Genomic DNA, 72089 nt, shown 5'->3' with positions numbered 1-72089 from the left:
ACAGTATATATATTATTATATATATACTAGTCATTTAGCCCGTTACAATAACAGGCGCTAGAACAGTAGTGCATAAACATTAGTAGGAACAGTCTATATTAAATGGCAAGGGACTTCGACCTCATTCTTTTTGTTGGTCGTATTTTTCTTTCTTTCAGCCTTTCTTTTGTTGATGTTTACTTGCTGAGCTGACCATTCTTCACGGGCTGCTGCCGTGTATTGTGTGTCTTTAATTTTCTGTGACAGTAATACTGTCTTGTATGGCTCTATTCAATAAGGGCGCGCACAAAAAGGCGAGCTTCAAAAGGGCGACCTCAATTGAGCTTGGCGCGCCCTTATTGAAGGATGCCTGTGCGCGCCCTTATTGAAGGATACCGTCTTGTACGTCCGCTGGCTTGTACGTCCATAATATACCTTTAATTTTCTCTGGAGGTAATACAGGCGTGCGCATCGGTAATATGCCTTTAACCTCCTCTGACAGTAATACTGGCTTGTATGTGGCTGTAATATGCGTCACTGTATTGTGTACCTTTAATTTCCTCTCACAGTAATACTGGTTTGTATTTCCGTAAAACGCCTCTAACTTTCTCTGACAGTAATATCGCGCATCGCACCGTGCCCCGCGCATGCGCACTTCACCAGAAGACACCCACACACAGACACCTGGACGCACATACGGATTTTATATATATAGATAAGGGCAGCATGGGTCCTCCCTGTGTCTTTCTGGGTTTCCTCTGGGTGCTCCGGTTTCCTCCCACAGTCCAAAGACATGCAGGTTAGGTGCATTGGCGATCCTAAATTGTCCCTAGTGTGTGTGCTTGGTGTGTGTGCGTGTGTGTGTGTGTGCCCTGCAGTGGGCTGGCACCCTGCCCGGGATTTGTTCCTGCCTCACACCCTGTGTTGGCTAGGATTGGCTCCAGCAGAACCCTGTGGCCTTGTGTTAAGATATAGCATATAGTGGGTTGGACAATGACTGACTGACTATATATATATATATATATATATATATACAGTATATATATTCAATTTTTTCACTTTTCATCATTGATGAAATATAACTATATAAATGGTCAAAATCTGAGCAATGAACAATTCTCAAAAGAAACAACACTCTAAATGGTGTGAAGTAGCAGCAAGATTCACATTTTGGATGTTAGCACCACACCAGCAATCCATAAATTCTGACATCAATTAAAGTAATACACATCTTGTAAATGTGAGGCATGGAATTATTTAAAACATTCTTTATCTTTCCAATAATATGTCACTGTGTACGACAGGATTTTCTAAGGATGCTACAGTAAATTTTACAGTAAGTCATCCGGGAGGGGCTCAGAGTAGAGTCGCTGTTCCTCCGCATCGAGAGGAGTCAGATGAGGTGGCTCGGGCATCTGATCAGGATGCCTCCTGGACGCCTCCCTGGTGAGGTGTTCCGGGCACGTCTAACCGGGAGGAGGCCCCGGGAAGACCCAGGACACGCTGGAGGGACGATGTCTCTCGGCTAGCCTGGGAACGCCTTGGGATTCCCCCAGAAGATCTAGAAGAAGTGGCCGGGGAGAGGGAAGTCTGGGCATCTCTGCTCAAGCTGCTGCCCCCGCGACCCGACCTCGCATAAGTGGAAGAGGATGGATGGATGGATGGATGGCTACAGTAAATCATAGATATGTAAGAAAAAGCCGGAAAAAGAATGATGGCTATGATATGTAACCAGAGCCATACTGGAAATCAGAGATGTTATGAAACAGCCAAACATCAACATGAATTGAACCACATATGACTGCTGTCAAATTCATTATCACCTTTATCAGCAGCAGTCAGTGGGGTTATTACTTCTATCTTTCTCTTTTTGATTAAAGTCTGTAATAAACACAGCACAAGCACTGTTTCTGTATTCGCTTGTATTTAATTTGTGAGAGTAAAGAAGAAAAGCAAGAATAAAAAAAGACATCAGTTCATTCTCTGAATAAAGTATTTGCCTGCAACAGTAAAATATGGCCTTTTTGTTTTTTGGCATATTTCAGAGGGGAAAAATTTAGAGGGCTTAAAGTTTGTTAAAAAAACTTGTAATAACTTTTAATGGTGAACAAGCCATCGGTGCTACACTGAATAATATTGGAAGATCAGTGAAGGAGAAAGCTTTTGCAGGGATTTTTATTTATTACCTCAGGCCAACACTACTAAAGAAGATTAGGTTACAGAAGAAAGACCATTGATAAGACTGAAACATTCAAGTCTGCATTAACCCATATTCCAAAAATATCCATATTATTGCATGGAAAAGTAAGGTTTCCTTTCAAGACCCAGACTAAATAACTGATAATGTTCAATGGATTATACAGTACATATTCCATGGAGGCTGTTTTTGCACTCGTATACTTCCATGGCATCTTGCCGGTGTGTGAAAGATTGCTAGACAATAGTATAGCATATATGAATGAGTCAGAATGAGCCATACCAGACAAGTCATTCTGAAAAATATTAATTTATGTTCATGTTTTAATTCTCATGAGTATATAAGCGCCCAAAATGAAATAATGAAATTCTGAAAACAACTTATGCAACCATGTAATCTATTATCATTTACCTTACTAAACTTAATTTAGTACAGTATGTCCAATGTCTCAAATTACTTGCTTTAGTAAATAAGGAAGCTGATGTACAACCATAAACAAAGCCAACTTTACATTTCTGAAAACACAAATAAAAAGAAAATGAAGGATTAACTATTTTTAAATATATGTTTCACAATGTAATGGGTTTAATGTGTTTTCATGGGGGCTCCGGACAGGTAAGCAATACCACACCAGAACAAGAGGGGGCACTCTTGCAAACTTCTTTTCTCTCTGCAGTTCAGTAGAGGGACAACACGCTTCCAGCTTTACTCACCCAAGCTCTGCCTCTTTCGGTAATCAGCCCCTTCAATGCCATCTGGCATCAGAAAGAGACGGTCATTTCATACAACTCCACATGACTGAGCAGATCTCTCAGAAGCATAACTCATTTGTCATTTCTCATTTTAGCGCCTGTACCTGCTATTTATTTTTCACTGATTTTCTCAAACTTAGAATCCTTGGGTACCACTGGTTTGACTTTGTGTCGAATGAGCTGATGCTCACGGAGTCCTGAATGAAGCACGTTACCTGCATTCTGAGGGAGCATCTGAGGGTGATCCAGCTCACAGGAACCTCATTGTTGAGGACCCAAGTGGCTGGACCAGGCCAAGGGGACACCCACATAACACCTGGCTGCAGCAGATAGACCGTCATTTCCGGAAGGGTGGGACTGGACTGCCAGGGGGTTTACAAACCAGGATCTCAAGCTGTTTCCTCATGTGTTGACCTAACATGACCTGACCATCTCCAACTTGATTGAATGAATGCCTGCTGGTTTCCCAAAATTCTTTTTGTTGTCCTATTCTGACATTTCATTTTGCTACAGGGTTTATATAATCATACTATCCAAGAACAGGACTGAATAAATCCCAATGGTCTTAATCCATTCTTCATCTGGTAATCAGATCTCCTTGAAGCATTAAAAATGAGTTTAAAGTTTCCTTTACATTTTCTCACTTAACTGACACTTTTATCCAAAATAACTTAAAACAAGATCAACTGTGTAAATATCAGCCTGGGGACTGTTTTGAAGTAAGTGTTACAGAACAATGTTATAAAATTGACCGTGCCAACTGAAGGTCTCTAAGTCTAACAGATTGACATAAGACTAGTTACTATTTTCTTAGCTATTAAGAATCTTGTGTCAAAACCATCCATTTCAAATATATTTGTTGAACACGAGAGTCTTGAAATGTTGAAATGATGGAGTCAGCAGTAATGATGGAGGGGAGCAACTCCTTACACCAACTAGGAGCTACAGATGAAAATATGTGTCTAACTGCTGAGGTTAATTTCAGGTTTGAAAGATATCAGGAATCAGATATACCAGACCTTTACAATGAGTGGCAATGCATGGAAACGATATCCAATATGGATTTAATTATGCCAGAATATACTCCTGATCACTGCAACCCATATATTATAAAATACAAGGTCATAAAACGGATGGAGATAGACTGGTTACCCCAACCAATTGTGACTTCAGCAAACCAGGACTCTAGAGAAGCCAGAAAGCTTGGCCTGCATTATCTCGTTGGTTACATTTCATTGTCATAGTCTTTGATGCCTGCCTTGTCAGATTTGTTTGGGTATTGTTAGAATACACATTAGGAGGGGTTCAACATTTTATTTTTTCTTATCTGTTGCTCAGCAGGGTCTAACAAAGGAAATAAATCCAACACTCTCAGCTCCTTTGCATGGTGGTTTATTGCAAAATTAATTCTTTTTGTACACACATGCTGTTTCTCCCCAGTGATGTCCTCTATTTACAATAAATCTGGCTGCATTCATACCTGAATGTTAGAACCCCATTTGTGAAGAAGAAAAATGTTAATAAAACATATTGTGGTGTCCAGTTTTATATTTGTTATTTAATTTATTACATTTATATAGCGCTTTTCTCAGTACTCAAAGCGCTATCCACAAAGGGAGGAACCGGGAAGCGAACCCACAATCTTCCACAGTCTCCTTACTGCAAAGCAGAAGCACTACCACTGCGCCCACGATAGCAGTGTCATCAGCGAACTTTTGCATGTGGCAGGACTCCGAGTTGTGTTGGAAGTCCGATGTATATAGGCTGAACAGGATCGGAGAAAGTACAGTCCCTTGTGGCGCTCCTGTGTTGCTGACCACAATGTCAGACGTGCAGTTCCCAAGACGCACATACTGAGGTCTGTCTTTAAGATAGTCCACGATCCATGCCATCAGGTATGAATCTACTCCCATCTCTGTCAGCTTGTCCCTAAGGAGCAGAGGTTGGATTGTGTTGAAGGTGCTAGAGAAGTCTAGAAACATAATTCTTACTGCACCACTGCCTCTGTCCAAGTGAGAGAGGGATCGATGTAGCATATAGATGATGGCATCCTCCGCTCCCACCTTCTCCTGATATGCAAACTGCAGAGGGTCGAGGGCGTGTTGAACCTGTGGCTTCAGGTGGTGAAACAGCAGCCTCTCCATGGTCTTCATCACATGTGATTTCAGAGCAACAGGCCGGAAGTCATTCAGATCACTAGGACGTGATATCTTTGGGACTGGGGTGATGCAAGATGTTTTCCAAAGCTTCGGGACTCTCCCCTGTTCCAGGCTCAGGTTGAAGATGCGCTGTAGAGGACCCCCCAGCTCCGATGCACAGACCTTCAGCAGTCGTGGCGATACTCCATCTGGACCCGCTGCTTTGCTGGCACGAAGTCTCCTCAGCTCTCTGCTCACTTGCGCTGTTGTAATTATGGGTGGGGATGTCTCTCCTATGCTGGTATCAGCAGAAGGATGTGTGGAGGGTGCAGTACTCCGAGGTTAGAGTGAGAGTGGGTTAGGGTGGTCAAACCTGTTAAAGAAGTTGTTCATTTGGTTTGTTCTCTTCACGTCTCTCTCGATGGTGGTACCCCGCTTCGAGCTGCATCCAGTGATGATCTTCATCCCATCCCACACTTTCTGTACTGCTCCTTCGCCGCCCTGAGCTGGACTCAGAGTTCCTTCTGCACACGCTTGAGCTTATGCTGATCACCGTCTTTAAAATCCATTTTCTTCTGGTTCAAAAGGCCCTTGATGTCACTTGTAATCCATGGCTTGTTGTTAGCATTGCAGCGTACAGTTCTTCAGTTCAGTACAGCTCTCCTGCAGGAGCCCGAGGCACCTCTCCAACCCAGGGGGGCGGCCATCTAGGGTCCAGGGGGAGGTATTGCACCGTCCAAGGCTGCTCCCCCTGAAGATACAGTGCAGGGGCGTCCCGGCTGGGCATAGATGCCAGCCGCGTGCCACACCATGTTTCTAAAAATTTTTCTGCTCGCCCACTGCAGTGGTTACAACTTGCATTAGGAAGTATGCGTGTGTGCTTCACTCCACTTTGCCATGGATACTGTCCCTAACCCACATCATGTTAGGCAAAAATGAAAATTAAGTGGGGCATGACTGAAGTGTAAAAATAAATAAAGAAAGAGAATAAAAGATTAGTTTTGATGATTTTCAGACAAACATTTGGAAGTACATTTCACACAGAGGACACGTTGGGATCAAGAAACTGGCTATATTCCAAGTGACCATCATCATCAAGTCCTTGCATGAGAACCCTGAATACAATGAGAACTGATTGAAGTAATTTATGTTAGGTAGGATGCCTACAGGGGGCTGGGTGGTCTCATGGCCTGGAACCCCCGCAGATTTTATTTTTTCTCCAGCCGTCTGGAGCTTTTTTGTTTTTTTCTGTCCTCCCTGGCCATCGGACCTTACTTTGATTCTATGTTAATTAGTGTTCTCTTATTTTAATTCTTATTTTGTCTTTTTTCTCTTTCTTCATCATGTAAAGCACTTTGAGCTACATTATTTGTATGAAAATGTGCTATAGAAATACATGTTATTGTTGTATAATGGATGGAATGATCTTTTCTGGTCAGAATGCTTTGCACGTACTTACAGAGATCACATTCCTATAATTCCTCCAGTAGCTGGCCATTTTCTTCTTCTTCTTGACCAGTCAGGCTGTTATGTCATGCTCTAATTCACGCCTGTCTCTCAGCCTTAAGACATGTCGTGTTTGATTGAGTTGCTGGGGATGTCATGCCTCACTACAACTACAACTGAAAATCACTGGAAAGATTGTGTAATCTGAAGGGGGTTTAACCAGCATGTGTTTGTTATTTAGTAGATAAGAGGAGGTCCAGGAAAATATTCATACAGACATAAGGTAAACAAGCATTCTCCACAAAGAGAGACCAGGCTGTGATTCAGATACGGATTCCAGGAGCTATAAAATGCAACATTAATCACTATACCACCATCCTGCACAGTAACACAAGTCAATTGCTATTTTATCTCATGCCCTTCACAGTAGTTGAAATCAAACAAAATATTACAGTCAACCTTTGTAAAGTACATTTCACAGAACTAAAAAGCATTGTGCAAATAATCAAATATTAAATTTAGGTTGGTGCCTTTCCTAGTGAACACTCTAATGGGACGGTTTACAAATCAGGAATCATGTCACTATTAATGACTTTGAACACAAATGAATGACAGTTAGTGGCAGCTCTTTGAATAGCTACAAACACCAGATTTCCTTTTTAATAAAAGGTGCAGAAAACATGAAGTAAATGCAATAAATGTGGTAAATCATTTGCTGGTCATCTCACTTGACTGTCCTTTCTTCTCAAAGCAGAGATATAGGGCACAGACTGGAAAGATGGCAGATGATGGACAACACGCAGTGGGTCTTTTGGACCTGCTTCGGCTTTTATTTTTAAATGTGCAGAAAGATGTTCGTGTACTTGTTCAGTCTGCCCCAATGTGGGATGTACAAAGTATAAGAGTCACCTGGAATGTAGGCATGCTTTTAGAATTTTCCAGTCACTCCAAATGTTTAAAAACCTCTGCTGGCTTTAGTTGCTTAAGTGAATAAGAACTTATGTAACTTTCAAAATGGTTAGGCAATGTAGATGCTTTCCATGATAAGTGATTTTTTTTGCATTCAAATCTCCCCTTCCCTCTGTTTGCTACTTGTGTCTTTTAAAGTGTTTTCAGACTCATAGTCCATTTTCTTTGTTTCGAATCAGGGAATTTTTTGTCATTTTGTTTCAATTTCCAGTTAGTTTGGTTGTTTATACATAAACATCCCATGGGTGTGTAGTGGACTTTTTTCATTTGGCATAAACATTTTTTCCCCAATGAAAAAAATCGTGGCAGGTGTTTTACGCACTACTGCATTTTCCGTAGTTATTAACCAGAAGACTACTTGAAAATTATTCCCTACTAGGTTTAGATGCTGTAGGACAATTTCAAACAGCTGAGTGTACAACAGACAACAAGCCGTGCTGATGGCATATACTGTTGTGTTTTAATTTTTGACAGTAATTTTCATTTAACTGTATGATGTTGCGTATTTACTCTCCACTAGCTACAATATGAATGTAACTTCAATTTAGTGTATCTGAAATCACATGCCTACTGTCGTAACTCTTGTATATTTTTGTTATTAACATTTAATTTGGAATACTTGACTAACATCTCAATCTTAGTGTGCACACTGTGTATTCATGGTGTAAGAATAGATTTGTTTGATCAGCAGTCTCACAGGGCACTGCTGTTTGCTTCTTGCCACCTCTGTCTCTTATCTTGTTCAAGGTTGATCTCTTAGTTTCTTGACTTCTTGAAATTTTTCAGACTATCTTGCCATTATCCATAATTTATATATTCTCCTTAATATTTTGGACTTGCCATAATTGTATTTTTTGTGTTACGAGGCAGCAGTCCTTAAGACAGCCTTCTTCATCTGGAACAACATACAGGAGGGCAAACATTTAACAAAAATGGTGCCTTTATTAAGTAGTTAGAAATTATACAATATCAGTCAAGTGCCTGTCCAGTTATTTTTGACTGCTGAACACAGCTTTTCTAAAGGCCATGTTAAATTACACAACTTTTCCAGCAATTTTTAATTATAACCTTCATTTACATAAACTTATTGAGTCGGAGGCAGACAGAGGCATATTTCCATGAAGCAGTTTGCCTAATGTGACATACCCGGTGACTCTTTCCAACTAGTCCTGATTCGGTCTGATAAAATCAGACAAGCTAGGTTTTGTCTTTAGTGTTCATCTGTATTTACCATGCATATGATGCACCAGTGAAGAATAAGAAACACAAGGGTCTTGGACATCGCAAACTCAAGACAAACTCATCTGTCTGATGTTTTGTGTTTTTTGTACCATGACAAAATTGAAAAAAAGACAAAAGTGCAGAGATTGTGGCTGAACTCACCGTACCTCGTAACCCTTCATACAATGCCAGCTTTGTTAGGCAGCACACTATTAGCATTCAGAAAAAGGAGCAAGCCCGAATGTGCTGGAAGGTTGGCACATTGTCAGTAAATTAGTTGTGCTCAGCGATTTTTCAGTTGTGTGAGTTGACATGGTCTGGCGATGGTATCAGCAACTGCAATCTGCAAGTCTGCTATGTCCTACAACTAAAAGTCACATAATGTGACATTGGTTTGGAAGAGGAACTTAAGGAAAATTTCTGACATTCCAGATTGATAAACAGATGACAGCCCAACCCTAATAAATAAGCAAATCAGCAGAGGTGGGAAGAGTAGCCAAAAGTTGTACTCAAGTAACAGTAGTGTTACTTCAAAATAATATTACTCAAGTAGAAGTAAAAAGTAGTCATCCAAAAAATTACTCAAGTAACAGTAAAAAAGTATAATAAATGATTTATTTTTTAGAAATGTTGTAATAAGACAGACAAAAATATAAAATAATGTGCAAATTCTGCTATTTCCAAATAATAAAATAAAAAATGAGTAAAAATAAATAACATCTTTACAAAATAAAGATGCACAAATAACACAAAGTTCCAAATCTCAGTTTTTCACAACAAAGCTTTTGAAGCCAATACCTACAGTAGGTAACATGTATGTGCAAACAGTGCAAACTACTTACCGTGACAAGATATACTGTACACTGACAGTATAATACTGTATATTCACTTGCCCTCCAAATAGCACAGCTGATAGAAAATAACATTAGAACAAGGCAGCTTATGCACGTACAAGAAGTCTCACTTAACCATGACTGTCTGTGTCTGTGTGTGTTTGGTTAAGATGTGCTTGTTCTTCACTCAGTGAAGTGATGGTTAAGCTTCAGCAGGAGTTGGCTCTCATTTTCATGTATTCTTTCTTTCCCTGTCCGCTGTCTGTGAGGAGTTTGTGCCGCTATGCCGCCACAGTTTGTGTGTGGTCATGTGACTGCATGGCTACGTCTGATTTATGAAACACAGCCATGTGATTATTGTTGCTACGTCTGATTGGTGAAACGGAGTCTTGTGATTATTGTTGCTACATCTGATTGGTGAAACAGTCATGCAGTAGATCCACTGGCAGCTTCTCTCTGGCAAAAATATAGCATATATACTGGAAAAAAAAGTAACGATTCGAGTGTTGCCTAATGTAGCGGATTAAGAGTAGCGTTTCTTCTTCACAAATGTACTCAAATAAAAGTAAAAATTATGGTGCAGTAAAACTACTCTTAGAAGTACAATTTTTTAAAAAAGTTACTCATGTAAATGTAACGGAGTAAATGTAACTCGTTACTACCCACCTCTGCAAATCAGTCAATAAATAAATAAACAAACACAGTAAAAGGGGGCACAGCATGACTATAATTGCAATGACACTGCCGTTGTGCTGGACAGGAATCAGGTTAGTGTTGTGATCCATCAGGTATATTAGGTTTGTGTGGAATATTGTTATTATGCATTATTTTCATTTTTAGATGTTGTCACTTTGAATATCATGTTGTTTACTGTTGCCACGGCAATCACTGATCACATGGTGCGGCATATTATTTCATCATTCTGTGTTTACTTAAAATGCTTGCATGAAGGTTACAACATCCAAGCTTTTGAATACTTTCAAAACTTTTTCACTTTACATTTTTTGGTTTTGAACTTTGGAAAACATTATTTTGACTCTATCTTTGGAATCCTCATTTTGTATTTGTAGTGATTTTTTGTTTTTTCATTAATAACTTCCTATTTCCTGGCACCTCATCTTAGTTTGGCCATTCATCTCCTGAGCTTTTTTTAAAATTCATGCACAACAGCAAGATGCCTAGATGGCAGATACACTGCAATATCATTGTTGCCAGGGACAGCAGGCCCGCCAACAATAGGAGACATTAAGATTGTGTATGGAGAAAGGGATTTAAAAGGCCCTCGTGCTGAACACTAGTTACACTTGAAGTTGGAAGGTCAAGTAGCAGCAAGAGTACAACTGTTGGCAGTAGGAAAAATGAGTAGACAACAACTAGAGATGGCAGAAGAAGTAAATGGGGAGAAATACAAGTTTGCGGGTAGGTGCGGTAGGTACGCCATCTGAAAGACAGGACAGAGCCTGCATAGTTAGATTAAAGTGGCTCTAATTTTGTCTTTTTTCCTTAGAGTTTGTAGCTTCTTTTCATATGCCTGTTCCCTACTGTTTATAATTAATTTTTAAAATAAATTTAATTTACTCTTGCCTCCTTGAATTTATCTGGGATGGTGGTCCACAAATTAACACCTCTCAGGCCACAACACAAAAATCTTACTGCAGTGAAATCAGCACATTGTATTGGTTCCTGTATTAACTACTGTAAAATATATTTCCCCAAAAACAATGCATGATAAATATTCTGCTTGTGCATTAGTTAATTAGCTTTGTAAGAGAAGGAGAAGCCATATCAACAGATATTGTCAGAGTGATTGCACTTTCTGTAAACACTTTCTCCAGGCTTTCTATTTTCCAGTGTGTGGAAGCACTTTGATTTGTAACCCTCTGATTGAATTTGGCACTCCATTAAAAAATGGTAAAAATTGAGCTTGATTGAGGATGACAAATATCAAAGTCACAGGTTTTTAAAGAAAGGCAAGCCAGAAAAGAGGCAGTGCATCGGCCAAGAACTGCTCCTTCTATAATAAAAAGAGAAGAGAATAAAAAAAACCAATGTAAATGACAATAAAGCAAAAGAAAGCCAAAAATAAAACAGGAAGAGGCTGACACAATGGCTAGGATCCTTCTCTTAAGTGAAGATGACACACTATCACCACCGTCTCAAAACTGTTTTGGCAGATATAAGACAATGAGGTTGTAAAATATGATTAATAATAAATTGCTTGTCCAAAGCTTTTCATTTTGAATTAGGCTGCCATAACGAGGAGAATGCTCTATGAAAGAAAATAAGCAGAACGGGAATGAATAACATCAACAAAACATGAATAGGAAAATCTAACAAAAATAAATGGCTTAGCAAAACAGTTATTTGCTATGGATGACAGTGGATGAGAATGGCAATGAGTTTTTAAAGATAGAACACAAAACACTAGCTACGTTGGAGATGTATATAAGATACCATATAAGATATAATGGAGGCACCTGGTAAACACTGGTGAGCTTAACAGAGTAGACTAATGACACACATATAATTGATTTCAGGACTCTTCATGAGGCATGACTGTGCACTTTATACTGTTTACACACACCATGGGAATGCACTTAAAGTGGAAGATTCAGAAAATAATTTGTTACTTAAATTCATCAAATTGTAATCCTGACCACTCACCTCGCTAGATTACATAATATAAAAATAATTAATCATCTCATCCAAAAATGGCATTATGGGGTTATATTGTATTAAGAGCATGTATGTATTTGCCTAAGAAGTATCCTTTAGTTTTTTATCATTGAAATAATTAGAGGAAGTATTTCATTAATTTTTGTAAGAACCAAGCAATTCAACAGCAGCCATTTATGTCTCCCAAACCTCCAGCTGGAAATACATGTCAACAGACCAAAGTGGTATGAAAACTCTTGAAAACTCCCACAAGAGGTGAATGCAGTTTCACATATAAAGTCTGAAGGTCAAAATCAGAATGTACTCATTTACCTAGTAAGTAGGCTTGAATTGATAAGAATTATTATATCATATATGGCAAAAACTTAATTGATCATTTTTTCCAAGAACAGGCCATTTAGCCCAATACGCTCACCAATCCTGTTCACATAATTTTTCCAAAATAACACTAAATCGATTTCTTAAGGTTTTTAAGGTACCACTCAATGGCATACTCCATGGTGAACAGTCTATGTGTCTATGACTCGGGAAGATAAACTTTCCAACATTATTGAGAAATTTGCCCTTAGTAACTTTTCATCTGTTCTTATTAATGAATTCATTTAAACGTAACAGCTGGTATTCACTGGAGCAATTCCTTTCACTTTAATCATGTCACCCCTTAATCTCAGTTCCCTTGCAGCTCCTGCAGTTTTTCCACATCGCTCATACTTTGCAGTCCTGGATCAGTGTAGTCAGTCTTTCTTCTCTGGACTTTCTATGGAGCTTTTATGTCTTTTTTGTAATATTGACACCAAAACTCTACACATGAGGCTTCACTAAATAAGAATATAACTGTTCTCTGTAAATAGGACAATACTACTACTACTGTTACTACCAGTAGTAGTGTGTTATAGCCTCTTTTGACTTGTAGACCACATATCATGCTATATAACCTAACATCCCATTAGCTTTCTTAATCACTTCTGTACACTGCATGGATGTAGGTAGCAATGACTGCACTATGACTACTAGGTCCTTCTCATAAGGTGAGCTTTCAAATTTCAATCTCCTGTTGTGTATTCAGATCTTACAATTTTACTTCCATTTTATCTTTTACAAATCTGCCCAAGCTTGCATGTTGTCAGTGTCTCTCTGTAATAATTATGGTGATTCAAGATTACTGTATCTGCAGTTCCACATAGTTTGGTATCACCTGCAAACTTAATTAGTTTGCTATTTATATTCATAACCAGATAATTTATATATTTTAAAAAGAGCATCAACCCCTATACTGATATCTGATGTCACTAACATACATTGATTCTGAAAACATTTCTCATGCCATAACCCTCTGTTGCCAGTGTTTAAGGCAATTGTGCTCCTGTGTGCACACTGCACGTTAAATTCATACTTTTTTAGATTCATCTGTAGCCTGTCATATGGGACTTTATCAAAAGTGTTCAACATAAATATAAAACATATGCATCATTGACTATACAGTATATTTGCTGATTCTTCATACAACAAAAACATTTATTTTCATTTAACAAATGTAGCCCAAAGTGCTTTACAAGATGTCAAAGAAATTGTTACAAGCAAAGGAAAAACAAATTAAAATGAGATTAGAATAATAAAGAAAAAATAGTATATAAAAGTTGCACACTTACATAAGATAGACTAGGGGGCTTTGCACCCTGCTCGCTTTGCTCGCCAACCCCCCTGCCTGCGCTACGCACCAGCAACTTCGCGTCTCAGCCACTCGCGTATGTGGATTTCACTTTCACCAAACAACAAAACTTTTCATTCTCACAGATAGGCCTCTTCATTGGGAAGAAACACTACTTTTCCCTGATGGCAACACGAATTAGATGATCTACAAGTCTCCAACTTAATGTTTAAAGCCAAACAATATCTACATACTTCTGTCCTATCACCTATGTCCATATATTTGATCTCTTTTTGCTTTTATCTTTTTGTTCCATATTGCATTGAATTTTAATTCTGTGTTTGGAATTTCATCGTGTCAACGCAATGTATAACTGCCCGTGAGTGAATATTGTTTCTTTCTCTCTACATGAACTGTGTCTGACAATAGCATTCACACAAATGAGAAATGATTGAACCGTGTGCGTGGTTGTAAATGTTTAAGATGTGGGCAGAACTTTCCAAATCTCTTTGCAGAAAGTCTTGTCTCGCGGGGCTTGAAATTTTCTCTCGCGGGAATTCACTTTCACCAAACAACAAATTTTTTTAATTCTCGTGGATACTCCTCTTCATTGCGAAGAAACACTACTTTTCCCTGATGGCAACACGAATTAGACAATCTACAAGTCTCTGACTTAAAGTTTAAATCCGAACAATATATTCAATCTCTTTTTGCTGTTCCGTCATTTCACTGAGTAATAATTTCTGTTTGTTAGCGCTAATGCGATCTTTACTATCATTTTTTTGAGACTTTTGAATTTTCGTAATTCCATTATCTCTAACCTGCTCTGCATGTGTATCACACCAATGTATTCAAATTCTTTACGTTCTACTTTGTCATCTACTCTTTGTCTTTTATTTCCTGCCCCGGGCGTGGTTAAGTCTCTTGGCACAAAGTCTCGTCTCACGGGATGTGAAAGAGTCTCTGAGAAAGTCACACACTCGTCTCTCTTCCCAAGATTTTTTTATTATAATACAGAGATATATAATTTAGAGAAGTACAGTCCTTAAATATAGAATTAGATTTTTTAATCTGTAACTGCAAGTCCAATGATAAGGTCAGGTGGCCAGGGTGGACAGAAAAAATAAACTCCAGTTAGACTGGGGAAAAATGCCCCAACTGGTCATTCTACCTGGCAAATGTTCTTAAATAATTCTTTATTTGTTTTATCGACTTTGTCTTACAGTATTCAACGTAGTGGGTCTTGTGGTAAGTTGTGGTATCTGTTTTTTTTCAAACATCACAGGCAGTTTACACAGGACTTGGATCAGGTGGTGGTGGTGCCACAGAAAAAATGAAGAAAAAAAAAACTAAGTAAATTAAAGATTAATAATGATTGCAGATTTATTGATTATGTTAATTCAATGACTATCAATTTTATAAAGGATAGAACTAAAATAAAAAAGTGGGTTTTTAGGAGTTATTTTTTAAATGATCTGCCTGGTGCACATCTGTGGGTAGCGTATGCCAGATTTTTGGTGCATAACAGCAAAAGGCTGCCTTACCACTTATTTTACACTTGGCTCTTGAAATAATCAGCAGACAACTATTAGAAGATCTAAGCTCATGATTTGCAATGTAAAGAGATAGGCATTCCAAAATATAGGAAGGAGCAAGATTATTTAAGGCTTTATATACCATTAGTAGTGTTTTAAAATTAATTCTAAAGGACATGGGTAACCAATGTCAGTCAGTCAGTCATTGTTCAACCCGCTATATCCTAACACAGGGTCATGGGGGTCTGCTGGAGTCAATCCCAGCCAACACAGGGTGCAAGGTAGGAACAAATCCTGGGCATGGCGCCAGCCCACCGCAGGTAACCAATGTAATGATGCTAAAACAGGCGAGACGTGCTCTGGTTTTCTGTCATAGAATTCTAGCATACTAGTAAAATGTAATCACCCATCTAAATCCATGCAGGCTTCTCACTAATACAGCCTTTCTTGCTATGTGATACTCAGTCCTTTCCTCAATGATTGCTTCCATTGATTTGTGTGATGCTTGTTAACCTTACTTGCCGATACTTACAGTACTTGGATTAGCCCAGTCACGCTTTTTATATAATGGGATGAAATTTGTTAGCTTGCAGTCTGTGCGAATTTCTCCAGTGTGTAGTGATTTTTAAAAAATACGCTTCAAGAGTTTATATATGTACTGTATATACTCACTAACCCCCTTAAGGATTCTAAATGTTATCTGGTCCCAGCAACTTGTTAGATTTCAGCCTATTTAACCTCAGCAGTCTATTTCTAAATCAGTAAGTCTCAATTATTTGTGAGGTTATTGACTTCTTCACACGTGTACAGTTCTGAAAACTTTTGCAGAAGAAAATTAATGATAAGAAACATGTCGGCCTGTATGACTACTTAAAATGCATTATGCCAGTGTAATGTGTCTCTGTGCTTGTTTCTTTCTTTATCCTGGCTTTACAAGAAAGATAGGGCTAAAACATGAATTAGAAATACTTCTTTAGCCACCACTCTATGTTCACCCACCCAGACACACAATCACACAGAAGAACTTCATGCAATGCAATTATTCTTTTAAAGAAGAAGCCATATTATTTCATATTTTTTGATAAATATAAACAATGATTATTATGAATAAATGTGTAAGTGTGTGTCAGTATATGTGATGCCTTCTCATTATCCTTCTTGTGAAGCCAGGTGAAAGAAACCAGCAAGGAGCAACATAAAATGGCATGAAACATTTCAAAGGGTGGTGTGTACTGACATTTTTATTATGATTAATTTTGTTCTACAAAAGTTTTCACAACTGTTGTCATTAAAGCTTTAAATGTGATGCTTGCATTAATGATATTCTGACATAACAACACTTTGCTATCATCAGTAATGCAGTCCTCACAGAACATGATCATAAATTAGCACTTCATTCTTAATGTACAAAGTCTGACATTTTTTAAAATTTAGGCCAGAAAATGTTTTAACTCTCTTTTGCCCAGCTTGGGATTAATGAAAAAAAATCCCAGTACTTTAATTACACACTAAGTACCTCACAGTTACATTCTCTAATAATATTACTATATGTGCTACAGGGTATTCATTCATTTTCTTAACTACTTACTTCTTATAGGTCATAGGGGTGTTAGACTCCGACAGAGATCACCACATAGCAGATTCAAATATTAATATAACCACGTCTTTTGACTGCAGGTTGAAACCAATCCAAATCAGGCCATGCAGAAATTGAGTTTTTTGCTACTCTACATGTAACTGTTCATAGGTTTGTAGTTTTAAAAGGTCTATATTGTAACCTGAACAGAGCTCCATGAAATTCTTATTTGCATGTGCTAATCAAAATGGAACATATTGCCACTCTCCAGCGCCGTGATCAGTGCGTATTAACAATCTTACCTCAAAATATCTGTCTTACCTCAAAGCTAGAATTATAACAGAACCTGAAGTTAAAGTAAGCATACGCTCCACTGCTAGATTTTATGTTGCCATCTGAAGATCAAATGGGAATTGTTTAAACTAAAGTGTAATTGCACTATTAATTATGAATGCAGTTGTTATGTCAGTGTACTTTATAATAAATAATTTTAATTTTATATAGGTGATTAATTTCGTCACATGCCATTATTTTCTATAGAAAAGTTCATTGAGGCATTAAATGGTATTTATTATAAGTATAGCCATAGCCAGAGGTGTTAAATACCAGACCAATGACATGAAACCTTCATAAACACTACACATTTATATTGCTTCTGCATGAACCCACTGAGCTTATGGACAATGTCATGGTACATCAGAATACATCAGTATAGAATATATGAAAAAAAGCAAATACGCCAGATGTTACCTATTGAGGACATTTGTGATTTCATGTATTTTTAATCAATTAACCAACAAGTCTTTATTTTATTTAGCACCATTAGAAGATGCTTTAATGGGTTTACAAGAGAACAACACATATTTTTCATTTCTATTTCACAGAAATAATTACATTTCTCAACATGACATAACCATGACATTCTGCTTAATAGAAAGCAGGAACATTGTAGACCACAGCCAAATCTGACAACACTGGGCTCAATGGAGAAAACAGCTTTGAATGACACACAATTTATAATATCTAAATACTAGAAATACTTTTTAAAAGAGTTAAGAGTTAGTTAAGTAGGATGTAAAAAAGAACCAGAGCTGTTTAATCCATTAGGTGGTATAGGCAGCCATGTAGGGTGCCATCACTTCTGAGGGGCGGCATTTATGAAAGTTAAGGTGCGATAATAATGTCTGCGGTATTGTACACAAAGGGGCGCCATTTGTGTTTCTGAAGTTGCACGTGCTCCAGACACTGAGGGGGAAAAACAGGTTGTCAAAGTCTAACAATACCGACCACCTGTTATAGACATTGAGGCACAATGTCCGTCAATCCCACCTAGGGTTCCCAGTGGGCTACAACTGGCATGGTGAAGATCTTATTTTCAAATACACCTCCTCACTCTATATAGGTGTTCACACAGTGTTAAAAACAGTTTTTGATGTAACAGTGAAATCCATTCAAACCATTCTGCATTGTTTTTAGACAAAGAAACACTGGCAGTGTGAGCAACAAACAGTCACATTAGGCAGTTATTTACCATTGGGTGTGGTATGGTAGTAGTGCAGTTACCTCTGCTGTTTCACTTTCTAGGGATTTCAGTTCAATTTCCATCATGTTCACTGAGCTGTATAAGTTTTCTCCCAGGACTAAAGTTTTCTCACAGATCCCAAGCACATACATGCCAGTTTACCATTGGTTCCAGATCCATCCATATTAGTAAATGTGTATATGTGGGTGCCATCCAGCATTGTTCCCTGAATTGTATTCTGTGTTTCTGGAAAAGCACACTTTAAACCTTTTTTTCTGCCATGCATGCTTTCAAGCACCACAGAATTTATTGTCTTTGTTCTATACTTAATACTTAGTAGTGTTTTGGAGTTTTTCAAGCAATTACATTTTCAATTTTGTATGAAGCTGTTTGTCTTCAGCTGTGTACTTATAAACCCAGAAAGGCTCTCCCAGGAGCTTTAAGAATCTTTGAGTTGCATTAAGCCCTGTTTACTCAACAAAAAAATTCCAGGTTACAGTCTAATTCTTGGAAATGGCAAGAACAGATGTTTTCCTGTCCATGAAATTACAGCACCATTACAATCTTTCATATGAAATATGTGCAATATTTTCAGTTAATACTTGCCCAAACTGTCCTGCAGTGGAAATGCCTCAAAGATTTAAGGTACTGTACAATCCTTTGTAATGAGGTTTATATTCTCTATGAAGTAAGCAAACACTCATGGCTTGCATCCTTCTGGAACTTCTTTTAAAAAAGAGATGTGATTTTCCAGTCAGCCAACTCATGGCTTCTGCTACTGCGGATGTGTTGTTTTAAAAAATATTCATCTAAACATGAAAAAATTAATATGTTTCCATGTATCTCAACTAAAACAGATATTTCAAAAATAAACAAAAGGTTCATGATATTCAGGCCATAAACATGTCAACCAATGGGACTACAATGGAAACATAAAGACCAGTTTTATTATATTTAGAAATGAGATTTTTTCAGATGATAAAAATTTAATAGCTAGATTAAGTAACAAAAAAGCAGATGGAGAAACGGAGCAGCTATGACACTGAGCTACAACTTTCAATCCTAGTGATTCACTGATTGTCCCTGAGGATGTCACTTTACTTTAGAAACAACACATGTGAAGCACAGTGCTCCGCTGGTAAGGAGCTCTGAGAGGATATCAGACCCAATGTAGAATAAAGTGGATATTGTATCAGTAGTATTACAAAAAAACATAATAAATGAAAAGGCAGCTCACTGCAATAAAACAACATGGGCAAGACACTAAACATTCACATAATTAAAATTATGTAAAAAAGATGGTTTTGGCCAGATCATCAGAATGTATAAACTAACAATAAGAACAGTTAATCAGAGTAATCATCTTATATATAATTCGCCAGCCTACTCACTCACTCACTCACGTCTGTCCGAAGCCGAATGCGCAGTCGCCTTCTGCGCAGCTGCCCAAAAAACCTTATGAGACCGACATCGCGGCAGGCGGCGGATTTACGGCTGCAAAAATTCAAAGAGAAAGGCGACTTTGATTAAAGCTCTAGAGGCCTGAAAGGTGATTTCGACTACAGCTTGAGGCCTAATTACGCATTCATTCAATACACCGACATCAGGTTTGTGGTGCTTATACTTAATACTATTCCACTCGTGCCCGTTTCATCTTACGTTGTCGAAACGGGCTCTTTCTCTAGTTAATTAATAATCAATACTTACTGCAATTGATGAACAGCTAATGAGGGAGACGATAAAAGTGAGTGCATGGTGTCACACATGTGCGCTTAGGAGGCAGTCAACAAGCCCTGAGGTAAGTGAAACATTGTGAGCTGAAGGGTTGATTTATGGTACTACTTTCTTTTTCATCACACCAAAAGAAGAGAAATAATCCAGTATACTCAACACACCAACTTCTGGCCACCCAACATCACTTCCACAAGCAATCCCCTATGAAAATGTCACTTCCGGTCTCCCGATGATGACATTACTTCCGTCTATCCGTTATGATGCCTGCCACATCATTTCCTCCAGCCATATTTGTTTGATATAAAAACGCCATTTTTCTGTTGCCATTTGTCAATTGCTTTTTGAAGTATTTTTGTCATTTTTTGCATCTATTTTCTTTGCTTTGACCGCTGCACAATACATGGGGTCATTCCCTAACTCTTTTATGTGGTGGAAAGTCTATTAATTTATGACAATGGAAAGCTGATCCAGAAAGAAAAGTTTTTTCTCACTTACTATTTGGGATTAAAAATCAAATGATTTATCAATGAAACCTGCTGACAGTGAAATACAAATTCCAAAGGAAAAAAACAGCTTGTTGACAGCAATGCTGCAAAGTATATTTCAAAGATATTTATTGTAACATTTACACAGATTTAAAAGAAAATTGAATTTAGCTGGAGGCAAGTCAAATGCTGAATTCGAGTACTACTGGAATTTTCAAATCTCTGACTTGGGACATTTCACCTTTCCACTTTAGTGCATTCAGGTGACTTTCCAGATGGACTTTTTTTGTTCTGGAAAAAAGCAAATAAAGATAAACGACCTAAAGCAGAAGGTGGCATGGCTCTACCTAACTTTCATCGACACAAATAGATAGAAATAAACAAACAATAGAAATAAAATCCTGCAGTACTTCTTTATATTCCTTGATTTGTGCCCCAGTAAATACAAGTTATTGTCAATATACTAACAGCCTAATTGTCCTCCATTCACTCAGAATATGGAACCAATGTAAGAAGCACTTCAAGATAGAGAATATTTTATCTGTGGCAACTCTACCTGATAACCACCTTTTTCCATCCTCTCAAACTTACTCAGTTTTTAATGTTTGGAAAACATATGGGATTAAATCATTTAGAGATTTGTGTATAAATAACATCTTTGCATCCTATGAACAAATACACTCCAAATTTATCTTCCCATCAACACAATTTTTCCACTACTTTCAAATTATAAACTTTGCTAAATGGAATCTGCCCAATTTTCCTCACCTCCCAACTGTTTCTTTTCCAGAATAAATATTAATCAGTCTTTAAGACTCAGATAGCATTTCTGTAATGTATACAAATATTTTAAAGTCCCTTCCTTTCCAAGATACCAGAGTTCAGTGGGAAAAGGATCTCTTACTCAACATTTCAGAAAAGGAGTGGAAGGCAGCCATGCACAGAGTTCACTCTAGCTCCATATGCTCAAAGCATGCAATTATTCAACTTAAAATCTTTTATCGACCACATCTATCTCATTTAAAATTGTCAAAAATGTTTTAAGGGCAAGATCTAACCTGCAAACATTGCAATCGAGCACTAGCCTCGCTAGGTCACATGTTTTGTGTGTGCACCAAATTAACATCATTCTGGACAAAAATTTTTAAATGTGTATCAGACAGCTGTGTTTGGTGTACTCCCAGATGGGCTTAAAGTGGAATAGGACAAACAAACTGTAATTTCCTTTACTTCATTATTAGCACGTAGACTTATCTTGATCAACTAGAAGAATCGTTTTTCAAGACCTTCCATTTTTGATTTCCTAGTAATTGAATCTTTTCCTCTTGTCTCCGATTGATTTTTGTTTTCATTTTGTCTTTGGTAAAATATATATCGTGATTCTCGATTTTTACATCAGCTAGTTTTTTGACTTTGCATATCTCCTAGTCTTTTTAATAAAAATAACACACTGTCTCTTTGAGTTAGTAAAGCTGGGAGGGAGAAGGCAGATGATAAAATAGAGGAGAAAGAAAAGCCAAATTGAACCACCAAATGCAGCTACATGGCAAAAGCCACCCAGGATAAGGAGTTACAATAATTTTAATCCATGACACTAAGAAATGACAGTACTAAGCAGCAAAGAAGAGGGGAAAAAAAAGAATTATTCAGAAAAATATTAGGTTTAATCACTGTACAGTACAATCCATTTAGCAACTTTTAAAATACACTTTATTACTAATATTGCAATTTTACAATTCAAAGAAATTTAAAAATGGCAATTGCAAACTGAAAGGGTTTGATTGACAGTTGATTGAAAATGCCTCAGTAAAATATAATAAATGTTCATGATCCTGGAATTTAATTCTGTTGCTCTTTTAGTCTGCCAATTTACTGCTTCCTCCTTCTTTTCACCTTTTAGCTTTCATGTTGCAGTTTATTCTGCACAGATAACAAGAATGTGGGACGGCTGGCCGCTTTCTGGACTTCCTGCTGATGTTGGCACCAATGCAAATGTGAAACTGTGATGTTTGAAGCTGTTTTATTATGAATTAATGAGATCTGAAACCTTTGGCTCATTTGGGTGGAATTATTATATCTGTTTAAAATGGGGAGGAAAGAGGCCGCGGCCAAGTTCAATGCTGAAGCAAAGCCAGCTGAAAATGACATTGCGGAATAGTCTGAAAGGAGTGAAAATGTTTTGTAAAAAGGCTGTCACTCATCATGACAATATCTTAATTAAACAAAAGATGGAAAGATCCAGAATAAACATCACTTGAATTTGCAACCAGCCACAGGAATACTCCAACCTCACACTTTATTTTTTTTAATGTTGTATCATTGTATGGGGACATTTTTCTTGATGGAAATACACTTTAGTACATTTTAATATATTTACTGGCTTCCTATACAAACAGAGAATTACTTCATATCTTGACTTCTTAAGTCATCTATGAAGAACTGGGGTGAGTTTAGATTTTCATTGTCGTAAGTCTCTTAAATGGAGATTAATTTATGATTCCTTTTAATTTTGTTTTTTAATTCAGCTTCTTGTTTCCCAGTGTCTGAAATCACATAGGGAATTCCAATGTTTTACCGAAATGAATTATTCAAACAGTTAAGAAAAGAATAAGTGCATTCTAATGAAATCATTTTGAAATAGGGAGCTCAGTTCTAATTAAGAGCTATAGAGACATGTGGTAGGCTGTACAGGGGAGCTACATATCTATGACCCCTTGTAAATATTTATGAACTTGACAAAGAGTAAAAGCACAAGTATGGACTTATATGTTGCAAAATCAATACACAACTTTACTGAGAGTTATACATTTGTTTATTCCAAATTAACAATTAAGTTCAGAGCCAGCAAGGTCAAGTCAAAATAGCGTTGGAGTCTGTTTTATAGCCATGAATTTGCCACCAACTAAGAGCATGAAAGGAGAGAAGCTCGATGATCATTCTTGGTCTTTATGTACAAAGATGTACAGTGCCTATAAAAAGTGTTCGCCCCTTGGAAGTTTTCACATTTTATTGTTATACAACATTCAATCACAGTATTTTTAATTTGGCTTTTTTGACACCTATTAAATAGAAGAAGACTCTCTCATGTCAACTTGAAAACAGATCCTTGCAAAATGATCAAATTAATTACCAATATAAAACATAAAGTAAATAATAAAGGAAATTCATACTTTGTATAGGCACTGGAACAAGCCTGGACTTTCTGTCTACCAAAGGACAGGTAACAGGCTCTCCATTAGCGGACTCTTGTTAGACACCTCTCTGCTACAAATGTTAAAGGTACACTGAGGTGAGTTATATTAAATGTTTAGCAATGTGCTTGATGGATAGACAGTTCAAAATATTTGCTAGATCTCTTTCATTTTAAAGCAAGGATCATGGTATATTTAATTCTAATTTTTGGCTCATTAGATGGTTACATCTTTTTAAAGACTCTACCTTAGAACTTCATTTATGATATGTGTAGTACATTTCTAGTTGTTTGGCCTCAAAGGCAATGTATTTGAAAGGGCTGGTAACAGAGTTGTTACAATGGACTGTTAATCCATACATATTTAAAACAATTCTATTTATGCTTATATCATGTGTATACTTCTGTGATTGTATATCATATTCAGTATGAGTTTTCTGGAACACAGTTTCTGATTTCCAGAAGGAATCCATGTGACTTTGGGTTTAGTTATTGAAATTAATTTCCAAGTACAGTAATCCCTCGCTATATCGCGTTTTGACTTTCGCGGCTTCACTCCATCGCGGATTTTATATGTAAGCATATTTAAATGTATATCGCGGATTTTTTGCTGGTTCGCGGATTTCTGCAGACAATGGGTCTTTTAATTTCTGGTACACGCTTCCTCAGTTGGTTTGCCCAGTTGATTTCATACAAGGGACGCTATTGGCAGATGGCTGAGAAGCTACCCAACCACAGGTATTATGTATTAAATAAAACTCCTCAAATATATTGTGAGCACGGGGGCTGTTCGCACCCCTAGAGGACACGGCCGCTCCTCAAAAAACGCTGAAAGATTACCTTCACACTGCTCCCTTCTTTGCTGGGCTTACATGTGGCTGCTTTGCAAGTGATATGCTTCCCGCATGGTGCTTCACATACTTAAAAGATCAAACAGCACGTATTGATTTTTGATTGTTTGCTTTCCTCTCTCTCTCTCTCTCTCTCTCTCTCTCTCTCTCTCTCTCTCTCTCTCTCGCTTTGACGGAGGGGGTGTGAGCAGAGGGGCTGTTCGCACACTGGCCTAGAGGATACGGACGCTCCTCTAAAAAATGCTGAAAAATGCTTGCTCCCTTCCTTGCAGATACTTTATCCAGCGGTGCTTCGCATACTTAAAAGCCAAACAGCCCTATTGATTTTTGTTTGCTTTTTTTCTCTCTCTCTCTTTCTCTGACACGCACTCCTTTAATTGTGAGACGGAACTGTCATCTCTGTCTTGTCATGGAGCACAGTTTAAACTTTTGAAAAAGAGACAAATGTTTGTTTGCAGTGTTTGAATAACGTTCCTGTCTCTCTACAACCTCCTGTGTTTCTGTGCAAATCTGTGACCCAAGCATGACAATATAAAAATAACCATATAAACATATGGTTTCTACTTCGCGAATTTTCACCTTTCGTGGGGGTGTCTGGAACGCAACCCCCGCGATGGAGGAGGGATTACTGTATTCCTTTCTGTTTGAATAAAGACAGACATTTACCATTTTTTTATTTATTGACCTTGATTTTTTAGGAGCTAGACAGGGAGCTGAACTTTGTACCATGTACTTTGAATCTGTTTTTGTTCTGAGTAGCCTCTTTATAGTTCATCCAGCAGCCTTAAACTTCATGAAATTAGACTCTCCAATGTTGCTGTGGGGCAGTGTTCACTGGCTAGGAGAGGATCTTCTGACTGGTGGAAGCACCTCTTAAAACAGAATGCAGTATTACTGTGTTACTACTCACTTGAACAGATCAAAATAGTAGCCTCTTCTTTTAAGAGTCACTTAAAAGGTACTTGCTGAACTTACAACACTTCAAACTGAAACACTCACACAACACAAAACAGTAAGGCCCTCTGACTCTGGTTTTGGTGCTGTTCCAAAACATCACATGCATGGTACATGTAATGCACCTCTTTTTGTTTAAATGTTCTGATTAACAATGACCTAAAGCAGAAGGTGGCATGGCTGTTCCTAACTTTCAATTTTATTATTGGGTGGCAAATATACAAGCTATAAAAACCTGGACATTGACACAAATAGAAATAAAATCCTGCAGTACTTCATTATGTTTCTTGCTTCAAGTTATCGTCAATATACTAACAACCCAATTGTCCTTCATTCACTCAAAATATGGAACCAATGTAGGAAGCACTTCAATATTGAGAATATTTTATCTGTGGCACCTCTATATGATAACCACCTTTTTCCACCCTCTCGAACTAACACAGTTTTTAATGTTTGGAAAACGTACAGGATTAAATCACTTAGAGATTTGTACATACACAATGTTTTGCATCCTACGAACAATTACACTCCAAATTCATCTCCCCATCGACACAATTTTTCCACTTATTTCCAAATTAGCAACTTTGCTAAACAAAATCTCTCTAATTTTCCTCACCTTCCACCTATTTCTATTCCAAAAGAAATATTGGTCAGTGTTGAGGACTCGGACAGCATTTATAATACTGTATATAAAAACATTTTAAAGTCCCTTCCTTTCAAAGATCCCAGAGTACAGTAGGAAAAGGATCTCTTACTCAGCATTTCAGAAAAGGAGTGGAAGGCAGCCATGCACAGAATTCACTCTAGCTTCATATCCGCAAAGCATACAATTATTGAACTTAAAATTTTTACTCTTTTATATTGGGGGAAAAGGATTCACATCCCTCTTTTCTACTCTTAAAGTTTTACTCTGGCTGTTGGCCTTCCTCTCTTTCTCTTGGGTGAGCGTTGAACTGAATTTAGTTTGTTAAGTTTGACTTGTTTGTATAGTTTTAATAAATTCAATAAAATATAAAAAATATGTTCACATTAATACTGAAGACCTTCATCTGGTCATATTGCTCCTAATATGTAGCTACTGTATTTTATATTTAATCCATCATATTTTCTTAAATAAATTAGGAAAACATGATGCATTACTGGTTACAGGTGCTGCCTCACCACACCAGAAAAGGTTGATTCCTAACCAGTGCATTGTGTTAGTGGAGTCTGCATGGTATCCTTGCTGTCTGATTTTCTCATGGATCTCTGATTTTCTCCATTAAACAAAAGATGTGTTTATTAGATCAGTTAGTTACTGCAAACTGGCCCAAAGTGAATGAAGAGTATTAATAGTATAAATATTGTCATAAGTACAGGGTAGAGTGAAATTTGAACTTGCATGTCTAAACAACATACAACACATCGCCAATCTCTGGTGCCATGATAAACAAGAATGTACAGGGTGAGCCAAAGAAAAGAACCACATTTCAAACGTTTATTCTACAAAAATGCTACAAGATAAAATAAATTTATTACAACACAAGAAAGGGTATACAAAATAGATTTTTTTCACTGTGTTTTAAAAATGATGTCTTCAAGGTGGCGGCCATCATTAAAGATACACACTTCAAGACGATTTCGGAACACTCGTATGACTCATTCGGCCGTTTCAAGGGGAATAGCGGCGATTTCATGGAGAATAGCATCCTTGAGGGCTTCAAGGTTTTGAGGTCGGTGTGTGTGTACCTTCGACTTGAGATAGCCCCATAAGAAGAAATCGTACAGAGCGAGATCAGGTGAATGTGAAGGCCATCTGACATCGCTGCACAGGGAGTTCAGCTTCCCTGGAAACATCTCCCGCAAAACTTGCATGGATCTCCACGCTACTTGAGCTGTTGCTCCATCCTGTTGAAACCAGGCATCTACCATATCCATTTTTTCCAGTTGGAGCTGCAAAATTTTCTCTATCATTTCAATGTAATGTTCTGAAGTGACATTGACCATTGCGTCAGCCTCCTCAAAAAAGTAAGGGCCTACAATGCCAAATTCTGCAATGGCGCACCAAACTGTAAAATGTTCACTGTGCAGGGGTCTCTGATAAAGTTCACAAGGGTTGGTTTCAGCCCAATAGTGAATGTTTTGCTTATTTACGCAACCATTCAAATGGAAATGTGCCTCATTGCTGCACATTACGATGGCATCTCGATGAATGGTTTGCAGAATGTTCGCTCACAACTCTCTACAGCTCTCCCAGTCTCTCTCAATGAGTTCCTGCATTACCATCATTTTGCATGGATGGAAATTAAGGTCCTCATGCAAAATCTTCTTCAAAGATGTGTTGGAAATAACTAAGGCAGAAGCATGGTTGCACTCTGAACGTCTAAGAGACTGCAATATTGATGCCCTTATAGCTTGGATGTTTTCAGGCGTTTGTAGAGTCCGAGGACAGCATGGAGATTTTCTGTTCAATGTTGTACCCATCTGTCTAAATTTAGCCACGAACTGAAGAACTGTTTTCCAATTTGGGATGTCACTGTTAGGAGGAATGTTGAAGTGCGTTCAGAAGTCGTTTCGTAGTGAAGATGGATTTGTTATTTTTGAAGAAAGCTTCAAGAGCAAAAGCACGGTGCACAGGGGACCAAGGCATGTTGCCAACTGAAAACTGCAAGGGATCGCCTATCAAAGGACCCCCACCCTAACCCACTTAGTTGCCTCTACCTCGCACAATGACCTTGAGAAATGTGGTACTTCATTTTGGCTCACCTTGTATTAAAGTATTAAACTTCATTTAATAGAAAACAAAAATGTATGGGAAATTGCCATGTAATGAACTGCATATCATCCAGGGCAGATTACTATCTGAATACCCACCGTTGACCTAAACCAAGTTTAGAGAAAAATTAAAGAATAGGTGGACTCTCTGAAGTGCCATCAGTAAGCAAGACACTCATATGCAATGCCATCTTTCAGGAAAAGGAACTTACCTGCAAAAGTCATGGAAACATATAGATATTATCCACTGATCCCGTAAAATATTTTGTAAGAAAAGTCAACTGACAAATCCATCCATCCATCCATCCATTGTCTCCCGCTTATCCGAGGTCGGGTCGCGGGGGCAGCAGCTTGAGCAGAGATGCCCAGACTTCCCTCTCCCCGGCCACTTCTTCTAGCTCTTCCGGGAGAATCCCAAGGCGTTCCCAGGCCAGTCGAGAGACATAGTCCCTCCAGCGTGTCCTGGGTCTTCCCCGGGGCCTCCTCCCGGTTGGACGTGCCTGGAACACCTCACCAGGGAGGCGTCCAGGAGGCATCCTGATCAGATGCCCGAGCCACCTCATCAGGACAAAAATTAATATTTGGAAATAATTTAAGAAGGACAGACTATGGTTGTGTTAGCCACATTACGGTGTTTTTACAATTATTTAGTTCTCCTGTTGCAGCTCTTGAACTGCTGATGTCATTAGGGCAGACCTTCTTAGTGATATTATCGTCTCTAAAAGATAGAAGAAGAAGGAACAGTGTTTTGATGTGAGCTTACTTTGTAATTTTTTTTGTATTTTACTTTGTGTTTGTTTCATAGCATTTTTATTAGATTTACTGTTTTTGATTGTTTATATGATTAGTTTGTGTTTTTTACATTTTGTTTTTGTTCCCTGTTTTGTATTTTAGATACCAACCATTCTAGAATGACCTTCACAGAAATTCTTATCTCATTCTTTCAAGTAAAAAACAGCAATCTTCTCAAACAAAATCTAATGTGTAAGTCTGGCAAACAATTTAACAGAGAGAAGACCATTTGATATGAAGAACTGGTCCTAATGCCAAGAAGCTTAGGTTTTAGTCCGAGCAGGATTGCAGATGTTTGACGAACTCCAGCTTAGCCCCCCATTGTCAAAACTTTTTTAATTTACGTTTTTATTTTGTTACTCAGAGTTAGTACCTAATTTTACAAGTCTTTCCCTCACCGCCTATAAGCTGACTTCCCCAATATTTGCCTGCCATTTCCCTCACACTTTCTCTCGCCCACTGTTGCTCTGGGCATTATAACAAGTCAGCATAAAAATGCATAGAGCCCTAAAATTATATCTTAGGCAGGAAAATGGATTTTCATCTGACAAATACTCCCCATTGGATGACTTTATTTACAGAATTCATCTTAGTATGTCTTGTATTTTCTTATTCTGTAGCATGAAGAAGGTCTATAGTTGAATACAAAACTCCACAGCATAGCAGCATACTTATGGGTGCAATCTTTTTTTATTTCAAAAGTGTGATTTTTTTTATGAAAGTGCCTTAAGATGAATCTGCTTAGCTTCAAGGGCTTGTTTGCGCCGTGAAGCAGGAGCACTGGCCAAACAAGAATTTCCATAATAATAAACCTTTTGCCTTTAAAGGGTAGCATAATTCTTATTTATCATTCTCTGTGCATTTGAGTGCGGCAGCAGTGCACAACTGACACTGAATAGGTTTATAAAGGAAAAGAAATATCTGAAGGGATGATGCTGAACTAAAATGGCTTGTTCCTGTATAAACTTTTTCATAGGTTTTTATGTGGAACAACACTTGAACATTATGTACTCTACACCACCGATGTTCAGAGGGCTGTGAAATTTGAAAATTATTTCTGTGCCAAGAACTATTATATTAGTGGATGCATTGTTTTAGCTGATAGCATTTCTTTGTTTTATATTTAATGCTGTTTTTGTACATTTTTGGGGGATCACCCAAACTATTTGCATCTATAAAATGTCTTTAGGATTCTGCAAAGCAGCTTTGAATATTTGGTGACAATAGCAGTTGAACATTCAGTAGGGCTGACTGCTTGGGCACAACTGTCTGTGTTCAAGAGTTTTTATTCCATCATCTTGTGGAATTTCATACATTTCTGCATAACGTCATCATGGCTCATTCATTTATTCAATTGTGTTTTTTCACTGAAGGGCTATTTTAAATTATTTTTACTGAGTAATGCAGACATTTGTATGAGTTGTATAATTTAAGATATGGTTACCACACAGAGTACTGTAAGTTGGGGTGTTACTGAGGCTATGGAAGGTTTAACAATCTAATCTCTATACTTTCTTTATGCCTTTAGTGGTTTAGTGCAGTTTTGTGAAAAAATCTTTCAACATAATAGAAAGTTATTGATAGAGTGTGATTTACATTTCTTTAGGTGGATTTTTTTCTGTTAAATCAAGTTTCCACCTCTGACTTAACTGTAAGATCACACCCTTTAAAAAACCTGACTGGACCATTTATTCCCTATAAACTTGTGAGACAACCGAGATTGTATGAAGGCAACCTTCTCAGTTGCCCTATTGTTTTATGGCCCCTTAGCCTTATATTCTGTTTGTGCAATTGCCTAAAGTTGTATCAGTGAAGTGCCTTTTCTTACCCAAAGCTGAAATTTTTAGAAGTGACACTGACAAGGTACAGCTTTGCTTTTTGCTCTGTTATATACTGTTCAGTTGATCACACTATGAATATCTGTTTTTATTAACATATTGGTCTGGCTGGTCTGAGCACTGAGGTTTGGACACTAAACTAATTGGAGTGTGAATAAAGTGTCTTCTCTATAGCATCTGGATGGTTCTTTATAGGGCTGGGGGGTGTCATAATAGGGATTCAAATAGGAGAGCCACAGACAAAGAAGGAGAGAAAGTCTGGCGTGCCGGAGAGAAGTTGTGAAGGAGTTGGCCGCATGTTCAAATGTGTGCAACCATGTGAGGAACGATCATCGTGAATTCACATTCATGGCTCTCAAAACTCAAAGAAGGGTTTAATCTCAAAAACAGGCCTGTTCCCCAACAGGCTTAAAAAAATCACTTGCTAAGCTTTGCTCTCAAACTGTACAGTAGAAACATGCTGTGTAGCATGTACCCAAAACGTTATTAAACTCACAAGAGAGATGGAAACCATGAAACCCCTGCTCCAAAATGACAAAAACAAAATGTCCTAATAATAAATAATTTTATTATCAAAAGGATTCAAAAAATGAAGCACAAGCAAAAAAATATCGTAAACGGTTGCTGTGGCAGCAATCCCAGAGAATGGCACAGAACGTCAATGACAACCTTCACCCATAACAGGAATTGGTTTCTAATTAAGAACTTGGTTCGGGTGATAACCTGCAGCCCATGTGTCATTCCAGGACCAGACTTGGTCATTTGTACATTTTTACATCTTATAATTTTGTTATTAATGTAGAAGACAGGGGCTATCTAGAGCCATCCCCCAAATCCAAAGTGGAAGTTAAGGATGTCAGATGCATGTCTTTACTGACAAAAAAGTCCTCAAAGGAGGAGTAACATAAGTACAAAGTAAAAGAAATAACAAAACCTACTGACTCTCTGTTCTGGTCAGTCACATAAGTCTGTTAGGTAATATGGTTGGTCTACAGTACTTTTCAGCTCTGTACCAAACCAATCACTCCTCTCCCCTTCTATCTCTCACCATAATTTTCTTGTCTTAGTTTCATCACTTCTCAATCTCTTGCTTTTTCTAACTTCAATTCTTCAAACTCTTCTGGAGTTTGGTTGAAATAATCCTTTACACCACAGCCAGGACCATTTTATGGTCCATCTCATCAACACTTGTCGAATTCCTAAGGCCATTCTTCTGCAGCTACCACCACCAGCCCTAGATGTTCCTGCAGTCCTGAGCCCCACCTCAAATGTTAAGGTTCAGTCAACTGTGACTATTCAAACTTTCTCTCCAGCTTGATTTAACTGCGTATGTGCAACTTTTTTATGCATGCAACATATTGGTCCTCCTGGCTCTTTCTCTTTCCAAACATATCCACTGTTGTACAATTGTGGAAGAACATTCAGCATGATAAATAACTGGGGCCTATAATTATTGCAACAGACCCCCCCAGCTGGGTCCCACCAGTTGGATCAGATGACTACTATTACACTGGTTGTTGTCCCCCATTGCCTTTCTCCTAATTCTATGCACCTGGAGTAATTACTTTGAATGAATGCTTTTGTTTTACTCCTGAATGCATAAATGGAGTCTATAGTGCTCCATTTTCAGGAATTCAGAAAGCACAGTGTCTGCTTAGGTCAGTAAAAACTGCCTTACATGTGTAGGACTCTCTTGGAAGAGTCTCCATAAATGCCTTCCAGTTATCTTCTACTTGTAAAGTTTCAAGGCATCCCTTTTGACTGGCAATCACTCCAGGAAATGTAATAAATATTTATGATCTTTCTTTGATCACAATGCAAAAAGGTGACAAAGCACATAAATTAATAATAGTCATAGGCAGTTTTTCCATTCTGTCACTCTTTCATGAACCTTTCACTTACCTCTTTTCATTTTGTGTTTTGTTTTTCATTTTATTATTTTTTTTTATTTTTGCTAGTTTTTTATTCAATAATTATTACCACTCAGTATTTTTTTTTCAAAGGAATATGTGGCTTAAAAATAGCATTATCACTCTGTATTCCTGCAGCAATAGTTTGGATGTGAATGGAATTTGAAATAAAATACAAATGATCAGTAAAAATGGCAAAATGGTGGACATGATAAAGGTCCTTTAAAAAGTCCAGCCTTTAGTCAAGCAGTTCAGCTGTGTCTGTTTCATATCAATCACCTGCATTAACCTTTGATTCTCAAAAAGACAGACGGCACTGTCACTGCAGTGAACGTTACAGCCATTTAAGAACGAGTGGAGCAGACACCATGACTACCTGTGGCTCCTAAAAGTCATTATTGGGTCTTTTCACCAGCACAGTGGGACACCTTCAGTTCAAACAACCATTAGATACAGCTCGGCTGAGCAGTCATAATCGGTTAAATTGCAGGCTTGCTGACTTTCTGCCTTAATGAGGTATGCAACAGACTCTGGTTAAAAATCATAAAAGCAATACCTACAACACATCGTGTAGATTTATTGAACAGAATGTCTTTGCATTTGTATGTTTTGTCATTTTTCATGGAAAGAATATTCCTACTTTGACTAAGTCAGTAGTTTCATTTCAGCTCTGCCCTTTGCAAATATTTCATAGAGGCCCAGCAAACATTTTGATTTACACTTTTCAATAGCATTATTAGTTTTTGGAATTGTATTTTATCCAAGACTGTTGATATTGATCATCTTACAACACAACTATATTTGTCATGGCAGAAAATGATTGTGCTCTCTATTGCTGCCTTAATTTCAGCTAAAATGTGATTTGATTGACATTAAATACCCAAATAGTAGATAAAATTAATGTGATTAAACAATAACACACAATCTTACATTTTTTCCTATCTCTATTGAAGGAACTGAGTGACCTTTCACTGTCTCTGTAATGAAATAAAAAGTAGAACTTGTTATTCCATTTGCCGATTTTTTGACTCCTTCTGTTTTTTTACTTGATTGCCTAACTTGAGGACCAAACTCTTGACAGAGGCCAGTCTGCTATCATTGTTCTTGGAGTTGTTGTGCCAGGACAATCATTCACCTTCATTTGATGAGCTTTAAACTTGGACCCTGACATTGTAAACTAGTAAGAACATGAAAAAGTAGTATTTTTACCTTTTCAGAGTACAGGACACAAAATCTCCCCTTTAAATTAAAAAACACATGCAAAGTTCTATTAGTCTGCATGAAAAAATTTGTAATTATTAAAATTTTTGAGTAGTCCTGACTTTTTTATTGTGTCATCAATCGAGAAAACAGAATGCCAACAAAAGAAATGTTGGGGTGCCAACTGTCCTGTCCCTTTAATAAATGTAAATAAAATAAATATTTACAAGAAAATAAAAGCAAAGCCAAGGGTTTTTTAAGGCTCTATAGGCAGTCAATGTTAACATAGGAGCTCTGTCCTGTGGTCCAGAATGACACAACCCCTTCAGGGAGCACCTCGGCTTTATAGTGGCTGTACCGGAAGGGGTGGAGTCAGTTAACCTCACGGCTGTGAGTAAAACAAGAGATAATATGGTTAACAACAGCACCTCCTTGTGTCCCAGAGTGGAGGTGCTTATCTCCTATGAACTCGGAAGGCAAGCCTCAGATGAGCATGTGTGTCAGTTGCTTTTTTAAAAAGTAGGAATTCATGAGTCAATGGAGGCTCTGATCGGGGAGCTCAAGAGACTGAGTGAGGAGTCTGAGTGTCTGGGCTTGCAAGTGTCCCGGATAAAAACCAAGATCCAGGCCTTTAATAACCTCTTGGGCACAGCCATCAGCAGTGTGTCTGTTTGTGGAAAGAGTGTTGACCTTGTCAAGAGGTTTACTTACCTTGGTAGTGACATTCATGTCTCTGGTGACTCTTCCTATGAATTCAGTAGATGGATTGGGAGAGCATGGGGGGTCATGAGGTCGCTGGAAAGGGGTGTGTGGCGCTCCCGATATCTATGCAAAAGGATGAAGGTCTAAGTCTTTAGAGTCCTGGTGCTTCCTGTCTTGCTATATGGTTGTGAGACGTAAGTGACCTGAGATGAAGACTGGACTCCTTTGGTACTGTGTCTCTCCGGAAAATCCTTAGGTACTGTTGGTTTGACTTTGTGTCGAATGAGCGGTTGCTCATGGAGTCCCGAATGAGGCACATTACCTACATTGTGAGGGAGCGTCAGTTACGGCACTATGGCCATGTGGCATGTTCCCCTGAGGGTGATTCAGCTCATAAGGTCCTCATTGCTGGGGACCCGAGTGGCTGGACCAGGCCAAGGGTTCACCCACGTAAGATAGCGGATCATTTCCAGAAGGTGGGACTGGACCGCGTGTCTGCCTGGGGGGTTGCCAACCGAGATCCCGAGTTGTTTCATTGTGTAGTGGGTGCAGCAACACAATGTACCAGTGTATGCTCCCCGACTTGACTTGACAAGCATAAGGTCCCATCTTCATGATGTCTTTTTGAAGCTGATTGGTTGAATGTCCATGACTATACTGAAATGAAAACTCTAGTTGTTGTTCCGGGAACAGAAACCTGACAATATCAAATTTACGGGACTTCATTCATCACACGGCACATTGCCCACTCATACTTTATACTTAGCCAGTCTGTACCTGTTGTGGGAGGAAACTGTTGAATGTTGGGAAGATTCAGATAGTGACATAGAGAACTGGAAAACTCTGCACTAACAGTAAAAACAGCAGAACTCAAGTTGCCGAAGCTAAGGGGGTACAACACTAACCATAGCACCATGTGCCAAAAACTTTAACTGGCCTTACCTAAACTAAACTTTTTATCATTTACATGAAAACAGTGGTTGTATGCAGAGAAAGCAAAGGTGTTAGTGAGTATAATTTCTATATCGTCAAAAGGAACATAGGATATCTGTCTGCATCGGCCTTAAGGCTTAATTAACTTTCACTAGTAAAACACACGTACCCACGGTCCTAAAATAAAAAGTAAATAAAAGCCAAGTTAAAGATAAGGAGCTGTTGATACTTCTTATGTTTTGTAAACACTGTACTGTGAAAAAGTATTTGCCACCTTTTTTGCTTATTCATAGCACTTGTTTCCTGATCTCCAAACATATTTAGTATAATACAAAAGACAACCTGAGTAAACACAATACACCATTTTTTAATGATCATTTGATTTATTCAAGGAAAAAAGTTTACCAACACCTCTATCATCCATGTGAAAAAGTAATTGTCCCCTTAGTCACACAATCAACCAATGAACAATATTTATATGATAATGGATTAAATTAGACAAACCAAAGCTAGATTGTTGCCAGCCCTACTGAATCTAAACATCACTTAAACAGAACCTTTCCAACAATATGAAGTTAGCTAAAAGATCTCAACAGGCAGCACACCATGCCTCGATCAAAAGTTGTAGAAGAACTAAGAAAGAATGTTGCTGAAATATATCAGTTGGGAAAGGGTTACAAAGCAATCTCTAAAATCCTGGGACTCCAGTGAACCACCGTGAGAGCCATAACCTCCAAAGGGAGAAAACTTGGAACAGTAGTAAATCTGTCCAGGAGTTGCTGGCCTAGTAAATCTACTCCAAGAGCACATAGAAATCTCATCTGGGAAGTCACAGAAGAACCCATACAAACATATAAGGAACTCCAGATCTCTCTCAGCTCAATTATTGTCAGCATTCATGACTCCACAATTAAAAAGACATTTGCCAAAAATAGTATCTATGGAAGATTTGCAAGGCGAAAACCACTGGTAAACAAGAAGATCAGAGGCTCATCTGCCACTTGCCAAAAACCACCTTGATTATCCTTGATTAGCCCCCAAATTTTTGTGATTATGTCCTGTGGACAGAGGAGTCAAAACTGGAACTTTCTGGAAAACATACATCCTGTTACATCTATACTAATAAAAGGCAAAGCCCTCACTCACTGACTCACTCATCACTAATTCTCCAACTTCCCGTGTAGGTAGAAGGCTGAAATTTGGCAGGCTCATTCTTTACAGCTTACTTGCAAAAGTTAAGCAGGTTTCATTTCGAAATTCTACGCGTAACGGTCATAATTGAATCCTACTAACGTACATATATATGTCCATAGCCTGCAGCTCGGTCGCCGTGTGAGGCGGGGTTGCGTCCTGCGTCCCCCGGCCTCCCTCGTAGTTGGCTGCCTGCCTATTTTACACGTTTGGAGAGCCGCCAATGCCTCTTAAACATCTTAGATTCACAGGTTAGATTCACACGATTTAAGTAGTAGACATTTTGATGTTTATGAATGTTTCAACTCTCAAAAGCTGGATGCGAAGTTATCGATGAAACCGGTTGTATGCTTACAATGCTTGACAGATGCCGAATGTCACTTCAACACAACAAGTCCTGCAAATACTAACGTAATTGAAACAAACCATGAAGCTCAAACCGATTATGACAGCAGCAATCCAAGCTGTGAGAAAACAGTAAAAAGGAGGCGTGTCAGACGTCGTGGTACATTTTCTGATGCAGCTAGACAGAAACAACTTTGTGACGCTGCCGCCAAATACTTGCAGAAAAATCCACAAGTTAATAGACACGCTGTCACTAAATACTCGCAGGCAAATCCACAAGTTCATAGAGACGCTGTCGCTAAATACTCGCAGGCAAATCCACAAGTTCATAGAGCTTCTGTTTCTAGGTACGATCCCAATAATAAAAAGCGGCTCATACGAAAACAACAGGTTTGGCTCAAAAAAGCCGATTGTGGATTTGCGTACAGCCACCGAAACTTTGTAACGGCACAAGACTTCAGGTCACATGTCTGCAAAAGAACCGAATTGAGGCAACTATTTTTACTGGCAGTGGCTCAGGGGAGAGAGTTTTTATTCCTCGCATCCCCGTTATACCCTCTGATCACCCATTTCAATTCAAACGCTTCCAATTTCCAGTAAGGCTCTGCTTCACAATGACAATTAATAACTGTACGTTGCATGCTCAAGAGTAAGCTCAGCGCACAGCTTGGTCATATTACAACCGGAGGGCCGAACTGACAATGTGGTATACAAAGAGATCCATCCATCCATCCATTTTCCAACCCGCTGAATCTGAACACAGGGTCACGGGGGTCTGCCGGAGCCAATCCCAGCCAACACAGGGCACGAGGCAGGAACCAATCCTGGGCAGGGTGCCAGCCCACCGCAGGACACACACAAACACACCCACACACCAAGCACACACTAGGGCCAATTTAGAATCGCCAATCCACCTAACCAGCATGTCTTTGGACTGTGGAAGGAAACCGGAGCGCCCGGAGGAAACCCACGCAGACACGGGGAGAACATGCAAACTCCACGCAGGGAGGACCCGGGAATCGAACCCAGGTCCCCAGATCTCCCAACTGCGAGGCAGCAGCGCTACCCACTGCGCCACCGTGCCGCCACAAAGAGATCCTTAACAAATAATTATTTGTATATTTTCCCTCAGTTTAAAAATGTTTACTTTTCTTCTTAATAACAATTTTAAGGCAGTACTTCGCCACTGTGAAGCGCAGGTATTTTGCTAGTCTGGAATAAAACTGATACAGCTTTCCACAATAAGAACATCATGCTCACCGTCAAACATGATGGTGGTAGTGGGATGTTGTGAGGATGCTTTGCTGCTTCAGGGCCTGGGAGACTGGCCATAATTGAGGAAAGCAATGAATTCAGCTCTCTACCAGAAATTATTGAAGTAGAATGTTTGGTCATCAGTCCATGGCCTGAAGCTCAAGTGCAATTCGGTTATGCAGCATGATGCTGAGACGAAATAGAATAGCAAGTACTACCAATGAATGGCTAAAGAAAAACAGTAGAGTGACCTAGTCAGACTCCTGACTTTATCCCCATTGAGACCTTGTGTTGGCACCTTTCAGTGTGGCTGAATTAAAGCAATTCCACAGGGACAAGAGGTTCAGAATTTCTCCACCGCAATGCCACGGACTGTTGATTGCAGTTGCTGTTCCTAAAGGATACAAAACCAAGTATTACGTATAGGGGTAGTTGCTTTTTGGTTTTTTTTTGGTTTTTTTTTGGTGATATAGGTGAATTCTTTTCCTTGAATAAATCAAATGATCATTTAAAAAAAACTGAGTATTGTCTTTATTCATGATGTCTTTTGTATTATACTAAACAAGCTGTGTAAGCCCATGCTGTAAAAAGGGGTATTGCAATCATCAGTAAAAGAATTGAAATATAGAGACGTCAGGCAATTGAAAGGAACTACTCTGAGTGTCTCTTTCCAAGAGGATTTGTTTTGCCAACATGCTTGCACCGCTTGTGCATTAGCAACAGGAGGAAAAGTAAAAGGGATACCTTTTTGCCAATGTAAGCGGCTAAGTGACTTTGTCTTTCTTCTGAGGTTTCGTTTTGCAGACGTGCTTGCCTCACTTGTGTTATTAGCAGCTAAGCAAGTTTTCTGTATCCTCAGAGGCAGAACCCTTACCCCAACTCCACCTCTCACTTCCCAGCCGGACAGACACACTCACTTCCACACGTGTATGTTTATATATAAGATTTGTTTGGTGATCTGAAATCATTAATGGTAATGAATAAGCAAAAATAGAGGAAATCAGGACAGGGGAAATACTTTTTCACAGCACTGTAGTTAGTAGAAAAGGCTATATTTGATGACCTTCTTGATTGTCACCATGCATTTCTGGTCCTAGGGCATCCTTGCATTCTGAATCCTGGATTTTGTCTTGCATGCCTATGAGCCATATCATTGCTTTTGGCTTTCTTTCTTCTAATTATGGTGTTCTTCATCATGCCTCTGTGATTTGCCTGACTCTCAGCAGATCTTGATCTTGAGAACTGCACTCGTTAAAGTAGTAAATGACTTGCGGATAAATGGAGACAGAGGCCATTTATCTATTCTCATCCTGTTAGATCTGAGTGCCGCATTTGACACCATTGATCATAATATTCTTAGAAATAGCCTTAGTCAATGGGTGGGCTTCTCTGGCAGTGTCTTAAATTGGTTTGAATCCTACCTGGCAGGGAGAAAATTCTTTGTTAGTTGTGGTAATTACAACTCAAAGACCCCTGATATCCTATATGGTGTTCCACAAGGCTCTATCCTGGGTCCGCTGCTCTTCTCAATCTACATGCTTCTGTTAGGTCAGATTATCTCAGGGCACAACGTGAGCTACCACAGCTAAGATGATGACACACAGCTGTATTTATCAATAGCACCTGATGACCCCGATTCTCTTGATTCACTAACACAATGTCTGACTTATATTTCAGAATGGATGAATAGTAACTTTCTCAAGCTAAATAAAGAGAAAACTGAAATCTTAGTGATTGGCAATAATGGATACAATAAGGCTATTAGAAATAAACTGGATGCATTAGGATTAAAAGTCAAAACCGAGGTAAAAAGCTTAGGGGTAACTGTTGACTGTAATCTAAATTTTAAATCGCATATTAATCAGATCACTAGGACAGCATTTTTTCACTTAAGAAACATAGCAAAAGTTAGACCTCTTATATCATTGAAAAATGCTGAGAAATTAGTTCACGCGTTTGTTTTCAGTCGACTAGATTACTGTAACGCAATCCTCTCAGGAATACCCAAAAAAGACATAAATCGTTTGCAACTAGTGCAGAATGCAGCTGCTAGAATCCTAACCAGGAAAAGAAAATCCAACCACATTTCTCCAGATTTGATGTCACTACACTGGTTACCTGTGTCATTCAGGATTGACTTTAAAATTCTGCTTATGGTTTATAAAGCCTTAAATAATCTCGCCCCATCTAATATATCGGAATGTCTGACATCTTATATTCCAATTCGTAACCTCAGATCCTCAAATGAGTGTCTCCTTAGAATTCCAAGAGCAAAACTTAAAGGAAGTGGTGAGGCGGCCTTCTGCTGTTATGCACCTAAAATCTGGAATAGCCTTGCAGTAGGAATTCCCCAGGCTAATACAGTGGAGCACTTTAAAAAACTGCTGAAAACACATTACTTTAACATGGCTTTCTCATAACTTCACTGTAATTTAAATCCTGATACTCTGTATATCCAATTCATTATGATAACTATTCATGGTGGCTCTAAAATCTGTACTAACCCCTACTCTCTCTTCTGTTTCCTTTTCCGGTTTCCTTTTGGTGGTGTGCGCCACCACCATCTACTCAAAGCACCATGATGTTCCAACAGTGACGGATTAAGTCTGCATGACCATCATCATCAAGTCTTTCCGTGAGAACCCTAAATACAAAGAGGACTGATCATTTATGTTAGGTAGAATGCCCAGAGGGGACTGGGCGGTCTCGTGGCCTGGAACCCCTGCAGATTTTATTTTTTTCTCCAGCCGTCTGGAGTTTTTTTTGTTTTTGTTTTTTCTGTCCCCCCTGGCTATCGGACCTTACTCTTTTTCTATGTTAACTAATGTTGTCTTATTTTAATTTCTTATTTTGTCTTTTATTTTTCTTTTCTTCATTATGTAAAGCACTTTGAGCTACTTTTTGTATGAAAATGTGCTATATAAATAAATGTTGTTGTTGTTGTTGATGCTATTCTTTGTCTTTTCATCATGTCATTTGGTAGTGCACTCACTTTGCTGTAATAAATACATAACCATAGAGCACTTTGTCGAGGCTGCTGCTACCTAGATTTTATTTGTATTTCCAGAATGCATCAAGTCATAAACTTTTGATTAAGAATAAGATTAAGGTTCTAATAATTGTTTGATAGACAGACAGACCTTAGAGTTTTTAATATATGATGATTGCTGCAGAAAAGCTGTAAGTTGTTAACCTATTACTTGTTCCTGAAAAAAGCCTTTTGGTATAATTCTGCAAATTACATTATTAACCTAAACTTTTTTTTTAACCTTTGGCATTTCATAGCTTACATTTGTACTATTTCAGGTCAGTAACTGGACTAAAACTGCCTAAATTAAAAATAAAACCTGGATGATAATGTATATAATGCTTGTGTGATTGTATAAAATATGTTAGAATGTTCAACATGCTAATGTCAGAAGAATGAACGATATAGACTAATTTTTTCTCATACATTTTAATGGTTTGAATACATCAGGGCGACATGATTTTAACAAATGCAGAAATAACATTAGATATTCCTTACACAGCATGTAATTGAGTTAAGAACAAATGTGGTTTTCTTATAATCAAGGGCTAAATATTTAAATTATATGTGTGTGTTATGAGGTGGTAAGCCATAAGAAAATAAGAGAAGGAGAGCCTTAAATAAATGACATCCATAGTGTTTTACTCTGGAATGAAACTACGGAACCACGACTTTTTTCAATAATTCTTTGTTAATGGCAGCTGCCTCAAGGGTTGAAAAATGTAGGTTAAGACGTGTTCAGGTGTGTCTGATGCTATTGCTTTCAAACTTTTATAAGTATTGAAAATATCTATGACTTGTGCCGCCCACTCCATGAAGAGCCTGACATGCATGGTTCGGCTTAATGTGAACTTTCAGGCATGTACAGTACATTTCATTTGGAAGTGTGTCAGAGGGGAACATTGTTTGTACACTGGGTGGTTCCAATAGGCACCCATTGTTGGGACTGGGGTGAGGTTAATTAAAAGGTAAATTTCCTGGGTAATCCCATTACTGATTGTTGTCATGGCTGTCTGAAGGATGTAGGTATTTGATATCTTGCTAAGGAGTCACCGCTTTGAAATTTTTGGCTGGTTGAGTATACAAACAATACAAAGTTGTGATAACAGAACTGCTCCTTCCTTGGAGGATGTTTGTATTTACCTGACTTGGAAATTAACATGTTTGACAATATTGGTTTCTAATCAGCAGATCTGTACTCATTAATGGTCGGTAACAATACATTTTGTTAACTTTTGTTTTCTTTAATTGTTAAACCCAGGAAATTTAGATATGCCATTGTTTAAACTGATTGTCCAGGATTGATAACGGCAGGGACTGAAGGAGATTTAAACTCCTGGGCAGGAGAAGTCACTTGAGGGATGGTCCACTGAGAACGCTGCCAAGACACTAGGACAGAGCACAGGTGCTTGTAGGCAGATGAGGGTACTTGGCCCAAGGCACAAGGACAGCAACACTTACTTCCAGGGAGGAAGAGACAGCTCCACAAGGAGACGCCGGTTGTGGGTCCAGCGAGAGAGGGAAGCCGCATGAAAGGACCAAGCAAAGCTGGCAGACGAGAAATGAGGCGTGCCTAGGTCACAGCAATACAAGGAGCCCAGAGTGGAAAAAAAGGAACAACAAAGAGACGCTGACAGGCATTCAGCGATTTGACAAAACTTCTGTTGGGAAACGAGTGTCCGGTGAACAGAGTGCATTTGTGGACATTTGAAGGATTAAGTTTTGGGGTAACACAGTGAGCAAACTGGACTCTGCACCACTAAAGGTTGTATCCTCCAATTCTTGTTTTTAATGGACCTTTAGAGTGTGGACTGTGTGCTTTCCTTTTTTAAAAAAAGGAATTTCGTACCTGATATTGTTAGATTTTTTTGTTATGTTCGTTTATCTTTTCAATTTACTTTATTGTCTTGTGTAATAGAAGTTACTGTTGCTTTTCCTGAAATTACTGTTGTGTCTTTCATTGTGTGTTTACTCACCGCCCAATTTAAAGAAATCTGTGTGCTATTTTCTGTAAATCTCAAGAGTTCCCAGTCTCTTAATAAAACTGGGTGGCGTAGTCGGATATTTTAATGGTGGAAGGGCTGCAGGGGTGGATAATATCTGACAGAAACTGCTGAAAGCGATGGGTATGTGGGAGTATTTTAAGTTTAAGTTGGACAGAACACAGTCTGAGTTAGTAATCCCCATTTTTAAAAAGGGTAAAAAGATGGTGGACTCCATTTGCAGAGAGATCACACTCTTCAGTCTCCCTGGGAAAGTCCATGCTATGGTATGGGAAGGAAGACTTCTCCAATAGCTGAATTTTAATTCAGGAGGAGCAATGTTTATTTTGTGCTGGCAAAGGAACAGTGGACCACTGCTTTGTCCTTACTTAGATATGTGATAGTGTTATGGGATTTTTTAATCCTGTCTATCTATGCTTTGTGCAAGTGAGAAAAGCTTATGGCTGTGTCTTGTAGTATTTTGTGGAAACTACTAGAATATGGGATTGGTGGGTTGCTGTTGCTTGCCATTCCTTTGATGTAATAAAAATAATAATAATTCATTACACTTATGTAGCGCTTTTCTCATTACTAGCGCTTAGAAAGAGGGGAATCACTTCAATTATCACTAATGTGTAGCACCCACCTGGATGATGCAACGGCAGCCTTTATTGCTCAGTATGCTCACCACACATTAGCTATTAGGTGGTGTCGCACATGTCCGCATGGGAGGCAACCTAAGAGCTTAACTAGGAGTAAGAGGCAGAGCCAGGGGCTGATGAATGGTACTAATGCCTTTTCTCCCTCTTCCGCAGAACACCAGAAGGAAAGCCCACCTAAGACTCCATCTAGTACCGCTGCTACAACACACCCTTCTGCAGACCTCACTTCTGCCAGAGATCCTACCCCTTCCTTTTCTCCACCTATAAAACCCAAGCCTCCTCTCTCCTATTCAGTCTATCATGACTCAATTGTTTATGATTGCTCTGCACATTGTTGGTGGTGCTTATAATATATGGGGTGGACTCCCTAAATCTTCATAATTGTTTTTCTCTGTTTTGTTCACAGTGGTGAAGGGTGAGAGAAATAGCCAGTTTGAGACAGGGGATGATTAGGGGACCAGAATGGACGTGATGGGCAATTTAGCTAGGACATTGGTATAAACCCTACTCTTTATGAAAGATGCCCAGGGATCTTTAATGACCACAGAGAGTCAGGACCTTGGTTTTACATCAAAGGGTAATGCCATATTTACAGCACAGTGTCCCTATTACTGCACAGGGGAATTGATATCTACACACCGACCACAGGTTAAGCGCCACCTGATGATCTCACCAACACCTCTTCCAGCAGTAACCCAAGGTTTTCCTAGATGTTCTCCCATTGAAGTACTGGCCGGGCCCAAACATGCTTAGCTTTAAGTGGATGAATTGTTCTGAAGTGCATGTGCTATATGGTATTTGTAGAGTGAGAACGGTGTATGGATACTTGGTAATAAGTTGAGAACTTTAATCATTGTTGTTGGACTTCACCAATTGTACACCTTGTCTCCTCTGCTGATCATGATTTCAATGAAAAGATAACAAGATGCAACTAATGGTTGGATGGTGTTGACTGCAAATTATTCTGATGCGGCCAATGGGATGATATGTTATTTCCATTGCACACTGGAACATATCACAGCTGATTGTGACGTGGTTAAGATGAGAACTACTATCTACAAAATCTGAAGTCATGGACTTTTCCTGGTAATAGTGGCTTATTTCCTGCAGGAAATGAAAGTGCAGCTTCCCCAAGTGAATGAATTCAAGTACCCTGTGGTCTTGTGTCACTAATTTTGTAAATAAGGCAGTCAATTTAGTAGTAATAATACATTCTCCCCATTCTCACCTAGAGTCAAAGCTCTGGGTAGTCATTTAAAGGGTGAGATCACAAGTATAAGTAGCAGTATGGGAGGATCATGTAGAATGGCTAGGTTTACAAGGCAGTGGACACTAGGAGAAGACTATGGGCCAGATTCAGGAGACTCCTAAGGTTTTATACCTTTTAGCTCTTCTATGAATGCTTCAACATTTCCCAAGAAGAGCTGGAGGATGTTGTTGAGGATAGGCAGGTGAGCTCAGCCAAGGCCAGTGTGTTGTTACTGCAACCCTCACCAGGAAACAAAATTAATAAAGCCGATGATGACGATAATGATTATTCCCAGGAATTAATTAAGTTGATACATTGTGGTATGAGTGCGTGCATAAGATAGTCTGTCATTTAAGGTAAATATTAAGTCTTAGTTTGCAGGGCTGAAGGAAGACACTGGAAGGAGCCCCATCATGCTATTACTGTTCCAAGTGGAGACCAGTCCCTGACTTAGACGTAATTCTGAATGAAACTAAAGTCACCCCAGAAGTGCTAGAAGACTGGAGTTTAACAAGCTCTATTGGCCAGAGAGAATTTGAAGTCAGGAGAGCAACTGGCAACAAGAGTTCAGCTGATGAGCGGAAACATGTCCAGAAATGGTAAAAGGGTACAGATGGTAGTCAGATGAGTATTGTTTGTGGTACTAAGTATAAATACCAAAGGTATCCAACCTTCACAATAAAGGAAGGGACACTTGTATAACTATACCCTTGAAGGACTGTCAGATTTATTTATTTACCTATTTTGTACTATGATTTCTTTCATTTAGTCTTCCCTTTCTTGTATATTTTTGTTACCTGAAAACTGTTAAAGTTTATTATTTTAATCATTGAAAGGAGTTGGGATGAGGTAATAAACACTAAATGGAATGCCAATCTATCAAAATGCAAAGTTAAATGCACAGGCCAATACAAAATCATTAATTAATCTAAAAAATGTGTCCTGCAGATTTGGGTGGAAAGGGGAATACCTAGAGAAAATCAATACGAACATGGACAGAACATGCAAGCTTCATACAGATGTTAACCATGCTGAAAACCACAGAGCTGCAAAGCAACAGCACTAAACACCCCCCCCCCCCCCCCCCCCCAACACACACACACACACAGCACACCACCATTACCATTTTTTTTGTTCCTATTGATGTTGATCAGGTAGTCATTTTTTCATAAAAGCTTTGCTTAATTAGCATCAATGCTCACTTGGGTATTTTTCCCATTCACATTACACTGTAAAACCTGCATGATTAAGGCAGTCAGGTGGAAAATGCAGAGAGCTCACAGTATGCTTGAGTGTAGTAAAGGGATGAGGAGGCATAGTAAGTGGAAAGAAAAATGTGCTTACACTTCTTAATGTTTGTTTTACACGAGCCATTTGAAACAGAGACAAGAAAGTTATTTTTTGAGATGCTTGTCAAGCTACATCTACATAGTTTATTTGTTTTCATTTAACAATATATAGTTTGTGTCTGGGAAGGGACAGTATATCTCACTGAATAATATATTGCAGATACCTCCAAAGTGCTTGGAGAGAAAATACACAGTCCAAGCTTCTTGTGGTATCACAATTTAGAAATGTTTGAGTAGATCTGTTTTTCAGCACTAAAATGTTCATAGGGTGGCTAAAAACCTTAAGGGTATACTCCTGAGATCTTAGTGAAGCTGAGCTCATCCTGGTAGTTATTAGGCATAAAGCAGGAACTCAGTCTGGCTAAAAGGAAAGCCAATTGTAGACTCCCCTATAAGCACACTAAGAAAATGCCTGAAGCAATTTAGCAGCATCAGTCAATTTGACTGGAGGCTGTAGGAAGAAATGGTTTCAGTAAACATAGACAGAGATAAGACGACTATGAAAATCCCACGAAGATGCATGTCAGCCCAGGCCCAAGTCCAGGAGCCAAGTGTCAAAAGGTGCTGCCTACAATATTTTTGTTTTGCATCCCCTTACATACTTTTATTTTTATTTTATCATTAAGAGTCTGTTGTAAATAAAGGGGAAAGGCATTCAGGATGGAAATCAGTATAATGTTTTTCACACAAAGCATCATGAGAATCTGGAGTAAACTATTAGGTTATGTAGTTGGAATGAGGACCTTGATAACTTCTTAAAAATAAAAAACAAACATCTTTTAAGGACTGAATGATGCCTGCTCTTTTTTAAATTATGTTATAGATTGTGAATTTCAGAGGTAAAAAAATGACAGCAGAAAGGTGTAAGGAATGGAATATCTTCAGAACCAAACTCTCTAGATTCCTTGGAGCAGTCCTTAAAACATGCTGTAAAAGCTGTTTGTTTCCAAAAATCGGCCAGAAATTACTTGGAGGCCTAGCAATCAAACAAAATTATAGCAGTTGCAAACAAATACTAAACAGGCCTTCAAAAAGCAGCATCAATGTGCCTCTAGGCATGAGAGACACTGGGATCTCATTAACATGAGTGAGGAGCACACAGTTCCATTGATTGGTACACTCAGTGAGATAAATTGGACAAAAGCATGACGGGGCATCCAGGGACTGCAGGACAACCTAATAGCAGATTAACGGAAATAGACAGCTCTGGTAAATGCTACGCTTTCCACAGTCTACAGTGATCTTATGGAGGATTACTAAGATTAGCACTCATGTCTCCAAGGCAGGCAGCAGAAAATGAATAAAACAAATAGATTTTTGTTGGCAATAAAGAACTCAATAAGGTATCTTTGAAGGCCTTGTGGCACCCGGATGGGACTCATGCCTGGCCGGGACGCCCAGGAAGACAGGAGGAGGGCTCATTCCTCCTCCAGACCGTGAGGGGGCGTCCGCCCTGGTTGTATTGGGGGCCACGGGTACAGGGCTTGGAAGCCCAACCAGGGGGCGTCCCCCTGCCTGAAGGACCCTGGACCCCAGTACTTCCGCCACACCAGGAAGTGCTGGAGGGAAAAAGAGAGGGAACACCTGGAGTGCTTTCCGGGAGGACAGCCGGCATTTCCGTCACACTGGGACGTGTCCGCGTGATTGCCGGGGCACACCTGGAACACATCCGGGTATAGATAAAAGGGGCCGCCTCCCTTCATTCAAGGCTGGAGTCGGGTGGAAGCAGGACAAGGTGATAGAAAGAGAGAAGGAGGCAGTCCGAAGAGGCAGAGTGGTTGGCCTGGACTTTGGGGAAGATTGGGGTTTGTGGCACCGTAATTGTAAATAGTATTGTAAATAAACGTGTGTTGGGTGACATGAGTGTGTCTGCCTGTCTGTGTCCGAGCCAGTCTCCACAGCCTGAATAATTACAAAAAGGACAGCTCAGGCTGCATTTTACATATCACTCTTCTAATATCTAATACTGTAATCCTTTTTTTTGACTTGTTCCATTTTGATTACAGTTATGAAGTGACTGCTGCTTGAACGTTTAAGATATACTTAACATTTATAGTCCCTTTTACTGGGGCTTTCCTACCCTTTTTTGGGGCCTTATGCAACACACCTATGTATCTGTTCCCACCTCTCTATCCACCAGCAACATCACCTACGGAATGCAAAACAAGGTATTTTAGTTCCATTGCTGAATTAGTTCTTATTTCAATACTATTTTCACCTGTTATTTAATTTTCAATTTACTTATATGAACTAATGACAACTTTTTATTTTACTTTTTGTCTTTGGTGACTTACCTTATTTTAAGACAATAACTTCTGTTTAGTTTTTGTTTTAGTTAAAGAAAACTAAGAGTTATCTCCTGAACACTTTACAAAGTGTGTCACATTGTAGTGGTGTTCATCTGTTTAAAGTGACAGATTGCTTTTTTTGGTAGTAGTAGGAATATAATAATATGTAATAATATCAAATAGTTATCATTATAGAAGACATCTGAAAATGTGCCTATTTAACTTGAAATGTCTATTTGAACTATTCAGGCACAGCGGCCATTCATTTATCAAGCTACACAAATACACTGTAACTAACAAAACTTACAGAGGCAGTAAATACGCTTGACTTGAGCATTCATAGTTTTCATTCTCTTTCTCTGTACGTTTAGCATTCGTTTGCTCTTGCTGCTTCCTGAGCAGCTCTTCTTTTTTCCACCCTAGTGGCCCGCTTCTTCTCTTCTTTCAACAGCATCTTTTCACGTTAAAACTGATTAAGTCAGTGTTTGTGTTGCAATTACTTAGTATGTTTTCTTTAATTTTTCACTTAAGCTTTCAATCTGTCTCAAGAATGATTTAAGATATGAAGAGTTAGGGGAAGTGACGGTGAAGCTGGTAGGGATGCGAATGGCGCCTGTATGCATGTGCCACATGGTCCCCCCTGCTGGCCGCTTTTGAGAGTTGATTCTACAATAAAATAAAAAGAGGACTAACCTTGGAGGTCACGTAGACGTCATATAGTATATAAGTACCAAATTTCAGGTCAATAGGTCAAATGGTTTGTGAGCTGCAAGTGATTTAAAATCCTGGACAGACAAACAAACAGCCAAGGTAACGTATTATATATAAAGATCATTCAAATTACTGCAACTTATAACTGTTTTTTCATCAGAGTTTAAAAGGAGAGTCACATTCTGGACCGGCACAAATGCTTATATGCCAGAAACATATATAATTTTTAAACAATTAATGTTTTTTATCCATCCATCCACAAATTCATGACTGAATTTGCTTATTCATATTGAGTGTAACTTAAAAGTATCAGGTACAAGGCAGAAACCAAAGCCAAACAAAAATAAGTGTTATAAAAGAGAAAAAAACACAAGGAATTAAGAAACAAAATAACATAAAATGCTGAATCACCTAATCACACTCAAAAATGCCACTGACAGAGAGCAAGGATACATTTAGATTTATCATAAGCACAGTCTGAGAAGGTTGTTCTCCATAGCATAATTCAGCAAGTTCCACAGATCCTGTTAATTAACACGCTTTTGTAACTGTCCTCAAACCAGTTACATTATGTGAATCTCTGTAAATAAGAACACAATTAGTACACATTTTGTCAGTCTGATGGTTGACCTAATTTGCCCTTAAATAAATCTCTGGGATGCTTCTATTATTCAATGGCTTAAGCTTCAATGAGACGTTAGGACTTACTTCATGAAATCTCTATTATTCATTAATTTGGTCACTGAGTTTTGCTTTTTTTTCCTTCAAAAAGTAGTTACTTTAAAGTGAACTGACAAAATGTCTGTGAAAGATTTTTGCTATAGAGGACATACTGCAAGTCAAAGTAATTGGGCTAATGTTCAATGGATTCAACTATGAGCTTTCCATGACAAGTTTTAATAACAGAATACCTAGCAGTGGGACATTGTTCCATTCATCTTTGGTAAACTTTCGGCTTTTCATTTATACATTCATTTACAAATTTTCTGTCCCTCTCTTGTGTGCCTTCTATGTATGCAATTCTGTCTGGAAGGTGGCATGTATCTGTCGGGTGACATAGCTATAACCATATGGAATCAAGAAACCAATAAATGTCAGATCTGCAAAGCTCAACCACTTTCTCCAGCCTCATTCCTCCTGCTACTCCATGATAAAGACAAATTGATCTGCCGCTTGCGTATTGGGAAGCGGATGTACAATTTAAACAGATTGTTATTTTCATGGGAATTGTTACATATGCATAATAGAACTAACTATTTTACAGTACAGTGAGTAAAATGTAATAAATTGAAAGAAAATTATGTTTAATGTTGCGTTAGAGGTATTCGTTGTGTTATACATTTTCGTTCTGTTTGGCTTTGAAATTAACATGCTAATACTTTTAAATTTACACTTTTACTGTAAAACTTAAGTAAAAACAATTTTATTAATTAACTTTTCGTCAATATCGCATTGCATTTTGATTCTGTGTTTGGACTTACATTGTGACAATGCAACGTATAACTGCCCGCGAGTGAATATCGTTTCTTTCACTCTAATAAATAAATCAATTTTTTCGAATGTTTGTCCCTGTGATTTGTTAATTGTCATAGCAAAAGCTACTCTAACAGGAAACTGTAAACGTTTTAAAACGAATGGCATATCAAGATCTCCTTTGGTGTCTAATGTCATCCGCGGAAGATGTACTACATTACCTTTCTTGTCACCTGTTAAAATTTTACATGTCAGAATTGTTCGACCAATTTTGAATACAACTAATCTTGTCCTATTGCATAGCCCATCACTCAGACATAAATTATGCAATAATATTACGATACATTCTTCTTTCAACAGTAATTCAGCTAGTGGAAGACCGGATGGTGTTAACGGTTGTAGATATTCTATGGGATACTGTAAATTGATGTTATAGTCTATTGATACGCATTTAACCAATTTGCTGTTTAACCGATCAACAATTTTCATGTTATTTCATTTGACTTCATTGTTTCTCAGTGCTAGGATTGCCCGTGTACTCATTTCTTCTGTTGATAACCCTTCGGGATGAAATTCTTCAATAAGATTTGGACATAATAAGTCTTTTTTTATTGGGAACTTAAAGTGAGGAATATGTAAAAATTTATAAGAGCTAAGAGCGCAGGAACTGTGTCTGACAAAAGCATTCACACAAATGAGAGGACCGTGGGCGTGGTTGAAAAATTGTTGAGAGGAGGGCAGGACTTGAAAAAAATCTCTTAGCAATAGTCTTGTCTCACAGGACTTGAAAAAATCTCTTGACAATAGTCTCGTCTAAAGATTTTTGAGAGATACACATTTTACATAAATGCTAGCCAATACTGCATTCAAAAACATAAAGCTGTGATAGTTACCAGACAATTACATGGGCTTATAATTTAACCAGAATTCCGTGTTAAAGAAAAGTTTGGGTCAACGCAGGAGTTTTCAAAATTAACAATAACAACTAACTACAACACCTCTTACTCCCACCATCCATTCATGACCACCTGCCACACATTCTATGGCCTCAGAAACTGAACAGTTATCTACCAGAAAGATGGGTGGATTTGATATTTGGACTAAAGTCTACACACATTAAACACTTCATGTCATCTATACTAATAAAAGACAAAGCCCTCACTGACTCACTCACTCACTCACTCACTGACTGACTCACTCATCACTAATTCTCCAACTTCCCGTGTAGGTGGAAGGCTGAAATTTGGCAGGCTCATTCCTTACAGCTTACTTACAAAAGTTAGGCAGATTTCATTTCGAAATTCTACGCGTAATGGTCATAACTGGAACCTCTTTTTTGTCCATATACTGTAATAGACTGCAGCTCGATGGCAGTGGAAGGCGGAGTTGCGTATCACGTCATCACGCCTCCCACGTAATCACGTGAACTGACTGTGAACGCAGTACGTAGAAAACAAAGAAGAGCCCCAAAGAGCGCTGAAGAAAACATTCATTACACAATTGAGAAGGCTGCGAAATAATAAGAAGCGAGCGAGTGATGCATACAAGCATATTCATAACTGCAGCTACTGTGGAAACAAAGCACGGTGTAAACCGTAAGTTTAAATTAAGTTTATAGAAACGCTCCCGCTGCCGTTTGCAATACCATATTCGCGACATACAAGTTTAATGAGAAGACGAGGTATAAACGAGACTTTAGATCACTTTGTAACGGAGTTAAAATTGCTGTAGCGAGAAACTTTTAAGTGCTGGGTCTTAGATAACATTAAATAAAGCCGTGGACATCGCAACATCACACAAGAGAGCGGCTCACATGAACTGACTGAACGCAGCACGAGTGATCACTTCGATGAATCAAACCTGTTCAAAAAACACATTACACAATTGATAATGTAGGAAAAGAATATGAAGCGACTGACGCATACAGACATATTCATGAGTGCAGGTACTTCGGAAACAAAGCACCGTGTAAACCTAAAGTTTAAATTAAGTTCATAGACCTACAAAAGGTTGCCATTGATTTGAGGCAAGATTGCTTTTCTCCTGTACAACTATATGTTGCATTCCCAACAGTAAGCTTGCACGGCTTGGTCATATTACAACCGGAGTGCTGAACTGACAACGTGGTATACAAAGAGAACTATAACAATCGTAATAAACGAACAATAAAACAGCGGAGAACCCGTGGATTAAATAAAAAGGCTGCTTCCTTGGCGAAGCAAGGAAAAAGGAAGACCTTATATGGCATTCGTTTATAAAACAGCGGAGAAGCTGTGTAAAGGCTGCTTCACAAAAAAACAGCAGAGCGCCTTATTTGAGCAGGCAGTCAGCTAAAGAAGGGAATCAATAAATAACTATAATCGTAATAAACGAACAAATAATAGCAGAGAATCCGTGGATTACATAAAGGAAATGGGTACCTGAACAGAAAAGTGAGTCTCAAATAGCTACACAATAACTATAACAATCGTAATAAACGAACAATAAAACAATACAGAACCGCTAAGAAAGGAGAAAGGACGGCCTTATATGGCGTTCGTTTATAAAACAGCAGAGAGGCTGTGTAAAGGCAGCTTCACAAAAAAACAGATCCTTAACAAATTGTTATTGGTACATTTTCCGTCAATTTAAAAAGGTTTTCTTTTCTTCTTAATAAAAATTTAAAAGCAGTACTTCGCCGCTGCGAAGCGCGGGATTTGGCTATATATATATATATATATATATGTGAATGTATGTATGTATATATGTATGTCTATATGTATATATATGTAGATATGTAAATATGTATGTGTATATATATCTGTCTGTATGTATATATATATATATATATGTGTATGTTTGTATGTATGTGTGTATATATATATATGTATGTGTATGTATGTGTATATGTATATATGTATATGTGTGTGTGTATGTATGTGTGTATATGTATGTGTATATATATGTTGATATGTGTATATATATATGTATATATATATATATATATGTGGATGTGTATATGTATATATATATATATATATGTATATATGTATATATATGTATATGTAGATATGTGTATATGTAGATTTGTATATATATGTATATATGTATATGTTGTGGAGACTGGCTCGGACACAGACAGGCAGACACGCTCAAGTCACCCAACACACGTTTATTTACATTAATATTTACATTGTCCATACCGTGCTCACAAGCCCCAAAGACCCCAAAGTCCTGGCCACAACACAATGCCTTCTTCAGGCCGCCTCCTTGTCCTTCTCCTGATGTCATCGTTCTTCCTCCCGACTCTTGACTCTGACTGAAGGGAGGCGGCCCCTTTTATCTATACCCGGATGTGCTCCAGGTGCTCCCCGGCAATCTTCCACCGACACTCCCCAGTGTGGCGGAAGTGTCGGCTGTGTACCCGGAAGCACTCCGGGTGTTCCCTCTTCTCTTCCCCCCAGCACTTCCTGGTGTGGCGGAAGCGTTGGGGTCCAGGGTCCCCAAGGCATCAGGGCACCCCCTGGCCCCCAATACAACCAGGGAGGATGCCCCCTCGTGTCCTGGAAGAGGAACAAGCCCTCCTCCACTCCTCCTAGGTGTCCCGGCCGGGCGTGGACGCCCACCGGGCACCACAGTGCCCCATCGCCAGCGAAGACCCGTTGGGCGGCTCGACCCCGAAGTGGGTCCTACTCTCTGTCCAGGGTCCAATCCGGCACCCTTGAACTCTCTTCTTCGGCACCCCCTACGAGATCTCCTTGCCCCACTGTTTAGTGCCGCTTGTGCCTTCGCAGCCTCCGCTGGTTGAGAGGCTGCCCCATCGCCAGCGAAATGTCGTCCTGCCAGACGGTCCATCTGATGAGGGTCGGCTTCCCACGAAGCAGGTCCTACTGCTCGTCCCGGGCCCAATCCTGCAACACACAGAAACACAGGGGCAGAGCCGCTGCCTGGACACCCTTCCCTGGCGTCCCTCTGTGCCACGCACTGGCAGCGCTCCCCCCTTTTACAAGGACCCCGGAACTTGCCTGTTCGGAACCTTTTCCGCGGGTTGCGTGTCCCTCTGGCTGACGGGACCGCCTGCTTTTCTCTCCCTTCCACTGGCTCAGGGGAGTGGCCCTTCACTGGACATGCGCACCCAGCAGCACGTCCTTTCCTGTTGAAGGAATCAGCACTCAGCCCTTGATCCCTCCTTTCCCTCTTGGACGCCCTGACGGTTTGAGTCTGGGCATGACAAACGCTCAGCCCCATTCCCGTCTGCGTCCATGCAGAGCGACGGGAGACTGCCGCGGGCTCGGGGCGTCGGGCACTAGGACCCAGGGCACTTGTCAGCCCCTGTCCGCCCTGCTCTCTTGCTGTTACTCCCCTCACCACGCGAGCAGCCTGCACCGCGGCATCTGCTGTCGGAGACCTACCGACATGGTCCCGATCACTGAAATCACGGTCCCCATCAGTAGGATCTCCCTTTCTTTGTACGGGGGCGGTCCTACTTACCGTCCCCGCCGCGTCCCTCCGGCTGAAGCCTCCAGCGCCGCGCCGATCCGCCCACTGTCGCAGCATCATCACGGACGCGGCCGCCTTCACCTCCAGATCCATCAATCCTCTACGGAGGACGCGCATCACCTGTAAAAGTGACTCTGCGGGCTGCAGGCATTCCTCCAGCTCACGCAGAGCCGCTGGCAAGCACAGAGAGTCAGTCGGCAGTTGCCTTACCTTTCTGTCAGGCATATCCGCTGGCTGCTCTCTGAGGGGCCTTCCCACCGGCCCCGTCGGGTCCTTCTTCAGCCCGGGATTAACACTCCTTGTGCCCGCCTCAATCCAATTATCGGCGGGCTTACCGGACACACCGGCCAATCCCGTGCCTGTCACGGGGAGGGACTTCCGGTCCGCGGCCATTTTGCCTCTTCTCCTCCTGTTGCAATGACGAGCCGACCCTCTGCGCTGCAGCGTCTACCTTCCTGCAGCCTCTGCTGCGGCTGCCGCTTCCAGAAAGCCATGCAGATCAGCGCGAGTCTGCCACCGACACAGACCCGGACAGCCCCTGCCTAAAGCACACAAAACACGCGCAGCCCCACAGGGCTGGCTGCTGGCAAGCAGGGAACTTACCTGTCCGGTCCCGTCTGACTGAAGCAGCTGCCTCAGCATGGCCTCCTTCGACCTCGCGCCATCCTGGGCGCCGTCAGCGACAGCACACTCCCTGGAGCCCGCTGCACTCAGGTATGGCCCGTCGGTCTTCCGCCGCACCAGGAGGGAACCTTGTGACCGCGGCACGTTAACGGTCAGCGTGTGGAGTCTCTCACGTGGGGTTGTAGGCACACCTCTCTTGCGGTACGTGTGTGGGCTCGCCTGCTGCGCCGAGCCGTCTACAAAATTTTTATTTTGGGGTCCCCGTCTTGGAACAGACAGAGGGCCCCACGTTGGGCGCCATTGTGGCGACTGGCTCGGACACAGACAGGCAGACACGCTCAAGTCACCCAACACACGTTTATTTACATTAATATTTACATTGTCCATACCGTGCTCACAAGCCCCAAAGACCCCAAAGTCCTGGCCACAACACAATGCCTTCTTCAGGCCGCCTCCTTGTCCTCCTCCTGACGTCATCGTTCTTCCTCCCGACTCTTGACTCTGACTGAAGGGAGGCGGCCCCTTTTATCTATACCCGGATGTGCTCCAGGTGCTCCCCGGCAATCTTCCACCGACACTCCCCAGTGTGGCGGAAGTGTCGGCTGTGTACCCGGAAGCACTCCGGGTGTTCCCTCTTCTCTTCCCCCCAGCACTTCCTGGTGTGGCGGAAGCGCTGGGGTCCAGGGTCCCCAAGGCATCAGGGCACCCCCTGGCGGTGGCCAATACAACCAGGGAGGACGCCCCCTCGTGTCCTGGAGGAGGCACAAGCCCTCCTCCACTCCTCCTAGGCGTACCGCCGGGCACCACAATGTATATATATGTTTACATAACCTCTTTAACACACTACTTCTCCACTGCGAAGAACGTGTATTTTGCTAGTTATAACTATAACATAGAAAACGTTTCTGTTTTACTTATGTGTTCAACATTTCTTGCCTCACAGTTTAGTCGTCCAACAGTTACCCAAATTGTTGTTGACACGTAACACTCATGAAATACATGTATTCCAAATAACGATATATTATTTACTCTATACAACTCTAGGCACTTCACACTCAGATAAACGGACTTGAGCTTGGAGAACTTCAGCAGTGTCAGTGGGGGGGATGGGATAGCAGGCTGCTTGCTGCTTGAGCTGATTGACACATTTGCAAAACAGAGACGCTGATGAGGGGATGCAAGGAAATTTAAGGTGGCCCAGAATTACGACTTTTTTCATAGGCTTCAGGGTTTCTAGTGTTAAATAGGCCAGGAAAGATGGCTCACAATATCAGGTGACCAGAAATCAGCATAGCAACCACAATCATGCAATATTATCACAAAATGGCAGTGACTGACAGGAAACAAATTGGCACTATTTGAATAATAATAAAAATAATAAAACAAGGAAACAATAGAATTTTTACATACAATTATGAGAATTATGAAGCTGTGTTAATAGATAAAAGAGGTGTTTTCTTAACAATGCACAAGGAAGGAACTGTAAGCTAGTGTTAATTTTTAATTTTTACTTTTTTAAATTGATTTTAATAAAATAAAATGGAATCATAAAATCAAGTCAAGCTTAACAAAAATTCAACCCCCACCCAAGAGAAAGAGAAGAAGGCCAACAACCAGAGTAAAATTTCAAAAGTAGAAAAAGAGGAAAGATAACCTTTTTCCCAATATAAAAGTTTATTCTAAAATGTTATTGATTGGATCCTGTCAGGTTTTAAAAAAAAAGGTTTTGAACAGATCCTTTAAGTGAGAATTTGATATATTCAATTTCAAAAAGTATATAATATCAGTTACCCAGTTACTTAAAGAGGTGGGCTAGGATTCTTCCAGTTGAGCACTCTGGGAGTCCACCAAACACAGAAGTTAGTGGTTTTCAAAGCTGGTAGAGACCTGGTAAAGACACAAGGCTGTCATGGCTGCCAAAGGTGCATCTACTAACTACTGACCTTTAAATTATTTTGTGTTATGTTTGTAATTCCTTTTCAGAAATTGAAGAGTCTTTTTTGTTGATCAATGTCAAAAAAGAAAGTTTGTATCCACTGTGATTCAACATTGAATAATAATTAAAGGGGGTGAATGCCCTTTATAGGCTCTGCAATGGTATTTAGGCAGTAAATACAAAATAAAACCATACACAGTATTCAAAACCCTCAAACAGATAAAAATATCAGAAAAAATTACCTTATTTTTTCATATAGTGCTTTGTGACTGATATCTGACATCTTCAAAAACAGTCCCCAGTTGAGTATAGCATTTGTGTCCCAGACCAAACAGGTAATGTCTCCTCTGATACTCGGCATAAAGTGCCAGAAAGTTATACACCAATGCTTAAGTGAGTTCAGCAGTGTAAGGTTTCATCTACCAGCAATACAACAAACAGAAAGCGGAGCCCTCTCAGGAAGAATTGTAACTCTGATAGGCAAAAAAAGGTAAATGGGGATTTGTTTGAATGAGGTATAAATTAAAAGCAGCAAAAGTAAATGTACTGTAGTACAAAAAAAAATAACAGCAAAATCACACCTTCACTTGTTTTATTCCCTAACTGTAACCTGAAAAACTAATGAAGCCAAGTCCATTTATTCATCCATTCATCATCCATTCTGCCAAATCCAGTTCAGATTTCACTGGGTGGGCCTCAAGCCTATCTATGTACTTTTATGTGAAAGACAGAAATCTACTGAACTGAATACACCAGTATGAAACCAAATGAGTTGTCAAAGTGATATCAGATACATAGCATGTACAGTACATGCACTGGGTGCTAAAATTACAACAATTTGTGAATGAATTAAGCATACACTTTACTGAAACATATAAGTGAGGAGGCATATTGTACCCTACATTACACCACCTTGAAAGATCATTCTAGAATAGGAAAACAATTGAATTACTATAGCAACCTGCTCATTTTTATTTCTGAACTATGTACAAGATCAGTGCATCAATTAAAAAGTTAAACATACTGTACCTGTATACTATTATGTTAATTTGTCCTGGTCAATGTCTGTAAACAATGACACAGATTATCATTACTTACTAATCTATAACCATTTCTGACTGAAAGGTTTGTGATATTGAGCTACTAAAAAAGGAATCATGTTGCAAGTGCTGCTGTTACAAGATGAGTCCAAATCTCACTTTCCTAATCACTCTTCTTGTTGCCGCTGCTATAGAAATGAATGAAAAGTGGGGTGATTATGTCAGTGACGCCTCAGAAAACTGCTGTCTTGCACTGATGGGTGAGTGCTTTATTATGATGGATCTGACAGCGTACCTCTGGTTGCCATTGTGTTTTAATTCTGAAAGAGGCATTACATTTTTTTTTCTTATAAGAAGTCAAGATCTCTGGATTGTTTTTTTTAGATTCCATTCTGTAGAAATACTTTGCACCATATTTCTCCCTCCTCTTATTTTTAACAGGTATGTTCATTTCTTACTGAGTGTGGACATTGCTTTCCACCATACTGGATGGCTCACTAGTCCATGTCATTTTTTTTTTAAATCTTCAGTGTAACATTTTCGTCAGATGCGGCTACTCATAAAATTCAATTCATTTTCCTTTACAGGCACCTGTAAACACACTTTACCATTAAAATGAAATGTCTTTTCTTATCCATTAAGTATTCAGATTAAATCTAGCTTTTATAAAGCATGAGGTAAAATAAAGGGAAAATAGAAAATGCCACTTTCTACTAATGTCTAATTAAAATTGCATGCATTAGCAAGATGTTTCCAATTGTCATCTCTCCATCCATATAGAAGGATAAAATGTTACACACAAATAAATATGGAATTTTCTTATATGCTTTTCATAGAGAAAATGCTGTGGTTCAACTGAAACAAATTGCATTTGTGAAAAAAATTACACAACACACTTAATGTAAAACAACAAGGGACCTAACAGAGTTTATTCATTCATTTATTTATTTTCAGCCCCACATCTGTTCTGTTTTCCTGTTTTTTTACATGTGTGTACATGAGAGGGAGGTCAGTGGAATGGTGAGGATACAGGAAGTAGAGTTGGCGAAGGTGGATGAGTTTAAATACTTGGGATCAACAGTACAGAGTAACGGGGATTGTGGAAAAGAGTTCAGGCTGGGTGTAATGGGTGGAGAAGAGTGTCAGGAGTAATTTGTGACAGACGGGTATCAGCAAGAGTGAAAGGGAAGGTCTACAGGACAGTAGTGAGACCAGCTATGTTATATGAGTTGGAGATGGTGGCACTGACCACAAAGCAGGAGACAGAGCTGGAAGTAGCAGAGTTAAAGATGCTAAGATTTGCACTGGGTGTGATGAGGATGGATAGGATTAGAAATGAGTACATTAGAGGGTCAGCTCAAGTTGGACGTTTGGGAGACAAAGTCAGAGAGGTGAGATTAAGTTGTTTTGGACATGTGCAGAGGAGAGATACTGGGTATATTGGAAGAAGGATGTTAAGAATAGAGCTGCCAGGGAAGAGGAAAAGAGGAAGGCCTAAGAGAAGGTTTATGGATGTGGTGAGAGAGGACATGCAGGTGATGGGTGTAACAGAGGAAGATGTAGAGGACAGCAAGTTATGGAAAAAGATGATCCGCTGTGGCAACCCTTAACGGGACCATCCGAAAAAAGAAGAAGAAGATCTGTTCTGTTTTCCTAAGAGTGTATGCAGGGTGGGAGCAAAAAAATGTGTTTAGAGAATGCATTGAAAATCCTACTTTTTTTATCTTTGTGTCTTTAGATCAGCTTCCTCTTTATAGAATTTTAGGCTAGAATATTTATGATCATTGGCAAAGTGTATAGTGGCACTGCCTCATAGATCCAGCATCCTGAGTTTGCATTCCATTCCTAGTTTTTGTCTGCACGGAGTTTGCATATTATCACCATATCTGCATTTCTTCACCCAGGTACTTCCCCCATATTCCCAAAGATGCACAGGTGAGGTTAACTGGCAATTCCAAATTGGCCCTGTTTGGGTGTGTGCAGACTGGCACTGTGTCTAGAGCTGTTTGCTGATGTCTCTAGCTCTAGCATTTGTGACCATGAACTGGATTAAGTGAGTTTGGAAATTTTATGTTTATATTTACCCTATTTTAATGTTATTAATTCACTTTCCAAATGTGTTTATTTCAGTGTAAGAGTTTAGGGGAGTGGGACCTTATCCTCACAGCATTAGGTGCATAGCAGGAGCCAGGTCTGGATGGAGTGACAACCATTGTATAGCAGACTCACCCATACACCAATGTGGCTGAGTTAGTTTGTTTTATTGTGAACATTCTCAAAACTATATTTTTTTATACTGAAATTCTTCTGTTTTATATATTGTGAATTTTGTTTAATGTGAATGTAATCATTGTATCTGTTGTATATAGTTCTTATTTGTCTGTTGTAGCAGGGGGGGGCTTTAATTAATGTAACACCCATAGGACGCACATGTGACGTACAGCAGGCTCCTGGCAAAAGCTGGAGGACGCTTTTGCAGGAGACAGAGAGCGCCTGACGTTACATGTGCTGACTGTGCCCTTTACTGCTTGTCTTGTAGAAAAAAGTGGATGACGCTTTTGTAGAATAAACGGCAGAATTTGGGTATTGCTGTGTCTGTCTTCTTCCAAATCACCAGCAGCCATTCTAAAGCCGCTACATAAAACTGGTGCCGTGACCCGGATCCACTGATCAGCTACCGCCGATCGCCGAGGTCAAGCTGTGTGCTCGTGACATCGTGGGATATCAAGTTGGTGGAAGTGTGGATCTTTTTGTAGCTGCTGAGATGGTTTTTGGTGTTTTGCATAAGCGCAACTGTGGTTAATATAAGTTCATGTTAAGAGTTAGTGACATAAGTTGAAATATTTAATGTAAACTGCTTAATAGTTCTTGCTCACTGTTATTGTAACTGTTTTGTTCCTGTGTGAGATATGGCAGGCAGGGGTCAACATACCTTTAATATTTCTACACAACTTTCAGGCAGGGGGAGGGGTTTGTTTAATATAGATGGAGAAGTTGGTAGGACCCCAGTGCTAACCTATGATTTAAATGAACCATTTGAATCAGAAAGCGTAAATGACATACCTGTCCTTGAACCTCAATTCTTGACTCCTGTTACAAATGACAACACTGTACAACAGTTACGTGTGTTAATTGGTGAGTTGGGGAGCCAGATAGGTGAATCCATAGCCAGCTGTTTGCTGGCTAGTCAGCACCCATTCACTCCAAGCCAGCCTCCACCAGCTGAGTCAGCTAGGGTTGAACCACCTGACACAACTCTAAACTTATCCAAGGTGAACTTAGTAGTGAGGCCGGATATCAAAGAGCCCCCGATGTATCGTGGCGATGGTGCAGACAGATACTCCATTCAGGAGTGGATTGAGCTGATGGCGGTGTACCTGCATAAAAAAGGCCTTCCAAGTCATGAGCAGGGAGATGAGGTCCTGAACCACCTCCTTGGTAAGGCAAAAAGTATAGTCAAAGTGGGACTGAAAAGCAACCCCTCACCTGGTGCTACTGTTAACCCTGAGACAATCTATGTTATATTGAGATGCTACTTTAGTGAGAGCCCTGCTTCATGTCTACCACTGGCCGATTTCTATGCCACCCAACCAATAGCAACAGAAACGGCAATAGATTACTGGGTCAGGTTGAACACAGCTGCTGAAGTGGCCAATAGGCACTTGGGACGTCAGGGTAGTAAATTAGAGAATATGGATGCAGAAATAGCCATGATGTTCATCCAAAACTGTCCTGACCGTAGTCTCGCATGTGTTTTCAAGTGTAAGCCTACAAGCAAGTGGTCAATTACAGAGGTGCAAGAGGCTATAGATGAGCATCAGCGAGAATGCCGAGCTAAAAGATCAGGTGCAGACATGATGAAGTCACATGCTATACAAGTGGCCACTGCCGTAACAAGTAGCAGTGTGCCAGAACCTGAAGTTGTATGTGCTCATGTGAACACAGCCAGGTGCATCCCGCCTAATCCAACCAAGTCAAGTGAGGCAGTCATTTCAGAGCCAAGTGCTCTGGAACGTGTGCTAAGTATGCTGGAGAGAGTGTTAGAGCGCACCAGCCAGCCTGTTCACGCTACAGCTAGACCACAGGCTTTAACCCCAGCACGTTTCCCTCCATGCCAAGTCTGCGGGGACGCCTCTCACTCAACACGAACACATTGTATGTGAGAGAGGAGATGTCTAACCTGTCTAGAAATAGGGCATCAGCAGAGAGACTGCCCCAAAGCCGTTATTGCACAGAATGTTAGCTCATCTGATCAGGGAAACTAAGTTGCTCACACTCAGGAGGGGACAGTGTGAGTAAAAATGTTGAAGCCCTCAACCTTGATGAAGATGTGCAGTTTGTGTATACAAAGTGCGTGAAATCTGCCCCACCTGGAAGTACTGTACTGTTTCAGAACATGATTAGACTTGATAAAGCTGACAGTCTGTTTTATACCAGTGCACAGGTGGGTGATAAAGTCTCACTACAAGCGTTGCTCGACACCGGCTCTATGGCTTGCACCATTAATGCAGAGGCTGAGCAGGTGCTAAAGAATGCTGGATTGGCACTGGAGACTGACAATATCCAGACTGATGTTGTGCTCATTGGCTGTGGTGGAGTTCAGGTTAGGCCCAAGTGCATTTACAATTTAAGGATGGAGGTGTATGGATGTGCATTCAGTGTGCCTGCCTTGGTGGTCCCTGGGCAAAAAGACCAGCTTATCCTGGGCACAAATGTTATAAAGCACCTTCTAAAGTGGTTCAAGCAGTCTCCCCAGTTCTGGCAAGTTGTAAGCAAACCTGAGTCCACTAAAGCACCTGAAATAATGCAGTTTCTTAATATGCTGTCTGGCATTAACAGGTGGAGAGGTGAAACAATCCCAGATGCTATTGGAACCGCCAGGTTGGCACAGGCAGTGACTCTTCTCCCTAAACAAGAACACCTGGTTTGGGCCAAATTACCTGCAGCCTCACCTCTTTCTGAGGGCAGTGCCATTTTGATCGAACCATCTAAGGCATAAACTCACAAGAAAATCATCATTGTCTGCAGGTCGGTGTGCCCCATGAGTGGTGATAAGTGGGTCCCAATAAGGATTTTGAATACCTCTGACAAACCTATCATCTTAAAGCGCAACACCAAGGTTGCAAATGTGTCACCCTGCATTGCTGTTGAAGATTTGGATGTGACCACTGGACAGACACCAGCTGAGGAGCTTGAGCTGCAGAGTCAGACACTGTGTGATGAAGTGGTCAGCAAGCCAGGCTGCCCTCCTTGTCCCAGTTTTCATGATAGCCTACATAAGCTGGGGTTGGAAGATCTGGATATTGACTCCTGTGAGGTGTCCCACCACTGGAAATCTCAGTTGCTGCAGCTGGTGCAAAAGTATGAGGATGTGTTCTCAAAGAGTAAGCTTGACTGTGGGATGGCTAAAGACTTTGTTCACCACATCCATCTGTCTGATGATCGACCCTTCAGACTTCCATATCGACGTGTCCCACCAGGGCAATATCATAAGCTCCGTCAAGCGCTCACAGAGATGGAAGAGCTTGAGATCATCCGCAAGTCTAACAGTGAGTGGGCCTCCCCACTAGTGCTTGTTTGGAAGAAGAATGGTGATCTCAGGATATGTGTGGATTATCGCTGGCTGAACACGCGCACAGTCAAGGACGCACATCCCTTGCTACACCAGTCTGACTGTCTCGCAGCTCTGGGAGGGAGTGCCATCTTTAGTGCCATGGACCTTACCTCTGGCTTTTATAACATCGCAATGGCAGAGGAACACAAAAAACTTACAGCTTTCACCACACCCATGGGGCTGTATGAGTTTAACAGGCTCCCGCAGGGCCTCTGTAATAGCCCTGCAAGCTTCATGCGCCTCATGATGGGTATTTTTGGTGACCAGAACTTCCTGACGATGCTCTGTTACTTGGATGATGTGCTAGTGTATGCACCCAATGAGGCTGAAGCCCTCAAGAGGCTGGAGATGGTCTTCAGCAGGCTCCATGCTCATGGACTGAAACTGGCCCCCAAAAAATGCCAGCTACTCAGAAGAACTGTGAGGTTCTTGGGGCATGTTGTGGATGAAAGTGGTGTCTCAACTGACCCTGACAAGGTCAAAGCTATCGCTGCTATGACAGAGGCTGACCTTATGATGGAGGATGGCTTAACGCCATCACAGAAGAAGATCAGGTCATTCTTGGGCATGGTCATGTACTATCAGCAGTTCATCCAAGATTGTTCCAGTATAGCTAAACCCTTGTTCGCCCTGACTGCTGCACCTAAGGGGAGGAAAGGGAATGCACGAGGTGCTGCTTCGTTCAGGAAATTACATCCAAGTGACTGGAGGCAAGAGCAGCGTGACTCATTTGAACAGTTAAAATCTACTCTCTTAGACTCTGTTGTCCTTGCACACCCTGATTTCAGTCGACCATTCATCTTGTCCACAGATGCCTCGCAGGATGGATTAGGTGCTGTGCTATCTCAGGTCCAAGAGGGTGAGAGTAAGGCACGCCCCATTGCCTTTGCCAGCAAGGCTCTCACCCGTGCTCAGAGCAACTATCCAGCGTACCGTCTAGAGTTTCTGGCACTGAAATGGTCTGTTTGTGATAAATTTAGCCATTGGCTAAAGGGACACAACTTCACCGTCTGGACGGACAACAATCCGCTAACCTACATCCTCACAAAGCCCAAACTTGACGCGTGCGAGCAGAGATGGGTAGCAAAACTGTCCCCATACAACTTCAGCATCAAGTACATCTCTGGTAGTAAGAACATTGTTGCAGACGCCCTAAGCAGGCAGCCCTTTGTCCAAAATCGTGTTTGTCAGAGGCTCATTAAAGAGCCGTACAAAGCACTGTTAGAGGAGTCGGAGCAGGTTAGAGAGGGCATGGTCCAGGAGGCATTTAGAGTCAGTGCTAACAACCAGAGTATCAAGTGCTCATTCCCACCTGAGAGCCTTAGACACTGCTCTATGACAAGCGGTGAAGTGTCTGCGGTCCTTTCAGGTCATATGGAATGGGACCAAGGAGCCAACCAGAGGGTGGTCACTTGGTTGGCTCAAGACCTGGAACAGCTAATCCCACCTGGCCAAGATGCCTTGCCTGTCTTCTCACTCCAAGAGCTCCAGGATGAGCAAAGGAGAGATGCTATATTGTCCCAGGTCATCCCATTTGTCACCCGAGGGAGGCGGCCATCAAGGAGAGAAAGGGCTGTACTATCGCTGAAGGTTCTTAAGACTCTGAAACAATGGGAGAAACTGAAAATGCTTGATGATATCCTGTACAGGGTATGTAAAGACTCAGTGACTGGGAAGAAGCGCCACCAGTATATGACACCTTCCTCCCTAGTCACACATGTTCTTCGTGGTGTCCACGATGATGCCGGTCATCAGGGTCTTAGTAGGACACTGTACCTGGCAAAGCAGAGATTTTTCTGGAGTACCATGGACCACGACGTCCGAGACTATGTCAAATGCTGCAAACGCTGCGTAGTCAGCAAGACACTGGAGCCAGAGGGGAGAGCCCCACTCGAAAGTATCAAGACTACATACCCCCTTGAGCTGGTTTGTCTGGACTTTTGGTCTGCAGAGGACTCCAGAGGAAGGAGTGTGAATGTATTGGTGGTGACAGACCACTTCACCAAGATGGCCCATGCTTTCTGCTGCTCAGACCAGTCAGCAAAACAAGTTGCGCACCAGCTCTGGGATAGATATTTTTGTGTCTATGGATTCCCCCAGAGTATCCATTCAGACCAAGGGGCGAGTTTCGAGAGCCAACTGATCCAGGAGCTGTTACAGATTGCAGGTGTGAAAAAGTCCAGAAGAACACCTTATCACCCAATGGGGAATGGCCACACTGAGAGGTTCAACAGAACCTTAGGGAACATGATCAGAGCCTTACCGCCCAGGGATAAGATTAAATGGCCGCAAATGCTGCAGACATTGACTTTCGCATATAACTGTACAGCTCATGAGTCAACTGGGTATGCTCCCTTCTACCTGATGTATGGGCGGGTCCCTAGACTGCCGGTGGATGTTATGTTCCACAATGTGGAGAGGAACAGTGATATCATTGACTATGATAGCTATGTCAGGAGAATGAGGGATGACCTCAAGGAAGCTCTCATCTTGGCCCAAGTCAACACTGATTCCAGCCAGCGGCGCCAGGCAGACTTGTACAACATGAAGACAAAAGGTGCAGACATTGAGGAAGGAGATCGAGTTCTCTTGGCAAACAGAGGTGAACGTGGTCGCAGGAAGTTGGCTGACAGATGGGACTCTACACTGTACACTGTGGTCTCTAAAGATTCAAAGTGCCATACATACCACATCAAAAACACCATTAATGGACAGGAGAAGATTGTTCATAGGAACTTGATCTTGCAAGCTAGCTTCTTGCCAGTGGTAATCGAACAGGAAGTGGAGCCTTCCTTTGATAGTGGCTCTGAACCAAGTTGGGACCAGTGTGATGTGGATAGAACTGCCTCTGTGACTGGATCAGAAGTTGACCCTATAGAGCGTACTGCCAGTTGGGTAGCAGAGACAACCCCTTCAGGGGTTCCTCCAGAAAGAGAATGTGCATCATCTGAACCTCCTGAAGTATCCCCTGACAATGCTGTGCCAGAGGCTGACAACTCCCAAGCAGACAGTAATGATGTAAGTAGTCATGCTGGACCATGTGCTGTGAGTCACAGTGTTGGGGTTGAGACAAATAGGGCCAACAACAGTGAAACGGATAGTATGCATGGTGCAGAAGTGCCAGAACTGAACCACAGTCATCCTGAGGACCAAGTAGCCAGAGGATCAATGTCTGAGATCACTTTGATACACGATAGAGCACCAAGTAACACAGTAGGGCACATCAGAACAAGAGTAGGAAGGATAGTAAAACCAGTTAACAGATTGATTCAGAACATGACGCAGAGAAACAAACAAGCTAGTGGTGGTGTTAGTGGGTTAGCCAAAACTTTATTTTTGTGAACAACCGTCAGTTATCCTATTGGAATAGTTCAAAGTTAATTAGCAATGTGTATAATATGTATAATTCTGTTAATTAAGTTCAATGTTGGAGTAACAGTCATTTATTCATTAGGATGAGATTGTGTATAAGGCACCTTCTTACGCAAGTGAACATTGGAAGTCTGGCCAGCTTCCTTTTGACACTTTCCCTTTTGGTTGGGAGACGGTTTTGTCGCACATAAGAGTACTGTGATGTACTGTGAGAGAATAATGACATGCTATGTTATGTTACTGTTATTCAGAACTCTGCCATTACCTGACCCTCAGTGTTTTGAGAAGTTCAGGGGGGAGTATGTGGCTGAGTTAGTTTGTTTTATTGTGAACATTCTCAAAACTATATTTTTTTATACTGAAATTCTTCTGTTTTATATATTGTGAATTTTGTTTAATGTGAATGTAATCATTGTATCTGTTGTATATAGTTCTTATTTGTCTGTTGTAGCAGGGGGGGGGCTTTAATTAATGTAACACCCATAGGACGCACATGTGACGTACAGCAGGCTCCTGGCAAAAGCTGGAGGACGCTTTTGCAGGAGACAGAGAGCGCCTGACGTTACATGTGCTGACTGTGCCCTTTACTGCTTGTCTTGTAGAAAAAAGTGGATGACGCTTTTGTAGAATAAACGGCAGAATTTGGGTATTGCTGTGTCTGTCTTCTTCCAAATCACCAGCAGCCATTCTAAAGCCGCTACACCAACACAATATTAATTTTGGGCTGCTAATCAAAATACCCTGTACTGGCAAGCTCCAGGCAGATGGCATCCAGGCTGAGATTTGTATTTAGTCCTCTGAAACTGAGAGGCAACAGCTCTACTCATCCCACTCTTCTGTATTAGCTTAGTGTCCTTAACTAGGCTGACATGCTCTCTATCTTTTGGCATGAATGGACTGGCATCGAGGCTGAGATGGACTCTGTTGCCTTACCTTGCTGAAATGCCAACATAACAAATGGTTTGGAAGAGAGGAGTGGCATTGGCAGGGCCTAGTGTGGCAGAAGAAACAGTGAGTCTGGAGTCCCAACACCAATGGACAGAAGGCTCCTACCTGGCCAGTTACTTGGCAAACTCTCATTTGGACACCCGCAGGATACCATGGGAAATGTGGTTCAATAGGGCTCCCCTGTCACAGAGTGGTTTCATCTAACCCAGAGTTGCTTTCTGGAGACAATGTTTTGGGAGCCTTCCACACTACTCAAGGAGCAAAATGACAACGCTTGCCTGGGACAAGTGCAGGAGAATGAATTGTTTATTGGAAGAAAACATATAAAAGGTACTGGTTTGAGTAAAAGGCCTTTTTACCCTGGAATGTTGTCTATGCAGTTGTGTCTGGGGTTTGGCGCTTTGAAATGCCCCATACAGGTCACACTCTACACTATTTTTATACACTTTCCAAACAGCAACATTGGGTGCAAGGAAGTGTCAGTCCAACATAGATCACGCTCATCTACAGCCCTACAATTGCTCATACCTGGAAAAAGTAGAGACAGCTTTTAACTTATTGTTTTGAAAAGTGAGAACAGATAAAATTACTCACAGAAAACCACTTGGACTTGGGAACAAATATAAAAACTCCTTTCAAATGCTGGGCAGGAAAGAAATGGTAAATAGACTTGTAAGAGACAGGAGTACTAACTATTGTGCCACTCTCCGTACATTCAATAAATCTGTGATATTCAGTTCAAATGTGCTCTCGTAATAACCATAGGCAGTGTGGGAAATACCCGGTCATAATCAGAGTGATCTGACACCAAAATTGTTGTGCAGAAAACAAGTAAGAAGGACCAGGAAATGAGATTACATTCACAACCAAAACAAGGATCAAAACCAAGAATCATACCAATGATTTGTCAAGCCAAAAAAGAAGATCAAAAATCCAAAGTCAAAAAAGAAAACATTAGGTGGTTTGCCAGAAAATCATTTAGAAACGTTTTATAGAGTTTTACTAAATATCCATAAAAGCTTGAAATGATTACAAATGATTACAATCTACCTGAAGAAGGGGCCTGAGTTGCCTCGAAAGCTTGCATCCATAATGGGTAACACAGTACAACACCCTACCACTATAAATGTATTAGATAAATAACACTGAAATATCACAATGACACAAATATTTAGACCCTTTATTCAGTACTTATGTGAAACACATTTGGCAGCAATTACATCCTGGAGTATTTTCAAGAATGACATGACACGCTTCACACAGCTGGATTTGGGAATTTTCTTCCATTGTTCTCAGCAGATCCTCTCAAGCCCAATCAGCTTCAGTGGAGACTGTTGCTAAGCAGCTATTTTCAGGTCCCTCCAGAGATATCTGATTTGGTTAAAGCCCAGTCTCTGGCTGGGCCCCTCACGTACATTCACAGAGTTATCCTTAAGCAGCTCCTACTGTATGTTGCCTTTGCTTTCTGCTTATGGTCATTGACTGTTCAAAGGTGAAACTTTGCGATTCAGAGCGCCCTGGAGAAAGTTTTTGTTAAGGATATCTGTATATATTGCGTTGTTCAGCATTCCTTCAACCCAGTCTAGTCTTCCAGTCCTGACTGCTGAAAATCTCCACAGCATGATGCTGCCTCCATCATGCTTCACTGTTGAAATGTTATTATCCTGGTAATGAATGATTAATGGTTTCCTCCAGACATGATGCTTAGAATTGAGACCAAACAGTTAATCTTTGGTTTTTTCAGACCAGAGAATCTTGTGTGTTTTACTGAGGAGAGGCTCCCATCTGGCCACTATGTTATAAAACCACGATTGGCATAGTGTTGCAGTGATGGTTGTCTTCCTGGAAGTTTCTTCCATCTCCACACAGATTGTCTGAAGCTTGGCCAGAGTGACCATTGAGTTCTTAGTCACGTCTCTTACCATGGCCCATCTCCCCCAATTGCTGAGTTTGGCATGGATACCAGGTCTAGAAAGAGTTGTGGTTGATCCAAACTTCTTCCATTTAGGATTTATGGTGCTCAATCGGCTCTTGGAAACCTTCAGTGCTGAAGTACTTTAATTTGTAGCTATTTTCAGATCTGTGCTGCACAATCCTGTCTCTAAGCACTGCAAGCACTTCTTTTTGACCTCATGGTTTAGTTTTTGCTCTGATGGAAATTGTTACCTGTGGGACTTTACATGCATATAAACAGGTGTTTGCCCTTTCTAATTACATCCAATCCATTGAATTTTCCACAGCTAGACTCCAAACAAAGTACAGAAACATCACAGTGATGATCAATAGAATGGGATGTGCCTGAGCCAAATTTCAAGTGTCATAGTAAAGTTTCTGAAGGGTCCAAATACTTGTGTCAATGTGCTATTTCTAATAAAAAAATAAAATAATTTATTTCATTTTGAATTTATGGGTTATTCAGTTTTGCTTGACAAAAGGAAAATTAATGAAAATGATAACATAACATTGAAACATATAAAAAAAGTGGTGTCTGATTACTTTCTAAATGCACTGTATAAACTGTTGTGCTGATTACATCATCTGACGTGACTCCTGGGGACACACCACCTAGTCACGCCCAGCCACATCCTAGCAATGGGACTTCAAAATAGCAGTGTCCATGAATGCAAATGAAGTCATGGTAAAAATAGATAAATTAAACGGTATAAAATTTAAAGTCTTAGAACATGACTTTAAATCCACAAACTCACT

The sequence above is a fragment of the Erpetoichthys calabaricus genome, chromosome 11 (assembly GCF_900747795.2).
Source record: "Erpetoichthys calabaricus chromosome 11, fErpCal1.3, whole genome shotgun sequence".
NCBI classification, from domain to species: domain Eukaryota; kingdom Metazoa; phylum Chordata; class Cladistia; order Polypteriformes; family Polypteridae; genus Erpetoichthys; species Erpetoichthys calabaricus.
The sequence above is the reverse complement of the archived record's forward strand: the minus strand, read 5'-3'. Positions refer to the sequence as shown.